Raw genomic sequence first — 71,791 nt, forward strand, 5'->3', positions numbered from 1 at the left:
TAGAGTTGGTAATGAAGACAATGTGATGAAAAAAGAATACAGAGCAGTTGGCACAAATACAACTCAAGAAGGCATTAGAATGAACTCCAACACAAGTGTGCTTCCAAGTTAGGAGCACAAGAGGAGCTTAACGGACCAGTTTAGTGTCATCAGGGGAAATATACCATAAATTCACCTAAGGGGCGCTTGATATGATGTAAATTATTGTCCTAGATATTAATCTTTGAAACCATTTTAGCATGAAATCAAACAAAGCAAAAGTTGCATCACAAAATGCTGGTGTCAATTGATCATGAAGACTAGAAGACACACACACACACACACACCAAAAACAAAAAGCGAAAAAAAAAAAGGGGTCTCAAGTATCGAGCACTATATGGCAAAATACTACAATAGCCATTCCAAGATACTAATGCCTACTCTCGAATTATCTGGCAAGTACCATCAGCTAAACCATTATTTAGAACCTTGGTGGTAATTTATGGTGTTAGAAGGAGACAAAATTCATCTACCTATCTTCATTTTCGATAGGCTAGAGGGGTTCTGGACGAGGAATTGGCTAAATATATATTTGGAAGACTTGCATTGCATATGACCTGCTCTTTTGGAAGTATAATGATTTTGGAAACTGAAATTGTCATGCTGTCCTGTCTAATTATAGGGAATCAAGAACAACCCCTTCTTGGCAGGGAAGAATTGTGTTGATAAAATATGATTGAGATAAAAAGTCCAATAGAATCTGACCAATGACAGTAATTGAAGCCACAACTAAAATTGATATCAATATCTTTCGAGGTACATGGTATGACATCAGGCGAAGCTGTGAATTTGGGAAATCAGAATCGGACTATTAGCTAATCACATGCAGAATTTGACTAGCTTGGACATTTCAAACAAAAGATAGGGAACATAATCTGCATAAGATAATCGAAAAGAATTATTCAGCTGCTGAAACTTTTTGCTGTAAAACCAAATTGCTCCAGGAATATATCTTAACATGTTAAAAACAAAGGAAGTACATTTGCACAGCACTTGGCTGACACTGCAATACATCATCAGCTACTGTTATTGACAGCAACGGTTTCGGCCCAACTACACAGCCTGGTAGAGAGGGAATTTGAACAGTTACAAATCATGTACATGTGATAATACCACAGCTAATAAAACTGAATTTTCCAAGATGACCAAATAAAAACAGGAATAGATACACTTTTTTCTCGTTACTTGCATTCTTCTATTGCATTTATTAATCCTTTGACCATTCAGATACTAAAATAAGAGGATCAAATGCAAAAAAAGGTGTTGTTATGAACTGCTCGTATGCCTAACATTATGGAATTTCAGAAAGTTGCCTTTACAATGTTATAAATGGGTACACCTTTTAGTGTTTAATAAACTTGTAAGTTGTAACTCCACTTTTGCTAAAGAAGAACTATCCCAGTTACTATTTCTTTTTGACAATTATGCCAGAAGATCCATGGCGGACCTGAAGTTATAGTATAACATTAGTGGTGCAAGCTCACGGCCTGCTCAAGCTTGGCTCAGTCCCGGCTCAAATCCAATTGAGACTTCCCAAGTTCGAGCCTAATCCCAGCTCGCTTGTCCTTCCCACAAATTTTCTTTTTGTCCTCATATACCAGTAGGCCGCCTCTTCTCCCTCTTGAAGTGTCAACCCCCCAAACCTTGTAAAACTCAATTCTTTTCTGATTATTACACGTATGAGAGTTGTAGGAAATCTTTGGCTTGTTTTCTTAATCTTACGAACTTATGGATTGATTTAGTAAAAGTTCTGTCATTGTTGTTATGGAAGCTAACCAAACACGTTGAGCCAGTCTCGAGCTCAGCAAAACTTGATCATCTCGAGCTCAACCTCAGCTGGACTCAAGCCAACCTGAAGCTCAACTCTCAATGCACCAAGTTGAACTACACCTGGCTACTCTTGGGTTTGGCTTAGCTCATTTCACTCCTAAAAATGACAGTAGACTTTAGAGGCCTAAAAATGACAGTAGACTTTAGAGCTATGGGGGGCTAGAACCAGGCACAAACCCTGTGAATGTTCCAAGTGTATAATAACTATGCTTGCCGCAACATAAGAACATCTTCTAGAATGGCTTCCAGACATACTCTATGCTAATTCGCTCTTTCATCTTCTCCTAGAGACTAGCTATAGAATGAAATTAGCCATGGCAATTTACCAGGCAAAATATATATATAAAGCTTGATCCCATCACAAAGACCCAATTATGATTTATTTTACAACTAAACACCTTTAAGATCAAAATGTAGCTACTTTACTCTAGAAGAGTATCGACAGAAACTGTGAAACGTCAGTATATCCACATAGACAACTAAAAGCAGTATCTGCTTTTTGTTAAGATAGTTTAGTTACTGCTTGTTTGTTAAGATAGTTTAGTTTCATGCTAACATGGTACACACTCGAAATCTCTAACGCTTGATCTCATTAAGATGGTTGCATCAGCTTTTTGTTAAGATAGTTTAGTTACTGCTTGTTTGTTAAGATAGTTTAGTTTCATGCTAACATGGTACACACTCGAAATCTCTAACGCTTGATCTCATTAAGATGGTTGCATCTCTGCTTAATTCATTATATTACATTCTTGCTCTAGCATTATAAGGTCTAAATGAAGCATTAAGGTGGTTCATCAAGGCTTAACATTCTTATTCAAAATTATGCATATTTAGCTCTATACATTATTTCAAGTCTATAGCTTACTAGCATTTCTTTAGCTTTAAAAGTTTAATCTTCCTTTCTAACGCATAACAATAGAGTCAAACTCGACCTAATCTTAAGTACCTCTAATTATAAATCTTATCAGCATGATTTTCCCTAATCAATTATAATGTCAATATCAAGAATTGTTTTCAAGGAAATAGTAAATACATCAAGTTAAGTTTGTTCTAACTAACCAGATGATGCAACCATCGTTAACAATAGGCGGTGGAAGGGAATGAAAAAGCTAAGAGGACAATTGGTACATTCATTTGGTAAAGAACTTATCTTGCCTCGTTGTCTGGTGTGATAAAAAAGAAAGCAAAACAACTCTCCTTTACTTTCCATGCAGTTTTGAATAGGTTAGGAAACCGTCAAGAATACAAATCTTCATTTTGACTCCCCTTCTCACTATACCTAATGCCCCATCTGAATCTTCTTCCAACCCGCAAACAAAGAAATCGAGACTAACATGATTGCTAATTTGTGCTCAGAGAAAATATGGTGCTTTAAATCAAAAGAAGAAAAATTGAATAATATAATGTTAAACTAGTCATACTTCACACTGGTGTTGGAAAAAGAAACAAACTAGGACCAATAAAATAAAAAATAAAAAATTAAGCTATATCCTATTTAAAAACCTCGTCAACTAGTGGTACTTGGCATAAATATCAAGTGGTATGTACCAAATGATTTTTTTGATAAGGTAAAGTCACGTGGTACCAAAAGATAAGGGTAAACATTTGCAATTTTCAGTCTTTCTGGCACATGTAACTTTGACAATAGCAGGCTATTTATTTGCTGGAAGCAGCATACATGGTCAAATTTTGAGCACAATGTTTCCTTTGGTAACACTGAAGCCATTATTATCAGCTATGATATGATATTTTTCCCTTTAAAAGTGGGGGGAAAGGAGAAGGTTTGAAACTTGTAAACGGGTTGGGGCTTGGGTTCTACCGCCAATTTGCAAAAGGGGAGATCTTAGAAGGGACGGGGAAAAGGAAAAGGAAAAAGCTGGAACAGGGGTCAAAAGTGGTCATGGCAGGGGGGGCAAAAGGAGGGCATGCCATCGAAGGCTAATTCCTGAAAAGGGAAGCATGACAAGAAGCAACCTTTATTTGGACGAGGCCAAAAATGAGGCAACAGTAGCATGTGGAGGGCAGAGTAAATGGGGCAACGACAAGGTTATCGAGGAAGGAGCCATCGTTCGGTTGGATGGAGGGGAGGGGAGGGTACCACTAGCTACAGAAGAGCAAATGCAGCAAGGGATGGAAGAAGCAACTACAAGATCTTAAGTAAGGAAAGGACGAAACTCCTTATAGTGAAACATATTATGTAAACTTAGCCATATTTAGCACCAAAACCATATGGCCTGTAAACTTTCTTTTCTACTCTAAGTTGGGAGATTCTCTAAACAATTCATGTCTTTTTTGAAATTGCAGGTTTGTAATGCATTCACGTATCTTTTGTCCACAGACTCCTCAAAGAGTTTCCCGCAAAAAATTATGCTCAAACTGCAAAAACCTAGCTAACCATTAAATCTCATTTTCAGTTTAGGCCCCAGAAAGGCAAATCTCTGAACACCCCCTCCCCCAAACATTCTATTTGTAGACTACTCTCAAGGTTTCCAGTACATCCCATTTCATCATCCCACAAGGAAAGGGAGGGAAAGACAAAATCTCGTCAAGTGCTTAGTTCATCAAATGGAACTCATTTTCCTTTCCAAATATCCCAATTTTTTTCCACTGTTATTGAAGAAGGGGGTAAACAGAGTATCCAAAAATATGCTTGGAGGACAAATGATAAAGTGGAACAAAGAGTCTCTTCAAAAGGCCTCAGTGGAAAAGATCCAAAGATTGAACCTTTACATCAAAAAGTTTAGTCTCTGTCCCCTAACTCTTATCCATATAACTTATTTTAATCAATACTTAAACATGGTTTTCAACCTTTTGTAATAAAAAGATATGTTGCTCGGATCCTCCAATAATTTCACTGGGCGCGTGTCGGATCCTCTAAAAGTAATGCATTTGGAGGATTCGACACGGATGCAGTGGCATTTTTTGGACGAGACCAGCAACATAGCTCAAAAATATCACCAACACACAATTTTCAGACCATATCCTAGACCCTGTGTGATTACTAAATGTTACCTACTTTCATACCTAACCAAATGCTGTAAAATTATAGAGAAAATGATTTTTCATGATATAGTAACATTTTTCCTCCATAGCGAAGCAAACCCACCCCTACATCTTCAAATTACCTCTCCCTCCTCTACCACAGACAAACTAAAGCATCACCAATTAAAGACAAATGTGATAAATCGCCAATAATTCCAATTAAAGAGAAGCTCTAAGTTCCTCCTATATGAGAACACCAGCTAAACCCAGTACATCACATATTTTCATCAAACGTTCGAATAACAATCTATGTGCAACAATGAGGACTTAAAGAACTCGAAATGTGCCTCAAAAGCCAAAATAGTAATGACGCATACACGATTGATTGATTAACTGATTGATTATTCAACATACAGGCTCAATTTCCAATAATTACTAATAAACAGATAAAAAGACCTAAAAATTGAGATTCCTTACCTTCATTTCTGGTATCCACCACCAATAGCATCCATATCCTCTTCAATCTTAGCAGTCAAATAAGGCTGAGGAAAATCATTGATATCAAAAGTCTTCTTCTCCATCATCTTCTCAACATCAGTTTTATTGAGGAAAGTACGCCTAATTGGAGGACGGTTACGTCTCTGGTCACGAGAGAAGTACTTGATGTCAAATACGGTTTCAGGATCGGAAGTAGGTATGATGGCCTTAGCTTGAGCTGTGGCCGGACAGAAGAGCCTGTAATCAGTTGCCTTGGGCACAGCGGATAGATACTCTGGACTTGTTTGTGGTCCAGTGAACTCCCATGGCTTCTTCATGAAACGCTTTAGGGTTTTGATCACCGATTTTCCTGACGAAGCCATTGACGAATTTGCTGTGGTGAGTCTTGAGATCTGTTTGGTTTCTTGGAAAAAGGTTGGATTTTGATTTTTGTGATTTCAGGAGAGAAAACTGTTTTGGGCTTAACCAAGGGTCCGAACTTCAAACTTTTTTCTGTAACTGCGGGTTCGGTCAGCTTTTTAGATCATATACTCCTACCTCCATTTTTACGTAAATCTCTTTTCTTTTTGGTTCCTTCCAAAAAAAAATAATTTATTTTTAAATTTAGAAATAATTTTACTTAAATTTATAATTCTACCATTAATGAGAAATTTAATTACACAAATACTCTAGGTCCTTTTTTGAATTATTTAGGATCACAAATTCCAAAAGCAATCATTATTTACTTAAACTCCGTGCCCAGTCAAACAAGTTCACATAAATTAAAACAGAGGGAGTATATACTATACTATAGTCTATAACTTTGTAAAAATTATTTTACTAAAATCTCCTTAAAAACTGAATGATTAAATTACCCTCTACCTAAAAGTAATATTATTTCAATTTTATTTGAGATACTGCTACGTGAAATTGTAAATTGGACACACTACAACATTATGTATATATAGCTATAAAATATATTGTAGCTAAATATAAAAATTTATGTAGCTAAACATTTTAGCCACAAATAGTTTTTTCGTAGCATTCGTAGCAAGAAGTGGCGTAACTAAAAGTTAGCTGCAAACTTTACATGATCCATGGCTAAGGACTAATACTTATTGCTATGTAAATTTTATGTGTTCTAGCTGTGATGATAATACATTTTTGCCACGAAAAAGAAGATTATAGCAATAATTTTATTCTTTTGCCATGACAAATAAAATGTATAGCTATCTTTATTTTGTAGCTACAAAGTGTTGTATTGTAGCAAAAGATTTGATTTGTTTGTCACGTAACTTTATATTTTGTCGCTATTTCTATAGCTTAGTTTCGTAGCAATAGTACTCGTATTCAACTACGGATCAAAAATTCATAGCAATGAATTGAAGTATTAGCCACAAATATTTTCTTATTGCAGCTAAAAATTCATACTTTTAGCGATGTAATATATCTTATTATAGCAAAATATTTTCTTTATTAGCTACGAAAAGTAAAAATACGTAGCCATGTTTAGCTACAAATTCAAAAGTGCATAGTTAAAATTTCATTCTTTTTTGCCACAAAGCATAAAATTGTTGCAAAAGATTCTTCATTTGCTATGAAAATAAAAACGTATAGCCATGTTTATACTATGTGACAGTTGTATATATGTTTTGCTACTATTCAAAAATTCATCGCTACTAATTGAGAATTTTACCTCAAATACTGTTAGCCACAATAATTCATATAACGTAGATAAGAATCGTTTTTTGGCATGAAATATACCTTCAATTGTAATTATTCAATAAATGCAATGTTAAAAAAAAATAATAAATGTTCAATAATATCATTCAAAACAGTGGAGTATTACGTTAATCAAACATATTAGTGCGCTTTTACAAAAGAAATAATAATTATCCATCTCCCTCTCAATCTTGATACTTCCATCCCTACTCCATAACCTGCAACAATATTTAAAAAAATATATAAGAAAATAGTACAACAAAGTATTTTCGCTGGAAAAGATAAACTTTACTTGTTAATAAGAATAATTTTTTGAAAGGATAACATAAAAAGATATTAGTAAGTAGTATAATAAGTTACTTACGATCTGATTTGCATCATTTGGCCGTCGATTTCAAGCAGCAAGCATTATTTGAAAAAACATTTCCCATCGTTTTTCCATCTCCACTAGCTTATTATCAGTGTCTTTCTTGATTTTTTCAACTTTTTCATCAGCTTCCCTTTTAACTTCTTCGAGTTGTTTCTTAGCTTCCCTTTTAACTTCTTCCACACGCTCATTTGCTTCTTTTCTGGTCAATTCTACTTGTTTATAAGTTATATCTTTGTTGGTCTACCTCCAAAATATTCACTGATATTCTTTCCGGGACCATATGCTCGAAGATATCCATATTTTTCTGCCCCACATACTTTTTCAAAGATATCATCATCATTTAAAGAAATTTCTCCTTCTTTTTGCTGCTCTTTTAATTGGTCAAATTGAACCTATAATCAATAATGCAAATTAATCATACATAAGCGCAAATGTATACTCTAAAAGGAGATAAAGATAAAATAGAACACATTGACATGACAATGACATTTTGTTGGAAAGCATCAACTTGTTTTCCTTTTTTTCTCTTGCGAGATTCCAAAAAAACTTCAACACGGGATGGAGCTTTTCCATTTTTTTTCTCCTGTGAAAATATTAATCATTTTCATTAATTGAATAAGATATGTGAATATAATTCTTATAACTTTATTCTAAAAAATTATCATGTTGTTTATACCATTTCATATCTAAGTCTTGCATAAGTTTTGGTCCCACTATATGGAGGCAAGGAACATTTCGATCTATTTGTCTTGTTTTGCGTGCTTTTCTTCTGCACGAAAGTTTTAAAAAAAATTAATAATATTAGTTTCTACAACATATAATAATTTGAAAAGACCAAACAGATTAAATAAAATACCTGAAAGTCATCACCGCTCCAAAGGTTGACCAAATATTTCCATTCATCTACAATGAGAAGTTTAGGCTTATTCCGTAAGCGAAGTTGATAAGTTGCTTTTGAATCAAAATACTTATTTTTCAACTTGTGACTATAATCTATGTAGAGGTCACTCATATGACCAAGAATTGCACCTTTTCTTCCCTCGGAGACATCAAAATTAAACTTTTCCTATAAAAAATAAAATATACCATTATAAAAGTTAGAACTATTGATTTAAAACCAAACTTGCTTAGTATCTCAGATTGTCAACCCACCAAAAATTAAAGAAAATTATAAACTTTAATAATTTACTAGATTTCTTACCAAGATAATGTCCCACATGTGGTCGATCTTGTCTTGCTCTATTTCTTTCCAAACATTTACTTTTAATGGGCAACATGTTCGGCTTCTAACTGTTTGACCCAAAAGCAAGTAAAATCGATTGCATTCTCGCCAATAGCTTGATGATCCTCATCAAATTGAACGATCAATTTTTGTCCTTCCTGTAAATTGATTATCGTCACGCATCGTGTAGGCCCTCTAGTTTTTCTTTTCACGACGTTAGTACCTACATTTAAAGATGACATAAATATACTTCATGTAAAAATATCGAAAGAATTGACAAAGATCAATAAAAGAAAAAAATACCTATTGAATTTGCTGATTCATGTTCTTCCACAACTGTTTCACTCACTTGTTCAGACGAGTTCTCCCTAGAACTATTTTCTCCGAGAAAAGAACTCACAAAAATATCATTTTTTCTGAGGGTATAAATATCAATTGACTTATCCTTATGCCTCTCATAACTGAGAAGCATATTCTTAGCATTTGAATCGTCACGATATTCCACTAACCCATCACAATCACTGATAACTCTATCACCTCTCAAATAAACAAATTTATCTCCCTCAAGAATATTGAAGTTGCAAAGCTTTTTCATTTCATCCAGCAGATCAAAGAAAGCTATGAAATCAATATCAATACTTGCTTTCACCAACTGCCCACTTACATATTTTCTAGAAGGAGAAAATATAAAATGGCCACCATAATGGAAGCTAAATTCCAACTCTCTTGTCATATTCATGTTTCCTAGAAAATTTATAATATAGGTTAGCTAGATGATTAAACAAACACAAAATGTTGTCTAATTGAAAATGAATTGATAAAGAATTCTATATTTTATAAAAGCTTTATTGCAATTACCCGAATAAACAACTTCTTCTCTATGTTGTGTGGTTAAATCTTCTGTAACAAATGTTTTCTTGGAACTTTTTGGAGGTTCCGTCTCATGATCATCAGTCAATCGATTATTCCGTTTCTACCCATGTCTGATTATAAATAAGTATTTGTAAGACATCAATATATTTCGTGTAATAAGTATAAAAGCAAATGGTAGTTCTTTGAGATTAAGTAGAAGCTCAAGGCCTACTTATGAAGGGAACCCCTTCACAAATGCTCTCCGTGTAGAATCAAACCACATTGGCTCCAAGTGCAGAATATTTTAGTACTTTTTTTGTGGTGCCCATTCCACAACGTAGCCTTTTTTTCAATCATTTTCAGTAATGGAACCGGTCGAACCCACAAAAAAGGTTGCTTACTATTCATTAAGTCCCAAACTATTTCCATATCACTAATTGAAGCAAGATGTACAACTATTTATAATTAAGTAGAAATTCAATATGCAATTTTATCAAACTATAATTTTTAATATTAAAAATAAACTGAATGAAACAACTAAATTAGTATAATGATCATAAGTTTTTCTTAAAATAAAGATAACCATAGCGCAAACGGCACTAGTACTCATGTAGTATTTCTCTAACATTAATAATAATATTCCCTTCCACACACACACAAAAAAAAAAGGAATATTAAATTCTCAACATAAACGAAACTAGAATATTTTATTTTGTAAGACACTCAAATCTTGTAATTCATCCATAAAAACAAAAGAGTTAGTGGATAATAGTTAATCAAAGTTAAAGGAAAAGAGGCGTACCTTTGATGCAGGGGAAGAGCCGTACCTTTGCTCCCCAAATCTCGAGACTTTTAGTATTTTAGGGTTTTTGCCTCTTTTAGTTTATGTTTTGGCTCTAATAGGAAAAGAAGACTGTGATTTAGGCACAAAAAAATTAGAGGGAAATAATTTAGAGGGAACTTGTTTCTTTTGGTAACTCATATTTTATTTTTCAAATTGTGAATTCATGTTTCCCTCCTCGTAAATATCAGTCCAAAAGTAGTTAGATAAGAATATTATTAATATAAACACATTGTTATTCCATATAATCTAATTATATTTATATGTTGTATAATTTATTAATATAATTATATTTTATTAACATAGCTATTCTTGAAGCGTTTGATCAGGATAAAGCTTGAGTAATACTTAGTGAAGTTTATTAAGATTTGGTAGATTAGTTAATCAATATTAATTAGAAATGATCACCCTATATATTTTAATTATATGTGAAATTTACTAGTAAGCTTTTAAGCTCCTGCGAAATTAAGCCGAATAGAATGATGAACACCTCTAATTACGCTAAAAGGTATTATTTTGATATAAAAAAAATGGTCCGAGTAAAATAACTATTCTCGGAGCATTTGTCAGGATAAATCTTGAGTGATATTTATAGAAGTTTTATTTAAATTCGATATAGGAGTTAATAAATATTAACTAGAGACGATCATATGGTGTATAACTTATCAAATTAAAGAACATTGAGTCTAGTTTCCAACGCATCAAATCGTTCGTCATTTGGATATGTATACAGAAAGTTATGACCATTTTACTGGACCTATATCATATGCACGTCCAGATGTGCGGCCGCGCATATTTGGGAGTTTCTGCCTTGTGTGTGAGGCCGGATGCGCGGCCACTTGCCCAGGTGCGCGGTCACGCACGTAAGAGCTCATTTAATACCCCAAGGCTGGGTAGAGAGAGGGATTAAAGTTATTTTTGAGCCAAAATCTAATATTTTTAGAGAGAAGTGGGAGTGTTCTAGAGATAGGAAGAAACTCAAATGTCTTGTTCATCAAATCTTGCTCAAGCCTTGAAATCCAACAAGAAATCTCTCAAGTTCTTCATCTAAGAGGTAATGTTTCATACCCTAGTTTTTCAATTTCGGATTTGGATAGAAGATGGTTGATTATGAGTATAATTCTTGAGTGTAAGAGTATTATTTATATATTGTTGTACCAATAAGGTTTGTGGGAAGATTTTTGAGTTCAAATGGGTAAAGATTTGGTTGAAAATCGTAGAAATCTTCAAAGACTTTAATTGAAGATTTGAGGATCGAGGTGATGTCGAAATTTGGTGAAATTTATATGGTTGGACTCGTGGTGGGATGGGCGTTCATATTTTGTAACTTTGTCGGGTTCCGAGACGTGGGACCCACGAGCGATTTTTTAGTTAAATTTTGAATTTTATTAGAAAACAATTTGTATTTCCTTATGGAATTAATTATAATAATTGGTAATGACTGAATCGAATTAATTGTGGCCAGACTTGAGGCTTTCGGATACCAATTCTCGTGGCAAGGGCATAGCGGAATAAAGAATTACACGGGTTGAGGTAAGTAACAGTTCTAAATTTGGTCATGATGGTATGAAACCCCGAATTATATATGTGTTATGTGATTGGTTTTGAGGTGACGCACATGCTAGGTAACGGGCGTATGGGCGTACATCGTAGGAATTGTGACTTGGTCAATTTCACGGATCTGTGTAGTTGAATAAATTATTGTTATCCATACATTTTTCCACGTATTGGGAAAATTGAACTACAAATCATGTTTAACCCATGTGTTGACATTGTTGGGACCCATGGAGGTCGTGTACATATTCAATTATCTGTTAAATTACTATTTTGTACTCAGTCACGATTTTACTGTACACACCCCGATGAGCGCAGGTACCTACTGAGTGCGAGTGCGAGTGTCGAGTGCTGAGTGATTGTGAAGAATGAGTGACTATGAGGAAAGATTGAATGGGAGGAATGAGTTACTGTTACTCTGAGATGATGCATTGATTCCATTATTGCTGCATTTCAACTGTCATTATCACTGTTTTGAAAAAACTCTAAAAGACATTATTTATATTTCAGTCAAATTTGATATGAAATTATTGTGGAGTTTTAAATGTTGAAAAAGCATGCATACCTTTTCATGTTGGAAATTACTGTATTTGGACTTAGCTATGAAGCTCGTCACTACTTTCAGTTTTTTATTTATTATTGTTACTTACTGAGTTGGTTAAATTTGAAAGCATGCCTACCTTTTCATGATGATGTCGGATTGCCAGTATTGAGATAGGCGCCATCACGACGAGTGAGATTTCGGGTCGTGACAAATTGAGATAGTGTTTCTCCAGTTGTTTGGTTTCTTTACTAATTAATTAAAATGAATTGTTAAAAATAGTTTAAGTAGCTTCTCCGGTGAGCGCAGGTACCTACTGAGTCTGAGTGCGAGTGCGAGTGTCGAGTGCTGAGTGATTGTGAGGAATGAGTGACTGTGAGGAAAGAGTGAATGAGAGGACTGGGTGACTGTTACTCTGAGATGATGCATTGATTCCATTATTGCTGCATTTCTACTGTCATTATCACTGTTTTGAAAAAACTCTAAAAGACATTATTTATGTTTCAGTCAAGTTTGATATGAAATTACTGTGGAGTTTTAAATGTTGAACTTGGAAACATGCCTACCTTTTCATGTTGGAAATTACTGTATTTGGACTTAGCTATGAAGCCCGTCACTACTTTCAGTTTTTTATTTATTATTGTTACTTACTGAGTTGGTTGAACTTGAAAGCATGCCTACCTTTTCATGATGATGTCGGATTGCCTAGTATTGAGATAGACGCCATCACGACGAGTGAGATTTCGGGTCGTGACAAATTGAGATAGTGTTTCTCCAGTTGTTTGGTTTCTTTACTAATTAATTAAAATGAATTGTTAAAAATAGTTTAAATTATTCTAACGTTAGCTTGCGTAACAAGTGAAATATTAGGTGTCAGCACGGTCCCAAAGTGGGAAATTTCGGGTCGTGATATTATTTAATTATATTTGAAACTTACAAGTAAAATCCCGTAAAAATTGAACTAAACGATGGACATCTGTAATTACCCCAAAAGGTATTATTTCGATATACAAATCCGAGTAAAATAACCATTCTCGCAGCAATTGATTAGAATGGATTTTGAGTGATTCTTGATGAAGTTTTGTTTAAATTCGATATAAAAGTTAATTAGAGATGACCGCGTTAATTATTTAAATTATATTTGAAACTTACAAGAAAGATCATGTAAAATTAAGTTGAATCCAAGTATGAACACCTCTAAATTCTTAAATCTTAACATATATAAAGTATTGTGGGCCAAAGTGTATAACATGCAACTTTGATATATATATATATATATATCAAAGTTCCATCCCTTAGAGCAGGACGTACAATCCCCATTAGCATCATTCTATTTGATCTAATTGACCGTACCAAAAGATCCCTAAACCCTCCTCTCTCAAAATTAGTTTTTCTTCCAAATTTCTCTCAAAGACGAAGCCTCAACCTCATTTTTCATCTCCACTGGCATCAACCGGCAATATCACCGGCAAAGTAAGTTTATTTTTTTCTGTCTTCTGAAGTTTCTTCTTCTTTTTCGCTTAAAACCAGAATCTCTTTCTCTGTTTCTTTCTAGTTGAAGGTTCACTGTTTGAGCTGTTTAGAATGATGATTGTTGTGGTGAATATTGATTTAGTATTGAATACTGATTGTTATTGTGTTGGAGCAAAAAATAAATTTTTGTTTATTGGGTTGCTATGGCATATGCCCTGCAATGCTAAAAAAGTACACGAAAATCGACCCGATAATTCTAAGGTGATTTTAGTAGCAATTGCAATAGATTCTTTCATCCAGTGAATAATACCTTCCAGTTTTTCAGTTTTCACTATCACAAACATCTTACTTTAAGAATTAGTACTTTGGTTATGGATTGCTTTCAAATTATGTATTTGGAGAATGTTTCTTTTTTCTCTTGGCACTTTTTTTTTCTTGTGCCCCAAAATTTATTTGCTTTAGATTTATTCTCTATATTGTGTAAAAGTTGCTACCTAATTCAAGATATATAAGTGAGTAACTGATAACTTCAGTTACATTTATTTTCCAAATTGCACGTTGTAGCTTTCTGAATGTAGCAAAATTGGCTTCTAAATTGTATAACCGTGGTTAATTGATCTTTCTTTTTTAAGTATCTTGATCTTATTTTATTTTTCTTTGTAGGAAATTTTGAAATGGACAAGACTTGGATGCGATATAATGATAGATTGAGCGATGTGTATTTAAAAGGAGTTGAAGATTTTCTTCAATTTGCTTTTAAGCACACGGAACCAGAAGGTGAAATTCCTTGCCCTTGCAAAAAATGCAACAATGTTTTTCACAAAACTAGAGACGAAATAAAGGAACATTTAATGATTTTTGGGATAGTCAAGGGGTACACTCGTTGGCTTTTTCATGCAGAATTTGCACCCGAAGAGCAAACCACCAACAATAATGAAGTAAGACAAGAGGAAGTAAGAAAAGATCAAGGTGATGATATATTTGAAATGATTTATGATGCTACTGGCCCTGATATCACGAATTGTTCTGGTGGGGTAGATCCTTCTGAACCAGCTTCGGAATTTTCCAAATTACTGGAGGATGCTGCACAACAACTTTATCCTGGTTGCGAGAAATTTTCCAAGTTGTCACTGATTGTGGAGCTGTTTCAAATTAAGTGCCTTTATGGATTGAGTGATAAAGCAACTGACTGCATAATGAAGTTAATTAAACGAGTACTTCCTTCTGGTGAAACTTTACCGGAATCATTCTATGGAGCAAAAAAAGTAATTCGAAGTTTAGGTCTTCGTTATGAAAAAATACATGCTTGCGAAAATGATTGTATGCTGTTTTGGAAACATAATGCAAAAGCTGAATCTTGCTTGGTTTGTGGCGAGTCTAGGTGGAAATCAAGAGAAGGTCAAAAAGCTAATGGGGCTAATACAGAAAAGAGTGGGAGCAAAATTCCTCGAAAAGTTTTACGTTACTTTCCTTTGAAACCAAGATTGCAAAGGTTGTTTACGTCATCGAAAATAGCTTCAGACATGACATGGCATCATGATTAACGTTTGAAAGATGGGGTTCTTAGACATCCAGACGACTCAGGTGCATGGAAACATTTTGATACATCTAACTCGGGCTTTGCCAGAGATCCTCGTAATGTTAGGCTTGGATTAGCATCTGATGGGATAAATCCTTTCGGCAATTTAAGTGTTTCTCATAGCACGTGGCCAGTAATTATTACTGTGTATAACCTACCCCCTTGGATGTGCATGAAGCAACCATATTTCTTTTTGTCTTTGTTGATACCTGGCCCTAAAGCTCCTGGAAATGATATCGATGTATACTTAGAACCTTTGGTGGATGAGTTGCAAGAATTGTGGTATAATGGAGTCAATACATATGATTCTTCGAGAAAGGAGAACTTCTGTATGCGGGCAACACTCTTATGGACTATAAATGATTTTCCAGCCTATGCCTACTTGTCTGGATGGAGCACAAAGGGAGCTTTGGCTTGCCCTTCATGCAACAAAGAGACTCCGTCTACTCGATTAAAGTATGGCCGTAAGTTATCTTACATGGGTGCTCGTAGGTTTTTATCGCCTAGTCATAAGTGGCGGGGAAATAAACGTGATTTTAATGGGGAAGTAGAAAGAAGACCTACTCCAAAAATTCTCTCTGGAGATGATATTTTAAACCAGTTGGATAGCTTGGAAGACATTAAATTTGGTAAGACCCAAAAGAGAAAAAGACAGGAAAAAAGTAAAGGCATTCATAATTGGAGGAAGAAAAGCATTTTTTTCAAACTTCCTTATTGGAAAAATAATCTAATACGCCACAATATAGACGTCATGCATATTGAAAAAATTGTGTGTGACAATATTATTGGGACGTTATTAGATATGGAAGGGAAAACGAAAGATAATTTGAATGCTCGTCGGGATTTGAAGGAAATGGTTATAAGAAAAGATTTGCATCCAACTCAAAGAGATGGAAAGTGGTATTATCCAGCATCATGCTATACTTTATCACCATATAAAAAGTCTAAAGTATGTAAGTTCTTGAAAACTATTAAGGTTCCAGATGGATATTCTTCCAATTTATCACGGTGTGTAAAGTTAGAGGATCGTAAAATTTATGGAATGAAGAGTCATGACTCTCATATACTTTTGGAACAACTGCTCCCTTTTGCAATCCGCGGAGTCCTGCCGAACCATGCCTATAATGCTATTACCGAATTAAGTATTTTCTTCAGAGAGTTATGTTCAAAAACTATAAGAGTTGGTGTGTTGGATCAACTTGCAACTCAAATTCCAATTACGTTGAGCAAAATAGAAAAAATATTTTTGCCAACATTTTTTGATATTATGGTGCACTTGGTCATTCATCTTCCAAGAGAGGCTAAGCTTGCTGGACCTGTACAATACAGATGGATGTACCCAATAGAGCGGTATGTTTTTGTATTTTATAATTTCGATTTAATTTTATGTGGCTTGTTAATTTTTCATGCTAAGCGTTTAACTGATTGTTATATTATGTAGATTCTTGCGGAAACTGAAATGTTATGTTCGCAATAGAAGTCGACCAGAAGGATCTATTGCAGAAGGGTATATTGTTGAAGAAAGTCTAATATTTTGTTCAAGATATTTACATGGAAGTGAGAAATGGTATAATCGAGTGGAAAAAAATGATGAAGATAATCATGTTGAGTCATACTATGGATTGTCAATATTTGAACAAAAAGGTGGCCCTTTGTTAAGAGATACATCTAGAAATCTTGAAGAGCTTGAGCGAAAACAGGCTCATCTTTATGTTTTGAGAAATTGTGACGAAGTTCAACCATTTTTAAAGTATACTTTCTTATGGTATTGTATATAGCAATTTGATTTTGTTAGCTTTTTCTCAATTATTATTTTAATTTTTAAACAGGGAGTACGAGCAGAGTAATAGTGACATGAACTTTGATGATTGGTTTTTTCATCGAGTAAGTTTTCACTGTATTCTTTTTTCAATTTTTCATACTTATAATTTAATTTAGTTTATCTTTTGAGTGTTTATGGTTGTATGGTGGGTGCTGCTGCAAGAATTTTATTGTTCTTCCCATCTTTGTAGTCCTAACTGTTTTTATATGATAACCTGAATCAAATTGGCAATTTTTCGTTAATGTTGGCTTGTCTCTAGTCTCATTTCTTTAATTGTATAGGCATTGCATTACATAGTCCAAACTATCCTATTAATATTAAGTGTTGTATTTGTTACTAAATCCGCCAGTTTTAGGAAGTTCTTTGCCAAAAGTATCCCTCTTGTTATCTTCTCTATCCCGCTTTAGTATCATTAGATTATTTAATTATTTATTTTTGTACAGATCATGCAAATGCGCAAGGAAGGAAATTCACATGTAAGTTGCGGATTGTATTCTTTGGCTAGAGGTCCTTTTGATGGAATTCAAAGATTCAAGGGGTATGAAATAAATGGTTTTCGGTTTCATACTAAACAACTCGAAGGTAATAGGGTGAGGCAAAATAGTGGTGTTTTAGTAAGAGGAGTAACGAATGGTCAAAATACAAATTACTATGGTGTTATAACCGAAATAATAGAACTTCAATACTTTGAAGGTAAACGAATTGTATTATTTCAATGTGATTGGTGGGATGTTGATCACATAGGAAAAGGAGTAAAAATAGATAAGTATGACTTTGTTAGTGTCAATACTAACCGAAAGTTAGCAACAAATGAACCATTTGTGCTTCCATCTCAAGCAGAACAAGTTTTTTATGTTAAGGATAATCTTCATTCCAATTTGTCAGTTGTTTTGAATGGTCATTCGGCTTATTTAGCTGATGGTACTGTCAATGAAGAAACATTTCAACAAGATGCTCAAGATTTCTCCTGTACATTTGAGGAAGATGAAGACTTTATGTATTGGAGAAGAAATGATCTTGGTGTTATCAGCACTGATGTTACCTTAACTGATGATATTATTGAAGACATCGAATCAGAACCTGAAACTGATGATGAAGATTTGTTACTCTAAATATTTAGAAGTCTTATATGCATGTTTGTTTATACTCAGTTAATGTTAAAACTTTTACTTATTTGCTTGAGAGATGATGTTTAATTCTTTATTATTTTACTAAATTTATGAATTACTACAATATACTGAATTATTTTGATTGAATATGAATTAGTATTTAATAGTGTTATGTTGACAATTATAGTTTGAATGAGTTCAAATGTTCTTTTCTATAAGGTGTATGTTGATGGATTATCTAGTTACAAACTTACAAGGTTAATGAAATTATTGTGATACGCCACTATTTATGAAGTATTATTAGGAAGAGTGCTCTTAATAAGCGGAGAGATAACATCATTCAACAGTATTTTCTACATTATGTAGTCTCTTATTAGAAATTCTTTTTAATAGGATTGGGGAGGAGAATAGAGATAAAAAAGAGAGAAAACTTGACCTAGAGTGTTCCCTTGCAACCAAACTGTCGCTCAGTTAATTCGGCCGTATACGACCATTATTTTATGCTCTAAATAATTCGACAACTCCACACTTTCCGCGTGAGAAATGGGAAGGAGTGCACTCTCTTGTCCTTACACTTCTTTCTTCTTCATAGTCAGCACAATTGGTTATTGTGATTTCCTTTCTTTTTCTACTCCTGCATCACCAGAAAATTTTATTTTCATTCTAAATATTAGATTCCCGTTTTCATAGATTATAATTAATTTTTTTCAAAAAGAAATTAAAAATATTGTCTGTTCATGAAATTTAATTAATTTTTGAAAAAAAGAATTGAAGGAAAAGTTCCAAAAACTAGTTTTGACCAATTTTTGTGTGGAACTTTTCTCCACTTACAAAACTTTAATATTATTTTTAAATAAAATGCATGTCCAAATACAACTTCAACTTTCATAAATTATTTTTCAATAAAACTTCAAAAACTCTTTTTTCCAATTTCAACCAAATCTATGAGAAACTTATATTTTTTTTGTTAGATCAATAGACTATCGAAGCAAGTTCTGTATTGATTTGATGAATGTAGAAATCTTTCGGGAAGCACATATACATGAATATTGCTACAATTATTTATCTAACTATGAAACTTTAGTTATGTTAGTACTATTTTTATAGTTACTGCAAGTGCATGATAAAATTTATACTTTGCTACGAAAGTTTTTTTGTCTCAAAGTTGGTAGTTATATCATTTTAAAGCAACATCATTCTTTTAGCTATAAAATTATGTTCAAACACGTGTATCATGGCTAAAAAGTTACAATTGCTACAGTGATTTTAAATTCATAGTTAAAGCTTAGAATTAGCTACACCACTTATTGTAGCTATTTAAATTCGGGGCTATATCATTTTGTCACTATAGTTAGTTGTAGCTATTGAGCTAACTGCTGCCACAGATTTTATAAATTGAAGCAAAAATGTTCAGTTAGCTGCAAGATTTTGATTGACATAAATTATTGTGGCAAAAGATACTTTGTTGCAATAACAACTTCAAACACACGTGGCAAAAACTAACAATTAGCTACAAATCTTTAGTGTAGCAATAAATTTATAGCTATTTTGGCAGCTATTGCCACGATAGTTAGACACTATAGCAAAAATGAGAAATTAGCTTTGTCAGTTTAACTTTTGTAGCTAATAAATTTTACGAAATTGTGAATAGCTACCAAATTATAATTTGTGTGGCTAATATTCGGTAATAGCCACATTTTTTAGATTTGTAGCTAAAAATCTGTAGTTATAAATGCATAATGTTGTAGTGACAATGAAGTTGGTCATTTAATTGAGATACTATTAAATGGTAAATTATAGATACAATTAATGTGTGAACGTGTGAATAGGAAAATGAAGGTGGACATTTAATTGGGATCCTATTAAATGGTAAAACTACAACTGGTATATGAAATTGTGAATGGATAAGTTGGAAAATGAAATTGTCCATTGTATACGGTCGAAATCGATTTTGGCCTTCGTACGACGGATTGTGATGGGAATATAATGGACCGAAGAGCGTCTTCATAATTTCGGGATAAAATTCAAAGCGGGGTTACCTAGTTTCGAGTTTCAGGGACCGATCAATACCGAGCTCGAAGTCATTATCGAGCTCGAATCAATATCAAGCTCGATTCAGTGTCGAGCTCAAGTCAATATAGAGCTTATAGACAAGAGCTGTTACAACCACACTAGAGGAGAAAATCTCGGCAGGAAAAAGGAGAAAGTTGATTTATCATGATTCCCAACTATATATTTTTAATTATATCTAAAGTAGAATCCCCCATTATAAGATGGATGGCTATTATCTCTGTAAGGGGGTATTGAGACATGAAGAAACCATAACTCTCATACTGTGCATATGCTCCCTATAGAGAGATTATCATTTTGAGCTTTATACATTATTTTCATCTTGCTTACTCATAAATCATCATCCCTTCAACCTTGTTTGTATTTTCATTCTTGATAGTCAATATTCGACATTTTCTCTTATACGATTTGCGTCAAGTTATACCGCGCACCCTTAGAACTACGTATAAATTCAACTCTATTCATTTTTCGGGTAAACAGTTTGGCGCCCACCGTGGGGCTAAGGATAACAGTGGTTATTTGACACAAATCTGCAAAATACACCATTTTACGCTTGTTGTTGAAAGTGTCTTTGATTTCGGATTAGCAACAACGAACTCTTAATTAATGGCCTTACCTGTCGACAACGAAGCTGGCCTTCAAGGTGAGAACAACAACTTGACGCCCAGGGCCGAAAGACCGCTTGTCGATGCCGTTGGGGTCCGAGTCGAAGTACCATTAGACGTTAATTCGCATGTGGCTATTGAGGCAAACTAACGTTCTGAACCTGAAAATAGCATTCATGGTGGTACTCGATCTGCAGCTCGAGACACCCATAACGCTGAGGAAAACGGAATCAGCTTGCGTATGATTTTTGAAATGTTGCAAGCTCAATATGTAGTGATAGCTCAGTTGCAGAGTCAAACCTAGGTACCGAGCAGACTAGAGCCCAGTCCACCCCGAGAAATCACCCACAGAACGGAGCCAGCTATAGTAAGGTCAAATGAGCAAGAATCAGGGACTAGTCCCGAAATTGCTAAGATACTCAAGGAACTCACGAAATGGATCGAAGCAAACGATAAAAAAGTGGAAACATATAACTCAAGGGTCGATCAGATCCCGGGGGCACCACCAGTGTTGAAAGGGTTGGATTCCAAAAAATTCGTGCAAAAGCCCTTTTCCCCGAGTGCAGCTCCAAAACCAATCCCCAAAAAATTTTGCATGCCCGTGATTCCTAAATATAATGGGATGATCTACCCTAACAAACACATCACCTCTTACACATGTGCCATAAAGGGTAACGATTTAGAAGATGACGAAATCGAATCTGTGTTGTTGAAAAAATTCGGAGAGACCCATTCAAAGGGAAGAATGATTTGGTATCACAACCTGCCACCAAATTCCATCGACTTATTCGCCATGTTAGCAGATTCTTCCGTAAAGGCACACGCAGGGGCCATAAAGGTCGCAACGAGGAAATCGGACCTTTTCAAGGTAAGACAAAGGGATAATGAAATGATGAGGGAGTTCGTGTCCCGATTTCAAATAGAACGCATGGAATTACCACCGGTCACAGATGATTGGGCCGTTCAAGCTTTCACCCAAGAGTTGAACGAGCGGAGTTCGATAGCATCACGTCAGTTGAAACAAAGTTTGATCGAGTATCCAATCGTGACCTGGGCAGATGTGCACAATTGATATCAACCGAAGATCAGGGTCGAGGACGACCAACTAAGAGCCCCTTCTGGTTCAGTACATCCAAACAGGTCGGTAGTTAAGAACCAGAGGGACATCGACAGGGAGCCAAGGTCGAACAGAGACCGATATCAACCATATACCGCAGATCGAAGGAATAATGGTTCAGGACGCAATTCCGCCCGGAACAATCGAAGAAGTGATCGAGGACAGAGTTCTCGGGGACTTATGAGCAGAAGTGGTTTTGACAAGTATGCCGATCCCACAAAGGCACCTTGGTTATCTGAATATAATTTTAGCATCGATGCATCGGGCATTGTATCGGCAATCGGAAGGATCAAAGATACTAGGTGGCCCAGACCCATATAGACCGATCCTTCCCAAAGAAACCCGAATTTGATGTGCAAGTACCATGGCACGCATGGTCACAAGACCAAGGATTGTAGACAATTAAGAGATGAGGTAGCCCGTCTATTCAACGAGGGCAACCTTCGAGAGTTCCTCAGAAATCGATCCAAGAATCATTTCAGAGAAAGGGATGCCAACAGAAAAAGTGAACAGGAGGAACCCTAACATGTCATTCATATGATCATCGGTGGGGTCAACATTCCATAGGGACCCATGTTCAAACACACTAAGGTATCAACCACTAGGGAAAAATGAACCCGAGATTATGTGCCCGAAGGCACTTTGTCATTCAACAACGAAGAATCAGAAGGCATTTCTCAGCCCCACAATGACGCTCTGGTAATTTCTATCTTATTAAATAAAGTTCAAGTTAAGCGTGTTTTAGTGGATCCAGGTAGTTCGGCGAATATCATCCGATCGAGGGTCGTGGAACAACTTGGTGATGAAATTCCCGACGTCAGACGATGTAAAAATAATATACGGGGAGCAGCATGCTACGAAGGAAATGTTTGCAGTTGATGAGGTAACCCGATATCGACATTGTCAACCTTGGAGAGGTCGAGCATCAAAGTTAAAGAGGAAGTCAAATAGCAATCACAGCTATCAGCCTCGACCGAATTGGGGAACTAGGAGATAGAAGGAGAAGAGGAGGATTTTTTGACCCCTCAAACTTTTATTGTTCCCGAAGATTCTGATGCCACCAAATCAACGGTCGAAGAGCTGGAACATGTTATATTGATCGAGTACCTGCCCGAGCGAAAGGTATACCTGGGAACGGGATTAACCCTTGAACTCAGGAAAAGGCTTATCCAATTTCTTATTGATAACATATATTGTTTTGCTTGGTCCCATTTAGACATGACAAGGATCCCACCGGAGATAACGACGCATCGGCTAAGCCTGGACCCCGGGTTCAAACCGGTGAAGTAAAAGAGGAGACCCAGTCTGAGATAAAATACGCATTCATAAAGGATGAGGTAACTAAACTTCTCAAAATAGGGTCCATTCGGGAGGTGAAATATCCCAAATTGTTAGCTAATGTAGTTGTAGTTCCTAAAAAATGGAACAAACTCAGAATGTGTGTAGATTATAAGGATTTAAATAAGGCGTGCCCCAAAGATTCTTTTCCACTACCTAACATCGATCGCATGATTGATGCCACGGCCAGCCACGAGATCCTTACTTTTCTCGATGCCTATTCCGGGTACAACCAAATCCAAATGAACCCGGAGGACTGAGAAAGGACTTCATTTGTCACCAAGTATAGAACCTATTGTTATAATGTAATGCCCTTCGGGCTAAAAAATACATGAGCTACTTACCAACACCTAGTAAATAAAATGTTCGAAGAACAAATAGGTAAATCAATGGAAGTTTATATTGATGACATGCAAGTTAAATCCCTGCACGCAGAGGACCATTTGGTTCATTTGCAAGAAACGTTCGAGATTTTAAGGAAATACAACATGAAGGTCAGCCTCGAGAAATGTGCTTTCGGGGTCGGTTCAAGCAAGTTCCTTGGATTTATGGTATCGAATCGAGGGATCGAGATCAACCCCGATAAAATCAAGGCCATCAAAGACATCACCGTTATGGACAGTGTAAAAGCTGTGCAGAAGCTAACCGGACGGATAGCTGCCTTAGGCCGATTCATTATGAGGTCGTCGGATCGAAGCCACCGATTTTTCTCTCTACTCAAAAAGAAGAACGAATTTGCCTGGACCCTGGAATGCCAACAGACATTAGAAGAATTGAAGCGATACTTATCGAGCCCACCACTGCTTCACACTCCGAAAACATATGAGAAACTTTACTTGTACTTGGCAGTATCGGAGATAGCGGTAAGTGGTGTCCTAGTTCGAGAAGAGCAAGGTACGCAATTTCCCGTTTATTATATAAGTCGAACCTTAGGGGAAGCAGAAACTAGGTATCCGTACTTAGAGAAATTGGCACTTGCACTGATAAGCGCCTCTAGAAAGTTAAGACCATACTGTCAATATCACCCCATATGCTTATTAACCACTTACCCACTTCGGAATATTTTGCACAAGCCCGAACTATCAGGCCGAGTTGCCAAATGGGCCATCGAACTCAGTGGGTACGATATCGAATATCAACCCTGACGGCCATCAAGTCTTAAATTTTAGCGGACTTCATAGCCGATTTCACGACAACCTTCGTCCCCGAAGTGAAAAAGGAACTCTTATTAAAATCGGGTACATCATCGGGGGTATGGACCCTCTTCACAGACGGTGCTTCGAATGTGAAGGGGTCCGGGCTAGGCATCGTTTTGAAGCCGCCCACGGGTAGCACTATTAGGCAATCTATCAAAACTTCTAGGTTGACTAACAATGAGGCCGAGTACGAGGCCATGATTACAGGTCTCGAACTAGCCAAAAGCTTGGGAGCAAAAGTCATTGAAGCCAAGTGTGACTCTTTACTGGTAGTAAACCAAGTAAACAAAACCTTCGAAGTTTGAGAGGATAAAATGCAAAGGTATTTGGACAAACTGCAGGTAACTTTGCACCGTTTCAAAGAATGAACTTTACAGCATGTACCTCGAGAAAAAAATAATGAGGCCGATGCACTTGCAAATTTGGGTTCGTCGATCGAGGCAGACGAGATCAGCTTGGGGACTGTCGTTCAACTCTCAAAATCCATGATCGAGGAAGGTCATGCCGAGATAAACTCTACAAGCTTAACCTGGGATTGGAGGAATAAATATATTGAATACTTGAAGAACGAAAAGCTCCCACCGGACCCTAAAAAGTCAAGGACCCTGCAAACCAAAGCTGCTCCATTCACATTGGCTGAAGATGAAATGTTATACAGAAGGACGTTCGATGGACTGTTGGCAGTATGCTTAGGACCAGAAGATACTGATTACATTTTACGAGAGGTCCATGAAGGCACTTGTGGGAACCACTCCGGCGCCGAATCACTGGTTCACAAAATCATTAGAGCAGGGTACTACTGGGATAGCATGGAAAAAGGCACTAAAGACTTTGTTCGAAAATGTGATAAATGTCAAAGCTTTGCACCGATGATCCATCGGCCCGGAGAACAACTTCATTCAGTCCTATCCCCATGGCCATTCATGAAATGGGGGATGGACATCGTCGGCCCTCTACCGTCGGCCCCAAGTAAAGCTAAGTTTATTTTATTTATGATTGACTATTTCTCTAAATGGGTTGAAGCACATGCATTCGAGAAAGTGAGAGAGAAAGAGGTTATAGACTTCATCTGGGATCACATCATATGTCGATTTGGGATACCCACCGAAATAGTGTGTGACAATGGAAAATAATTTATCGGTAGCAAGGTGACGAAATTCCTCGACGACCATAAAATAAAAAGGATATTAACAACGACGTACCACCCTAGTGGGAACGGACAGGCAGAATCGACGAACAAGACTATCAATTAAAACATAAAGAAAATGTTGAACGACGCTAAGGGGAAATGGAGAGAAATTTTACCCGAAGTCCTTTGGGCATGTCGAACGACATCAAACTCCAGTACAGGGGCAACCCCATTCTCCTTAGTATATAGTTCTGAGGCCTTGATTCCAGTTGATGTCGGGGAACCCAGTGCAAGGTTTTGACATACAACGGAAGAGTCAAATCACGAGGCTATGAATACTAACCTCGAATTATTGGATGAAAAGCAAGAAGCCGCTTTCGTCCGATTGGCCGCCCAAAAATAGCGGATCGAAAGATACTATAATCTAAGAACCAATCTTCGCCATTTTAAAATCGGGGACTTAGTGCTAAGGAAAGTCACCCTCAGCACCCGAAATCCAAATGAAGGAAAACTGGGTCCAAATTGGGAAGGACCGTATCGGGTACTCGAAATTGTCGGTAAAGGATCCTACAAGCTCGGTGTTATAAACGGAAAACAACTACCAAGCAACTGGAACGTGTCACACCTAAAACGATACTACTGCTAAGGTACGACCCTCCCATGTTCGTTTATATTTCAAAACTAACCCTTGCAGGAGTTCGACCAAGAACAGGAATGGGTTATTCAACACAAAGCCTTAGGCCTGAAAGCACGCATTACACTCTTTTTTCCTTAGACTGGTTTTATACCAGATGGGTTTTTCGGCAAGGTTTTTAATGAGGCAATCATTGATCGTGCTAACTTAGTATAATTCAACAGTATCTGAGGCCTCTTTATAATCAACCTTGAATACTGGGGGCGTTACCCTCAAATATATCAAGTTCATATGTCAAGTTCGATGCAAGGAAGTTACTTCATAACAACAGGGTTTCGATAGGAAAAATTGTAAGAGCCAAATAGTCAAAACGAACTATGCTCGTGTAGTTTGCTCAATCCCTGGTACACAATATGAACACATGTATAACGACATAAAGAGAAATTTCTTCTTTGCCGATATCTCACGTATCAGAACCCATTATGTATTTTATGATCTATTACGCAAATAGGCTTAAGGGCCGACCACTACCCCATAAATCGGGACTGCCAACCGAAAAATCAACGAGGCCAAGCCCTACACTAAGCCTATGGGCTAACTATTATTTTGAGTTCGAGAAATCACTCACTCGATTACTAAGCCTATGGGCTACCTTACTTCGAGTTCGAGCAAAGCACTCACTCGGCCAATAAAAGCCTAAGGGCTACTCTTACTTCAAGTTCGAGCAAAGCACTCACTCGACTAATAAAGCCTATGTGCTACCTTTCTTCGAATTCGAGCAATCACTCACTCGACTATAAAGCCTACGGGCTAACTATTATTTCGAGTTTGAGCAATCACTCACTCGATTACTAAGCCTACGGGCTACCTTACTTCGAGTTCGAGCAAAGCACTCACTCGACTAATAAAGCCTACGGGCTACCTTTCTTCGAGTCCGAGCAATCACTCACTCGACTATAAAGCCTACGGGCTAACTATTATTTTGAGTTCGAGCAATCACTCACTCGATTACTAAGCCATCGGGCTACCTTACTTCGAGTTCGAGCAAAGTACTCACTCGACCAATAGAAGCCTAAGGGCTACTCATACTTCGAGTTCGAGCAATCACTCACTCGACTATTAAGACTAAGGGCTACTCTTACCTTGAGTTCGAGCAATCACTCACTCGACTACTAAGCCTAAGGTCTAACAATTATTCCGAGTTCGAGAAAAACACTCACTCGACTATTAAGCCTACGGGCTACCTTACTTCAAGTTCGAGCAAAGCACTCACCCGACCAATAAAAGCCTACAGACTAACTATTACTTTGAGTTAACGTGAAGAACTAACTCCACCATAAAGCCTACGAGCTACACCGCTTCAAGTTTGAGCAAACACCCACTCGGTTATAAAGGCTATAAAGGTTCGAATTCGATCAAATTTCCTAAAGCCTCGAACTTATGAAAACTTTCATAAGGAATGAATGAAACAAGATCTTCACAAGGCAGAAAATAAAACATAATCAAGTCGGGAAAGGAAAAGATCCTTATATATATATATATATATATATATATATATATATATATATATATATATATTCAATGGTGTTTACAACGTCTGAACAGGACCCTACACAAAAAATAGAAAAAAACTCTAAGTCTCATGTTTATCTCCGGAGGAGGTCTCTTCTCCATCGGGCTCCTCCCCGCTCTCAGACCCACTCTTGCTCCCATCATCATCATCATCATCATCATCATCGGAAGCCAAGGCTTCAGCATTGGCTTCGAGCTCTTTAGCCCTTTTTATCTCTTCGGTGAGATCGAAACCTCGAGCACGGATCTCTTCGAGGGTCTTCCTCCGAGATTGGCATTTGGCAAGTTTAGCAGCCCAATGTGCTCTAGTTTTAGCGGTCTCGGCTACCTCTCTTGCTTGTACCTGAGCGGCTTCAGCGTCGGCCCGATAGACGGCCACGAATGCATCTGCATTGGCCTTTGCTTTTTCAATGTTAGATTTGGCTTTGGCAAGTTCGGAGGCCAACCGAACCTCGAGATCCTCTATTTTTCTTTCTTGGATCGAGCTCTTCTCTTTCATGTCTTGAAGATGGTTTTCGACCGATGATAATTGGGCTCGAGCAGTTTCTTTTTCTGCGGCAAGACGGTCCATACCATCTTTCCATCCCAAGGTCTCCGCCCTTATTATATCGACCTCCTTACGAAGCTTCCCAATCACCTCAAGCTTTTGCTGCAGCTGTGAGATCGAAAAATTAGCCACCATTCTAGAAGCGAGTCCATGGGTTTTTAAGATTATCATTACCTGCTCGGTCAGGTCGGTCTGGTCTTGATAAGCCTTGGCTAACTCAGCTCGGAGGTCCTTGATTTCTTCTTCCCTTTGCCTGAAGAGAAGTCTAACGGTGTTCCTCTCTTCCGTGACCCGTCGGAGGTCTGCTTCGTACCGGCACAGCTCAGCTCGAGACTGATAACACACTTCTCGATGAACCGTTACAGCCTGCGAAGAAAGAAGAAAAGAAGTTAGAAAAGAAAAACAAACATGAAGGTGGTACCAACGAAGTGAGTTAAGGCTTACCCGATTCAGAGCCAACAGCACTTCGTGGAAAAGATCCAATGCATCACTAGGACCGGTAGCAACCTCGATACCGGTAAACAGATCACGAAAAGGGTCCTCTCCCTCGTGAGGCCCTTCTACCTCGAGGGCCCCCAAATCTTGGGCTTCTCGAATCGCCCCTTCGGAAAAGGCGGGGAGAGTAGGTGAGTCTCCAATTACTATTGCCCCAAGTGAGTCGCTTGGGACGTTCTCCTCGGTTCGGAGTACTTCAGGATTGGCCCTTTCAGATATACCCACCGGTTGTCGACTTCAGTGGGAGGCATCCTCGACCTCCATTAACTCGGGGACTTTGACCGAACCCTTCTACGATACCGCCTCAGTTCGAGGCGAAGACACACAAACCACCATTGATCCAGCTACCATCAAGGCATCAATGGTTTTCTTCACTCGGTCCACCAGTAGGGACCTGTCGTCTTCTTCTTCCTCATCTTCATCCCTTAGATGTCGAACTGATTCTTCGGTCAAAGGGATGGTATTCTTCTTCTGCTTACGTGCCGTCCTCGTATTCGGTTTTGGATCTTCGGAACTAGAGGCCCTTTTTCTCTTATTATCCTTCACCGGTTTTGGAACAAAGGCCGAAGCCTCTTCCTTGCCGGTTGGGCCCCTCAAAACCGCATCTTTGCCCAGACTTACACACAAGAGAATTGATTAAGTTTGTGGAAAACACTTCATTCGATCTATCAAAGATACAAGAAAGAGGCTTACCATGATTTTTGGCCTCCCATCGGCCCTTTGACAAATCATGCCATGAGCTCTCGGCATATGTAGAGGTCGAAGACAGGTCCCGTACCCGGTTCTTAAGGTTAGAAACTGCACCGGGCATCTAAGGAACCGCTGCATCACAAAAAGGGGATATCAGTGAGAAAGAAATGAAGGGTCAAAATAATAGGAGATAACAACGAAGTTACACTTACGCTTCATGTTCCACTCCTCGGGAAATGGCATCTTCTCGGCTGGTATTAGGTCCGAAGTCTTCACTCGAACGAACCTACCCATCCAGCCTCGATCCTTGTCCTCGTCTATGCTCGAGAACAGAAACTTAGTAGTCCGACGCTGAAGTTTTATTAACCCGCCTCGAAAGAGGAGGGGGTTGTACAATCGAATGAGGTGGTCGAGGGTGAAAGGCATCCCCTCGATTTTGTTCACAAAGAAACGGATCAAAATAATGATCCGCCAAGAAGAAGGATGGATTTGGCCTAGGGTTATTTGGTATTGATGGAAAAAATCAATGATAACAGGGTCGAGAGGACCTAATGTGAAAGGGTAAGTATACACACATAAAAACCCTTTCACATGAGTCGTAATATCTTCTTCGGGAGATAGGATTACCACTTCTTTGTTCTTCCAGTTGCAATCTTTCCTTATCTGTTCGAGATGCCCCTCGGTTATCAAACACAGATACTTCAATACTGGCTCGCATCGGTCGGGAACCGACGAGCCTTTGTGGACCTTAAAATCGGAGGTAAGAACACACGCCCCGGGAACACACTCCTTAGGCCGTAGCTGCACCGGTGTTTTGTCGACGACAGGCTGTGAAGAAGAAGCTTTTTCTTTTTGAGGAACAATTTTTGATGTTTTCACCATTTTGGTTTTGAAGATCGAGAATAGAAATAAATGACAAAGTTGTGGTGTTTTGAAAAAATGTTTTGCAGTGAAAATCACAGAAGGAAGATTTTGCAATAAAAATCACAGGCTTGCAGATAAACTCAGAAGATGCAAGAAAGAGCTTAGAAAATTTGGAAACTAGAGATATAAAAGTGATAAATGGTAAAAAGAGAAGCAATTTATATATTGGGGAATGATGGTTCAAAATCAGCAGTATCCCAACCACCGTCTGACATGCATTTAATGCCTTGGTAAACGGAACCGACGGGACAGCTATCACGTACGTCATGGTCAGGTTCAATGCAAACATCAGTATATATCTGATCGAGCCATTAGAAAATCATGTCATTTCTCACCACATCCTTCCCGAGAAACGAGGGGACTAGTATACGGTCGAAATCGATTTCGGCCTTCGTACGACTAGTTGAGATGGGAACATAATGGACCGAAGAGCGTCTTCATAATTTCGGGGTAAGATCCGAAGCCGGGTTACCTAGCTTCGAGTTTCAGGACTTGTTTGTGGTCCAGTGAACTCCCATGGCTTCTTCATGAAACGCTTTAGGGTTTGGACCACCGATTTTCCTAAAGAAGCCATTGACGAATTTGCTATGGGGAGTCTTGAGATCTGTTTGGTTTGTTGGAAAAAGGCTGGATTTTGATTTTTGTGGTTTCAGGAGAGAAAACTGTTTTGGGCTTAACCAAGGGTCCGAACTTCAAACTTTTTTCTATAATTGCGGGTTCAGTCAGCTTTTTAGATCATATACAAAAAGAATGATCCCTTTCTAAATTTAAAAATAATTTTTGCTTAAACTTATAATTCTACCCTTAATGAGAAGCTTTTATAACCACACAAATACTCTGGGCCCCATTTTGAATTGTTTAGGACCACAAATTCCAAAAGTCTTCATTTTTTACTTAAACTCCGTGCCCAATCAAACAAGTTCACATAAATTGAGATGGAGGGAGTATATACTATACTGTACTCTATTACTTTTGTAAAAGTTATTTTACTAAAATCTCCTTAAAAACTGAATGATTAAATTACCCTCTACCTAAAAGTAATATTACTTCAATTTTATTTGAGATACTGCTACGTGAAATTGTAAATTGGACAATGAAGTTGGTCATTTAATTGAGATACTATTAAATGGTAAATTATAGATACTATTAATGTGTGAACGTGTGAATAGGAAAATGAAGATGGACATTTAATTGGGATCCTATTAAATGGTAAAACTACAACTGGTATATGAAATTGTGAATGGATAAGTTGGAAAATGAAATTGCCTTTCGTACGACGGGTCGAGATGGGAACATAATGGACCGAAGAGCGTCTTCATAATTTTGGGATAAGATCCGAAGCTGGGTTACCTATCTTTGAGTTTCAGGGATCGATCAATACCGAGCTCGAAGTCATTATCAAGCTCGAATCCTAATCGAACCATGATGCAAAGCGATGTTATCGAGCTCGAAAGCCAAAGACCGACCAATGCTGAGCCCGAATCAATATCGGTCCCCGAGTCAAAATCGAGCTCGAATCAATATCAAGCTCGATTCATTATCGAATTCAAGTAAATATCGAGCCTATAAACAAGAGCTGTTACAGCCGCACTAAAGGAGAGAATCTCGGCAGGAAAAAGGGAAAAGTTGATTTATCATGGTTCCCCACTATGTATTTTTAATTATATCTAAAGTATGATCCCCCATTTTAAGATGGATGGCTATTTTCTCTGTAAGGAGGCATTGAGACATGAAGAAACCATAACTCAGATACTGTGCGTATGCTCCATATAGAGAGATTATTATTTTGAGATTTATACATTATTTTCATCTTGCTTACTCATAAATCATCCTCCCTTCAACCTTGTTTGTATTTTCATTCTTGATAGTCAATATTCGACATTTTCTCTTATACAATTTGCGTCAAGTTATACCGCGTACCCTTAAAACTATATATAAATTCAACTCTATCTATTTTTCGTGTAAATAACCATTTAATTTGATCGTATTAAATAATAAGGTATAACTATAGAGCATGTGAATTGAAAAGCAGTTTTTAGCACAACCGAAGCTCTTTCATCTGCTGTGAACTGAATTGAAAAATAAAGTTTGATATTTAATTGGGATCCTATCAAACGGTACCTTTTCTAAAAATATAATATCATGCTGAAGCGTTTTTCAGTTTTGTTTTTGTTTCATCTTCCGATGTAGATGTATGCAGGCAGTTAACATATTTCAGTTATGTTTCTTTGATCTTATACGATAATATTGTTTATCCGAAAAATCGGATAATGTTAAATTTAAGTATGGTTCTAAGGATATGTAATATCCTTTGATACAAAGATAACAATACAAGTTTTTTGACTATGAGAATGAGAATGATGAACAGAAAAAAATGAATAGGACGAAGTATCTTTGTCTATAAGAAAAGGTCTGTTGTTTTCCAATCTATCCAATGTGTCCAGTGTTTACAAGGATCCCCACTTTTATAATAGAGGGTAATTACATTATTTATAACAAAAATAATAAAATAAAGCATATACTGGAGAACCCATGATGATTTGTCTCTTCCCCGATTCCCGCCAAGATTCTCTCTTGGTGCAGTTGTAACGACTCTTGTCTGTGAGATCGATACTGGCTCAAGCTCGATACTGGCTCGAACCCATCAGTGGGTCGGCCCTTCGATTTTGGCTTGAGTTCGACCTTTGAGGTGGGCGTGATGCACTTCCGACCTCGAAGCAATGCGTCGGGCTCGATAAAATTATCGAACTGACTCCTCGAGCAGCCTTCGGACTCGAGGCTCGTTTGTACCGTCTTTGGAGCTTATTGCCAAAATTCTACTCCAGTTTCTTGCCACTCGATCTCGATCGAACGTAGGATAATCGAAATCTATTTTGACCGTATACAGATAGTCCCCTCGATTCTCATAAAGGATATGGTGAGAATTGACATAATCTTCGACGGTTCGATCGGACAACAAGCTGACATTTTATCAGGGACCGATTATGACGTATGTGATAGCTGTTCCATCAATTTAGTCTTTCAGGGCATTTAATGCTTGTCAGATGATGGTCGGCCATTTCTAATATTGAATCGGCGTAATGAAAGCCTATAAATAACCCTTCCATCTAACTTTTACCACTTTTACGCCTTCACTCTTCCAAATTCTCTTTATCTTTTCCCTCTGTTTCGTTGCCTTAGAGCCATCTACACCAGAGTTTCAGGTGCTGTCAATTTTTTTTTACTTTCCTTTGCCTTTCTTCCTCTCATATTAATGGCTAAAACTTTTAAAACTGTACCTCAGAAGGAGAAAACTTGTTCTTCACGGCCGTCCGGCGACAAGGCGTCGGTGGAGCCGTCCATTCACGACTATGTTCCCGGCCCATGCACTCTGAAGATCGATTTTAAGGTTGAGAATCCTTCATCCGTTCCGGGTCGATGCGAGCACGTGTCGATGTACATGTGCTCTATAACGGAGGGTCATCTCGAGGCCGTCAAAAGACTCCAACTGGGGTCCCGAGGTTGTGTTGCATATTCCATCCCCGAAGAGAACGTCATCACTCATGTGATGGGGTTTTTAAGTGTTTACACTTATCCCTTCACGTTGGGACCCGTCGACCCGGTGATCATTGATTTTTGCAAAAGATATAAGGTCACCCTCGGTCAAATTCATCCCTCTTTATAGCGTATAGTGATCTTACTTCGCTTCTTCTCTATCAAAGCCGGGGGGCTGGAGTTTTCTCTAAATCATTTCATACGATTGTATCGGCCTCAAATCTTTTGACGGCTAATCAGACTTCACCGTCGGGCATCGAAGGCTTTGATGTAGAGCATCAACAAAGACAAGGATCGGGGTTGGATGGGTCGTTATATTAGGGTGAGGACCCATGACCTTATTTCGGAATAGAAGATGCCGTTCTCCGAGGAATGAAATTTCGACCGTAAGTGTTTCTTGTTTGTTTTTTGTGTCTTTTGCCAATTTTTCTGATGTCTTTCTCTGATATTCAGCTGCCCCTTGGATACCACAAGTGGTACCTGACCTCGAGGATTGGGTTCGGAAGTTAGCCTCGACTTCCTCTTATGCCGAACACGCTTGGCGTGATTTGGCTAAAGGTAGATGGGAGGCCGAGAACCATGGTAAGGTTTTGCTTCTTATTTCCTTCGAAGTATTCTTTGTGTTCTATTTGTTATTGATTTCCTTTCATGCAGATGCAACCAAGGATGCCGCTTTGAGGCCTTCAAGCGGTGAAGAAGAAACCAAGTCCCTGGTCCCGAAACCGGGGAAAGATAAGAAGCGAAGAGCTGCCTCTCGGTCAGAGGGCCTCAAGCCCAAAACTCAGAGGGTGAGGAGGAAGGCAATTGCTCTTCCGATTGACTCAGTCCAACGACTGAGAGAAGAAGAAGAAGATAATGCCTCGACTTTGGTGATCCGATCTGCGAAAGCTATCGAGGTTGCTAGAGCTCCTGAGCCGATGGCGGCTGTACCGGTCGGGGTCGGTCCTGAAATCCTAAGGCTTGATCGGAGCACCCTGAGTGATTTGCTCGGGGCTATGACAGTGGGTCATTCGCCTTCTCTTCCAACCTTTTCCGAGGAGGCATTAAAGGAAGCTCGAGAATTGAAGACCCCCGATATGGGCGAAGGCTCTAGTGTAGGGGACCCTTTTAGGGATTGCTTCACTAGAGTCGAGGATGCTTCCAATATTGGTGACACTTCTCTTCTGCTAGATGAGTCCTAACGTTTCATTACTCGGGTAATGATTTTTCTACACTTGGTTTCTTTGTTCTTTTCCATACTTGACTTGTGTTTTTTCCCTACTGTGCAGCCCATTAGTAGGTTTTGAGTCGATCTTAGTCAGTGTGAGGCCGAGCTTCAAAAGGTCTCGGGTGAGAGAGATGCCCTGCGACTTCTTTGCATCCAAAAAGACGAGGCTATAAAGGACCTCCAAGCGGAAGGGGCCGAACTCGATAAGCAGGTGAGCCTCGTTCTGTTAAAGTATGGGTATGACTCAACTGTGGGGGTTAACCCTTCATTATCTCAGCTGCAGCAAAAGGTTGAAAAGATTGGGTTACTTCGGGAAGAAGTTGATCAAATCAAAGCTGAATGTAATCGGTGGAAGGAGACTATCGACCGCCTGGCTGCGGAAAAGGAAACCATTTTGACCAAATTACTATCGGCCGATGTTCAGCTTCGAAGCGTCAAGCAAAAGGGGTTGGCTCAGTCTAAGAGGATCGAGGAGCTTAAAACACGTCTTGCTGAGGCCAAGGCGGAGGTTGAGTCGTCGAAAGTCATGGCGGATAAGTCCATTGCTATGTATCGGGCCGATGCCGAGGCTGCTCAGATGGAGGCATGGGAGGTGGCGGACACTGCCGACGCTCGAGCTTATTGGGTTGCCGAACTTGCTAAATGTAGGTCTCGGAGGAAGACCCTCGAGGAGATACACGCTCGAGGTTTCGATCTTACCGAAGAGATAAAAAGGGCTAAAGAGCTCGAAGCTGAAGCTGAAGCCTTGGCTTCTGATGATGATGATGATGGCAGTAGTAAGAGCGGATCCGAGGATGGGGAATAGCCCGATAGAGAAGCGAACGCCCCTGAGGATGACCAGGAAGCTTAGCTCTTAATTAATTTTTTGTATATCATGTAGACAATTCTGTATATATACAACTTAGTCGACTCGTTTTTGTGAAGACTTTAATCAAATTTTGACTTCGTAGTCTCTATGATCAATCGATTGTTTTTTCAGACTTGAAGTGATGTAGCCCTTAGGCTTGCTAGTTCAATCAATGATTCGAACTTCAAGAAATATAGCCCATAGGCGTAATGGCCGAGTGAGTGCTCGCTCAAACTTAAAATGAAAGTAGCTTATAAGCTTATTAGCCTCAAGTGAATGATTCGAACTCGACGTAATATAGCCCGTAGGCATAATGGTTGAGCGAATGTTTTGAACTCGAAGTAATGTAGCCCGTAGGCGTAATGGTCGAGTGAGTGCTTGCTCGAACTCGAAATCAAAGTAGCTTGTAGGCTTATTAGTCGAGTGAATGTTTCGAACTCGAAGTAACGTAGCCCGTAGGCGTAATGGTCGAGTGAGTGCTTGCTCAAACTTGAAATCAAAGTAGCCCGTAGGCTTATTAGTTGAGTGAATGTTTTGAACTCGAAGTAATGTAGCCTGTAGGTGTAATGGTCGAGTGAGTGCTTGCTCGAACTCGAAATCAAAGTAGCCCGTAGGCTTATTAGTCGAGTGAGTGTTTCGAACTCGAAGTAATGTAGCTCGTAGGCGTAATGGTCGAGTGAGTGCTTGCTCGAACTCGAAATCAAAAATAGCCCGTAGGCTTATTAGTTGAGTGAATATTTCGAACTCGAAGTAATGTAGCCCGTAGGCGTAATGGTCGAGTGAGTGTTTGCTCGAATTCGAAATCAAAGTAGCCCGTAGGCTTATTACTCGAGTGAATGTTTCAAACTCGAAGTAACGTAGCCCGTAGGCGTAATGGTCGAGTGAGTGCTTGCTTGAACTCGAAGTCAAAGTAGCCCGTAGGCTTATTAGTCATCGAATTTGTCTTGATTCTGATTGTGCAATAAATCTCAAAAATAGAGGACGTTGATAAAGAGGGAGGACTTTCTTTGCAAGTCATTATACACGTGTTCACGTTTTGCGCCTGGGTTCGGGCCAACCTATATGAGCATGGTTCGTTTCGACCATTTGGCTCTTATAATTTTTCTTATGGGAACCCTGTTGTTGCAAAATAACTTTCTTGCATCTGAACTCGATGTATTTGAGGGCCTACTGCCCCCAGTATTCGAGGTCGATTGTAAAGAGGCCTCAGATATTGTTGTAAGTGCAGCACGATCAATGGTTTTCTCATTAAAAAGCTTGCCGAAAAACCCATTTGGAATAAAACCGGTCTAAGAGAAAAAGAGTGCAACGCGTGCTTTCAAGCGAAAGATCTGTCTTAGCTCTTGTTCGGACTTTTGCAGGGGTCAGTTTTGAAATGTAAATGAATATGAAAAGGTCGTACCTTAGCAGTAGTACCGTTTTAGATGTGATACATTTCAGCTGCTTGATAACTGTTTGCCGTTTATAATGCCGAGCCTGTACGATCCCTTTCCGACGTTCTCGAGCACCTGATATGGTCCTTCCCAATTTGGTCCTAGTTTTCCTTCGTTCGGATTTCAGGTATTGATGGTGACTTTTCTTAACACTAAGTCCCCGGGCTTGAAATGGCGGAGCTGGGTTCTTCGATTATAATATCTTTCGATTCGCTGCTTTTGGGCGGCCAATTGGACGAGAGCAGCTTCTTGTCTTTCGTCCGATAATTTGAGGCTGGTATTCATAGCCTCGTTATTTGATTCTTCCATCGTGAATCAAAATCTGGTATTGGGTTCACCGACTTCGACTGGTATCAACACTTTAGACCCATATACTAAGGAGAATGGGGTCACCCCCGTACTGGATTTCGATGTCGTCCGATATGCCCAAAGGACTTCGGGCAGGATTTCCCTCTATTTTCCTTTAGCGTCGTTCAACCTCTTCTTTAGGTTTTGAATGATAGTTTTGTTCATTGACTCGGCCTGTCCGTTCCCACTGGGGTGGTATGGTGTTGATAGTATCCTTCTTATTTTGTGATCCTCGAAGAATTTTGTTACTTTGCTGCCAACGAATTATTTCCCATTGTCGCATACTATTTCGGCGGGTAGTCAGTCATAAATAAAATGAATTTGGCTTTACCTGGGGTTGACGACAGAGGGCCGACGATATCCATTCCCCATTTCATGAACGACCATGGGGATAGGACTGAGTGAAGTTGTTCTCCGGGTTAATGGATCACTGGCGCAAACCTTTGACATTTGTCACATTTTTGAACAAATTCCTTCGCATCTTTGTCCATATTGATCCAATAATACACTGCTCTGATTATTTTTTCGAACTAATGTATCGGCACCAGAGTGATTCCCACACGTGCCCTCGTGCACTTCCTGTAGAATGTAATCGGTATCTCCTGGGCCCAAGCATACTGCTAATGGCCCATCAAATGTCCTTCGATATAGCATTTCGTCCGAAGCCAACGTGAATCGAGCTGCTCTAGTCTGTAAGGCCCTGGAATCTTTAGGGTCCGATGGGAGTTTTCTGCTTTTTAAGTATTCAATGTACTTGTTTCTCCAATCCCAGGTTAAGCTTGTAGAATTTATCTCGGCGTGACCATCTTTGATTACCAATCCCGAAAGTTGAATGACAGTCCCCGAGCTCAAGTCATGTACCTCGACCGATGATCCCAAATTTGCAAGCTCATCGGTCTCATTATTCCGTTCTCGTGGAACATGCCGTATAGTCCATTATTTGAAATGGTGCAAAGTGACAAGCAGTTTGTCTAAATACCTTTGCATTCTACCTTCTCGGACTTCGAAGGTTTTTTTTACTTGACTTACCACCAGTAAAGAGTCACAATTAGCTTCGATGACTTCTGCTCCCAAGTTTCTAGCTAGCTCGAGACCTGCAATCATGGCTTCATACTCGGCCTCGTTGTTAGTCAACCTGGTAGTTTTAATAGATTGCCTAATAGTGTTACCCATGGGCGATTTCAAAACTATGCCTAGTCCGGACTCTTTTACGTTCGAGGCTCCGTCCGTAAAAAGGGTCCATACCCCCGATGATGTACCCGATTTCAACAGGAGTTCTTTTTCGACTTCGGGTACGAGGGTTGGCATGAAATCGGCCATGAAGTCTGCTAAAATTTGAGACTTGATGGCCGTACGGGGTTGATATTCTATATCGTACCCACCGAGTTCGACGGCCCATTTAGCCAATCGGCCTGATAGTTTGGGCTTGTGCAAAATATGATAAATTGGGTAGGTGGTTAATACGCATATGGGGTGACATTGAAAGTATGATCTTAACTTTCTAGAGGTGCTTCTCAGTGCAAGCGCCAATTTTTCTAGGTGTGGATACCTGGTTTCTGCTTCTCCTAAGGTCCGACTTATATAATAAATGAGAAATTGTGTACCTTGCTCTTCTCGAACTAGGACACTGCTTACGACGACTTCCGATACTGCCAAGTACAAGCAAAGTTTTTTGTCTGTTTTTGGAGTGTGAAGAAGTGGGGGGCTCGATAGATAGGGCTCAATAGATATCCTTTTAGTTCCTCTAATGCTTGTTGGCATTCCGGTTTCCAAGCAAAATCATTCTTCTTTTTGAGTAGAGAGAAAAACTTGTGACTTCGATCTGATGATCTCGAAATGAATCGGCCTAAGGCTGCAATCCGTCCAGTTAGATTTTGTCTGTCCACGATGGAGATGTCTTCGATGGCCTTGATTTTTTCGGGGTTAATCTCGATTACCCGATTTGACACCATGAAGCCAAGGAACTTGCCCGAGCCGACCCCGAAAGCACATTTTTTGGGGTTGAGCTTCATGTTGTATTTCCTCAAAATCTCGAATGTTTCCTACAAATGGGTCAAATGGTCCTCTGTGCGTAGGGATCTAATTAACATGTCATCAATATAAACTTTTATTGATTTACCTATTTGTTCTTCGAACATTTTATTTACTAGGCGTTGGTAAGTAGCCCCTGCATTTTTTAGTCCGAAGGGCATCATATTATAGCAATATATTCCATATTTGGTGACAAATGAAGTCTTTTCCTGGTCTTCCAGGTTCATCTGGATTTGATTATACCTGGAATAGGCATCGAGAAAAGTGAGGATCTCGTGGCCGGCCATCGCATCGATCATGCGATCGATATTGGGTAGCGAAAAGGAATCTTTGGGGCATGCTTTGTTCAAATCCTTATAGTCCACACACATTCTAAGTTTGCTCCCTTTTTTAGGCACTACAACTACATTGGCTAACCATTCAGTATATTTCACCTCCCGAATGGACCATATCTTGAGAAGTTTGGTTACCTCATCCTTTATGAATGCGTGCTTTTCCTCGGACTGGGGTCTTCTTTTTTGCTTCATCGGTCTGAACCTAGGGTACAAGCTTAACCGATGCGTCGTTATGTCCTGTGGGATCCCTGTTATATCTAAATAGGACCAGGGAAAACAATCAATGTTATCGATAAGAAATCTAACAAATTTTTTCCTTAGTTCGGGGCTCAACCCCGTCCCCAGGTATACCTTTCGTTCGGGCCAATGTTCGATTAGTATGATTTGCTCCAGTTCCTCAATTGTTGATTTGGTGGCATTGGAATCATCGGGGATCACGAAGGATCGAGGGATCCTCTGATCATCATCTTCTTCGATCTTCTGGTTATCTGGCTGGGTCGAAACCAACATCTGTGATTGCTATTTGGTGTTTCGTTCTCCTTCTGAGCCCGATCCCTTTATCGGTGAAGGCGAGGATATTGATTTCGCTTCCTCGACGGCGAACATTTCTTTTGCGGCCGGTTGTTCTCCGTACACTATTTTGACACATCTCGATGTTGGAAATTTGAGGACCTGGTGTACGGTCAAAGGCACAGCTCTCATGTTGTGGATCCATGGCCTTCCATAAAGGGCGTTGTATCTCATATCGCCTTCGATTACGTGAAACTTTGTTTCCTGGATAGTTCCGGCCACATTTATTATTAGGATTATCTCACCTTTGGTGGTTTCACATACCATATTGAATCCGTTTAGAACCAGGGTCGCGGGTACGATCTGGTCCTGCAGACCGAGCTGTTCCACGACCTTCAATCTGATGATGTTGGCCGAGTTACACGGGTCGATTAACACGCGCTTAATTTTAGTTTTATTCACGAGTACAGATATTACCAGTGCATCGTTATGAGGTTGGATGACGTCTTCTGCATGTTCATCGTCGAAGGATAAAGTCCCTACGGATGCATAATCTTGAGTCCGAGATCGCTTTCCCCTCACAATCGATGTTTTAGTGCGTTTAAGCGCCGGTTCCTGAGGGGTATCAACACCACCGATGATCATGTGAATGACGTGCTGCGGTTCCTCTTGCTCGTTTTGCTTGCCGAAATCCCTATTTTTAAAATTATTCTTCGCCCTATCACTCAGAAATTCCCGAAGGTGCCCTTTGTTAAATAAGCGGGCTACTTCCTCTCTTAATTGCCTACAATCTTCCGTTCTGTGGCCATGGGTGCCATGATATTCGCACATTTGATTGGGATTCCTTTGGGCAGGATCAGTCTGCATGGGTCGAGGCCATTTAGTGTCTTTGATGCGTCCGATAGCCGATGGTGGATGCATCAACGCTGAAGTTATACTCTAATAATCGAGGTGCTTCTATAGGATCGGAATATTTATCAAATCCACTCTTGCTCATAAGTCCCCGAGAATATTTCCCTCGATCAATCCTTCGATTGTTCCGAACTGTATTGCGTGCCGAACCGTTGTTCATCCGATCTGTGACGTACGGTTGGTATCGGTCTCTGTTCGACCTTTGTTCTCTGTCGATCTCCCTTTGGCTTTTAATAGCTATCCTGCTCTGATGCACGGGTCCATATGGAGCTCCCAACTGATCATCCTCGACCCTAATTTTTGATTGATATCGGTTGTGTATATCTGCCCAAGTTATTGCTGGATACTCGATCAAATTTTGTTTGAGCCGATGTGATGCTGTCGAACTTAGTTCATTCAACCCTTGGGTGAAAGCTTGTACGGCCCAATCGTCTGTGACCGGTGGCAATTCCATGTGTTCCATTTGAAATCGGGATACTAATTCCCTGAGCATTTCATTACCCCTTTGCTTTACTTTGAAGAGGTATGATTTCCTTGTTGCAACCTTTATGGCACCGACATGTGCCTTTACGAACAAATCTACTAACATGGCAAAAGAATCGATGGAATTTGGTGGTAAATTGTGATACCAGATCATTGCTCCGTTCGAGAGGGTCTCCCAAACTTTTTCAACAACACGGATTCAATCTCATCGTCCTCCAAGTCGTTACCTTTGATGGCACATGTGTAAGAGATGGCATGTTCGTTAGGATCGGTCGTACCATTACATTTGGGAATTTCGGGCATACGGAATTTCTTGGGGATTGGCTTTTGGGCCGCACTTGAGGGAAAAGGCTTTTGTATGAATTTTTTCGAATCAAGCCCTTTTATCATTGGTGGAGCCCCCGGGATTTGATCGACCCTGGCATTGTATGTTTTCACTCTCTTGTCGTTGGCTTCGACTCGTTTTGTGAGTTCTTCGAGCAATTTAGTAATTTCGGGAGTGGTCCCCGATTCTTGCTCGTTTGATTTTACTACGGCGGGCTCTGTTCTGGGGGTGATTTCTTGAAGCGGATTGGAATCCGGCCTTCTTTGTATATGAGTTTGGATCTGTAACTGAGCTATTGCTACTTGTTGGGCTTGTAGCATCTCGAAGATCATACGCAAGCTGGCCCCGATTTCCCCCATGTTATGGGTGTCTCGGGCTACGGATCGAGTACCTCCCTGAATGCTTCTTTTCAGTTCGGAACGCTGATGCGTCTCTAGAGCTATTTGTGAATTGACATCCAATGGTACTTCGGCTCGAATTTCGGGTGCTTCGATTCGAACCTCAGTGCCATTATCAAAGGGCCTTCCGGCCCCGGGTGCCAAGTTGTTGGTTTCATCTTAAAGGCCGGCTTCGTGGTCAATATGTAAAGCCATTGCTGATTTGAAGTTGTAAGCTGGTGTGTACTGTAGGTTTATATCAAACAATCACTGTTATCCTTAGCCCCACGGTGGGAGCCAAACTGTTTACCCGAAAAATCAGATAATGTTAAATTTAAGTATGGTTCTAAAGATATGTAATATCCTTTGATACAAAGGTAACAATACAAGTATTTTGACTATGAGAATGAGAATGATGAACAGAAAAAAATGAATAGGACGAAGTAAGACAGGCTCAAGGAGATATCTTTGTCTATAAGAAAAGGTCTGTTGTTTTCCAATCTATCCAATGTGTCCAGTGTTTACAAGGATTCCCCTTTTATAATAGAGGGTCATTACATTATTTATAAAAAAAATAATAAAATAAAGCATACACTGGAGAACCCATGATGATTTGTCTCTTCCCCGATTTCCGCCAAGATTCTCTCTCTTGGTGCGGTTGTAACGGCTCTTGTCTGTGAGCTCGATACTGGCTCGAACCCATCACTGGGTCGGCCCTTCGGTCTTGGCTTGAGTTCGACCTTTGGGGTGGGCGTGATGCACTTCCGACCTCAAAGCAATGCCTCGGGCTCGATAAGATTATCGAGTCGACTCCTCGAGCAGCCTTCGGACTCGAGGCTCGTTTGTATCGTTTTCGGAGCTTATTGCCAAAATCCTACTCCAGTTTCTTACCACTCGATCTCGATCGAACGTAAGAAAACCGAAATATATTTTGACCGTATACAAATATAAATAATTTTGCGGTAGTTTTTTTTTCTTTGAACATACCAAAAAGTATAGCAAGAGATTTCGCATGAGGTAAAACCCTTGCAGCATTTTGCTTTTCCTTTTGAAACAGAAATAGTAACTTATAATCTTTTAATTTTGCTTGTTGCTCTATATTGAGTACTACAAATATTTGATATCGAGAGGTCTTTATTTGCCTAATTAGGTTATGATTTACAGTAGAATACTTTATTTTATCGGTATTCTTGCTCAAATCTGCAATTGGCTGGTTTATTTGCTTTTGCGCTCCTTTTTGTGTGAGACAATTATCTCTTTCGAGATTTAGAAGTGATTTTTTATATGTTTCTCATTTTTGTGTGGTTCTTCTGCATCACAAGGATGCATCTACGATCCTGTCTACTTTGACGTTACTCAACTTAATAAACTTCATGTACTGTTTTTGATAAGATCTTTTTACAAGGCAGATAGCAAAGATGATATATTCATCTTTTAACTAATTTGTCGCGAACAAATCTCATAGGAGATACCTTATTCCCTCCAGTTAACTGTTCTGTTATATTTCATATTTCTATTATTCTTTCTTTAGTTGGAGCTTGTAATTTTTCATATTGCTCATTACACATGTTGAAATATTATTGTAGCACCCCGGAAAATTTTAAAGTATTTAAGCGTTATTAAGAAAGTTGATGTGCGCTAATTATATTATTTTGTGTGCAGACGAGGACTATTAATATGATGGATATCAATTGGATATGGCAATAAGTATACGAGGCATATTATAAGTGATGCGGGATCCAAGGATAGCCCTAAGTCCTAAGTCCAAGTCAAGTTGGAAATTTCATGATAGGCTAAAATTTCAAATGAGTACGCAAAAGACCAAACTTTTAACGAGCATATCTATCTATCTATCTATCTATCTATCTATATATATATATATATATATATATATATATGGATTTATGTGATGACAAACCTATCAAATGAAAGATCTTCGAGTCTAGTTTCTAACACTTCAAAGCGTTTGTCATTTGGACATTCCTACAAGAAGTTATGACCATACTACCAAAGGCTAGCAGAGGAGTCTGCGGATGCGAAGCATCCGGGGCCGTGTCCGAAAAAAGATTGACAGTGAAGTGCTGCCATAGCATCCAGGTCCGCATACAAGCTTCGAAGAGGAGTAATTTGGGGATGCGAAGTATCCGAGGCCGCATCCGAAACCCAGAAATCTGGGGCTATAAATACAAGGTCGGGGGAGGATAGTATTTTGAGTATTTGGGGGTTAGGGTTCTTGAGGTGAAAGGGCAATTTTGAGCTCAAATCAAGTCCAATCAACTAAGGTAAGTTGTTAATGATATTTTGGGTTGATTCTTATTCAATATACATGAGTTCTAATATCATTCTTGTATCCAAATGCTAGATTTCATCATCAAATCCTCAAGAACACTAAAATTACCAAAGTTGTGATTTTTGAAGATTGAGCTACTAGAGGTAATTTCAATACTTCAAACTCATTTATTATGAGTAGCTAGAAGTATTTGAAGTATTTGTTACAAATTTTAATGGTTGAAAGATTGGATTATAAAACTCTACTTCATGGCATGAATAGTACTTTTGAGAAAATAAGAGAGAAGATGAATGATAATCTTGGCAATAAAATTTATGAATACAACAAACCTATGAAATTATTTATTAGCAAAAGATGGAAGTGATCAACTATGTAATCACCCGAATTATATATTTTGCAAGTGTTGATTATGGAAGACGATGAATAGTAACTTGGTTGCATTGGACAATTGATGTAGTATCATTAATGACTTCGAATGGGTATTAAAACATAAGAATGAAGTTGAACATCCTAGCATGTAAATCTATTTAGCGTTTTGAGTTGTTGGAGGCTTGTAGCCAGCTTATGAGCCATATATGGATATTGATCAATATCTTAGGTCATATTTTGATGTAATTAGGATATCAAATTATAAATATCGACTTGTTGGTGATGCTGAGAATTTTAATCAATATTGGAATGATGGAGAAGGATTGAAAGCTTGTGAATGTTAATAAAGCGAAAGCGAGGTAAGTTGATTAAAACTTACTCTTCTTGAGGGACTTTCTCTAAAAGCATGTTTGGAGTTAATACTTAAGTTGTTTACAAATGTGCTTTCGTGCTTGTGGGGACAAACAAGTACGGATGTCTCCATGTACTAGAATATTATGTTGCATATGTAGTGTCATGCCGTTTTATAAAATTTTATTTTAAATCTTGTTAGAAAAATTACACTCAAGGTAAATGTTATAAGTTTTTATCAAAACTTACGTATTGACAAGAGTATACATATTTGAGTGCTAAAGATAAGTTTTCATGGAAAGTATTTCTTTTGAAAATTGATGAGCAGAATAATACTTATGGTATTTTTTTTAAAAATCGATGTTAAATTGCTAAAGGCTTTAGCATGTAAAAGGTTATTTATTTAAATTTTGTTCAAATGATTTAGATTTTCTATAAATGCTATGATTTGATAAAAAAAAGATCATTTGAGACTACTATGCAATGAATCTATTTTTGAAGTATCAAATATTTTGGGAGTACTTGTGTTCACCGAGATTGGCTTCAGATATATCGTGTTTGTTGTCATGAAACTACACGTTCCAGGCGTGTAGTTTGTGGTATAGACGACGACAGAGTGCTCTCCCTCGAGAGAGTACTATTTTGTGCTATTATTAACATGGCTGAGTCGATTCGTACGACACTACGATGAGACGACCTGAGCAAGTAGGGTATATGATACTTGCAGCAAAGTACATAACCTAGTTGATCTTCTTATGTTGGTGATGGTATAGTACTCCCAGTGAAAGAAAGGATGATTTCTTATGTTTAGGCCTAAGGAGCCGAAAGTGATTTTGATGACTTAAAGCAAATGGAATAATTTTGTATGATTTTATCCAAAATCTTGGATTGATATAAATGTTTTAAAAGCTTATATTTTGGGTTATATTTCACTTGGTTGTTATTTAAAAAATAAGGGTCTTGAATTGATAAAATTTCTTATCGTTTTATATCAAATATTGGTGCATTATTTTTATAAAGTTTGTCCCAAGAACTTAATTTAGAGTGAGTCTATGACACTTATTGAGTACCGATGTGGTACACTCAGCCCTTAGGGCCCCCCCTCCAGGGCTCTGCTTACTTTACATATTTCAGGATGATGTATGATATGTGACATGCGGTCAGACTAGGATGACTCTTTTTCCGAGGTATTATGAAGCACCACTTTTATTTCGTGGTAGCTATCATGTTCTTTCTTATTTTATTTTGTTGGAATTACTTCAACCGTTAGTTCTATTCTTTGGTATAAAGGCTCAATAAATAGTTATGAAAGGTTATCGTAACGGGGTTGTACACGACATACATGAAAGTATATTTATTTTACTTAGTCTCATTGTTATTATCATGAAAAACGTCATGTGTGATTTTAAATTTGAAAAATATTTTATCATTTAACTTGAAAATGTATATGATTTTCAAGGAGCTTCCGCAGTTAAATTGATTTTCATGCATATGATTTGGGTGCATCACATGGTTTGGTTCGCTTGGGTCGGGTAGTGTGCGGGGTGCCGGTCACGCGAATTTGGGTCGTGACAAACTTGGTATCAGAGCACTAGGTTCTAAGTCGAGTCCTAGGAAGTCTATGGAGCCGTGTCAACTAGAGTCCCTTTTATCGGTGTGTTGCCGGTCATATTTATATCGGGGAGGCTACAATGACATCTAGGGTGTTTCACTTTCTTCATACTCCAGATCGTGCGTTTGTGCCTGAAGTGAGAGTATGGATTCTCGATCGTATTAATTACATGTTGAGGAAGATATAGAAGTGACGAGAATAAAGCTCAAGGTTCAAGTTATAATACAAGATGTTTGGGCTAATAGCCCGAAAGTGTCAAATTTGTTCAAATGGAAAGGTAAATCGAGAATGGATTGGGACTAAATATAGTCAACACACATGACTTTAGTGAATAAGAATTTTCAAATGAATATTGATGGCTAATGGAAAAGAGATTGAGATTTCGATGTCAGCTAGTGCTGTCAGAATAGAGCCAGAGCGTACAAAAAATTATATTAGAGGAGGTGAAAGAGGGAACCTCAAAAGAGTAAGGCCCTAATCTAGAATTTAGATTTTTAGTCAAGATATTAAAATGAACTATCACTGTGATTGTCACCACTAATGAGTACGACAAAGATACAAAGAAGAAAACATAATAGTTCCAAGATAAATGGGAAGGTTGTATCTCAAATTATCGTGATGAGATGTCGAGGAATGAAAAGAAAATCGAAGTGGTAAGAGAATGTGAATCAACCAAGTTCGTAGCAATCACAATGTGACTTATAAGAATGAGGCTTATTTGGGATAATATCAAGAATAACCAAAAGCATCTAAAAAAAAGGGTGTAAGGAAACCCTCAAAACTTTTGGAAGGTGAACAAGTCACAATACAAGAGATGATCCTCACTCTCTCTATGGATTGGGAGACTCTCGACATGACGAAGTTGTCATTATGGTAATGTCACATGTAAGGAAGTAAATTGTAGAAATAAAGTGTCACGTATGGGCACAAATTCAGGGTATTCGAAGCATATCATAAGCATGAGAAGGATAGGTGAACCTTGAATGTCTCACAGTTAACGAATGAGATACTAACACGTGTTAACATTCAATGATGCATACCGATGTATGCGTGGATGAGATAGGTGGACTTAAATGGGTAAGTATAACTAAGGCATGATATACACAAAGGTGTACCTTCAAAAAGGTACAAGAAGCAACATAGGTTACCAGAGGAGGTAAAATGATGTGGAATGACAACCTTGGGGTTGACTAGTTAAGATTCATCATTTTGAACTTGTGGGAAATGAGAATTTTCAAATGTAAGCTCCAAAGTTGTAACGACCCGATCGGTCATTTTAAGAAAATTAGCCCTGAACCCTTATTTACTGTTCTCTCTAATTTATTTTTGGGTTTTGTGACTTGCCGGGAGGATTTATTTTTGGTTTTGGAGCAAAATGGGACACATAGTCCCTAAAATGGAGGTTTAATTCATAGAAATTGACCGTACTTCGAACGATGTGGAGACGACTCTAAAATAGAGTTTTGATGGTTCCTATAGTTTCGTAGGGTGATTTTGGTCTTAGGAGCATGTTCGGATGTTGAATTAGAGGTATTTAGGTCATTTTAGCGCTAATTAGCGAAAGTTGGAAAAAGGATGATTTTTTTGAGAAGTTTGACCGGGAGTGGACTTTTTGATATCGAGGTCGGATTCTAATTACGAAAGTTAGAGTAGGTCCGTAATGTCAATTATGACTTGTGTGCAAAATTTGAGGTCAATCGGACTTGATTTGTTAGGTTTCGGCGTCGGATGTAGAAGTTTGAAATTTTAAAGTTCATTAGGCTTGAATCGATATGTAATTCGTGTTTTTAGCATTGTTTGATGTGATTTAAAGGCTCGACTAAGTTCGTGTGATGTTTTAGGACTGGTTGGTATATTTGGTTGAGGTCCCGAGGGCCTCGGGTGAGTTTTGGACGGATCATTTTTGGACTTAGAAGAATTTCTGATCATATTTAAAGCCTATTGTTCATTTTAACCTTTTAAACCGCTTTTAGTATTTATAAAATTATTTCTGGAATAAGTCACGATGTCATACACTTGTCATTTTGGTACACGTTGCAAACCGCGCCACATGAAATGTACCCGCGATTTATCACATGTTTATTTTTATTACTATTAGAAGTTACATTCGGGTCACATGAAATGCACACCCGAATGGGATTATGTATCATGACTATGCCACGAGAATCATACCCATAGTCACGATGATTTATTGATCGCGCCTAAAGCAAGCTATGATGTTTAAGAGTCGATAATTCTTCTAAGGCTTGAGATTCTTGCAAAGGCATAGGTTATGGAAATTAGTTGTGCTAAATAAAGAATTGATCATTACGAACAGTCATAGAGTTGGCATATTTGATTCAATCAATTGCTTGCACTTGTTCTCATACACTGATTCATTACTACGTTAGAGTCTACATGTTCGTGCATTAGTTTTCAACCAAAAGGGAAATGAAATGGAAACAAAAGAATACAAAACTATTCCAAAGTGTTTCAACTCTTTATTCATCCTAAAAAATGCCTTGTTCTCAGTTATCCAATTCAAGCTTAAATCAGTTTTCTAAGATCTGGCCAAAAATTCCGCATGCATGTCATATCACTAAAACTAGTGGGAAAAGAACTAAGCATGGAATGACACAAAAGGACAAACTGTATTTTATTGAGTAAACAACAAGACAAACAACCTAAAATCCGAGTTACAACCCTAAAATAGCCCGGCTAATTAAAATAGCAACAAAACGGACAGACAAGACTCACACAAACAAAATAGAGGGATAGAAGGGTTTGACTCAATAAAACAAATAAAATCTGGATCACACCCTGAAATAACCCAGATAATAGAAAAAATATCAAAACAAGCTACCAAGATTCCTTCCTAGTGAGGAGGGAATGACTTTTTAATTGCTAAGCTTGACATTTAGCCACAAATTTGCTCATCAGAATCATCATGGCCTTCTCCAATTTCAGTTGGCAAGTTCCCGAGAGGATTCTCATACTCCATGTCACCACACATCATCCCCACAAAGTGTGCATCATCATGTGCATTTAAAGGATTCTGCGTGATATTCTGGGTGTCATTATCTTGGATCACAATCAGTTTTTCCTGGATCATCCTTTCTATTTCTCTTTTCAAATCCCGACAACTTTCAACATTGTGCCCCTGGGAATTGGAATGGTATTCACACCTTTTAGAAGGGTCAAAGCTTCTTGCACGTGGGTCCACATGATTTGGAGGAATAGGTGCAATCATGTTATAATGCTTTAATTTCTCAAACACACTTGCATAGGACTCTCCTATTAGTGTAAAATTATCTTTCAACCTTTGTTCCCCTCTATACCCCTGGCTTGGATGTGGGTTATAGGGCACTTGAAAAATTTGTGAAGGATGGTAGAGATTTTGCGGTGCTGATGCTCGCCTTCTGGTGTGTCTTGGTGGCTGGACAACATACTGAAGTGGAGCAATAGAGTATTGTGGGTTCTGAGGTAGATAGTAGTGCTTAGGGGAATCATCGAAAACCTGATGAGGCATCTTATACCCTCGAGATGTTTCCTAGGACCTCTTCTCGACCTTATTGTCATCATGGTTTCTTCATCCTTCTCATTCGTGTCACTAAAATTATCAAATTCAATCTGGACAGCCTAAGTTGCAGCTTTGAGAACTGCTAGACTTATAATTTTGCCTGTCTTAAGGCTATTCTCAACCATTTCCCCAATTTTGATTGCTTCCGAGAAGGATTTGCCCACTGCGGACATCATATTTTGAAAATAATCTGCCTCTTGAGCCTGAAGGAAGACAGTGATTAGCTCGTGGTCATCCATGGGTGGCTTAACTCTAGCCGCTTGCTCTCTCCATTTAATGGCATATTCCCTGAAACTTTCAGTTGGTTTCTTCTTCAGGTTTGAAAGGGAATTGCGGTCTGGGGCGATATCAATGTTGTATTAGAACTGTTTGACAAAGGCCTGGGCCATGTCATCCCAGACATGCCAGTGAGAGGTTTCTTGATCCATAAACCATTCAGAGGCTACCCCTGTCAGGCTTTCCCCGAAATAAGCCATTACTAGTTCTTCTTTTCCCTCCACACCTCTTAGTTGATTGCAATACCTTTTGAGGTGGGCTATGGGGTCTCCGTGTCCATCATACTTTTCAAATTTGGGAGTCTTGAAACCAAGTGGTAAACGAACACCGGGGAACATACATAAATCCTTGAAGGCAATACTCTTCTGACCTGCCGACCCTTGTATGTTTTTCAACTTTTGTTCTAAGTTTTTCACTATTTGGGTCATTTCTTCTTGTGCCATCTTTCGGGTAGGTTTCTCAATCTTTGAAGGAAGATCAAATAGGTATGAGTGATACTCAGGAGAATGGTATTGTTCGTGATGGGTAGCAAATTGTGACTCATGACTTTTCTTTTGTACCACTGTTGGCTGTGGGATTGTGAAAACGGGCATAACATCAGTGATTGTCTGATTGGTTGTCAATGTCACACTTTGGGAGCGCGCAACAGAAGTTCCAGCTGTAGTCGTACAGTTGGGATAAAGACTGAACCCAAATGGATAGGATCGATCAGACAATGAAACAGGAGTGGTAATAGTCGAGATGGGTGTGAATTTTGGGAAAACATGAGAAAGGGGTAGTCCTTGACCATTGGCCGATGCTTGACACATTTCAGTCATTTGCTGTTTCGGTATTCTATTTTCCTCAACCACAATAGACTCTTGTTGAACCCTTTGACCCCGAGTCTCTTGACCACTCGTAACAGCTTCAATGTCAGTTGTCAATGACATTTTTCCTTTGGATTTTGTGTTGCCAGCTTGCCACAAACCGACCACCTCAAACTTTCTTCTATGATTCAAAATAAGAGACACGTTAGAATGGACTCAGTCCGTCCTTATTATCATCATCATCTTTTTTTATTTTCTTTTCTTTTCATTTTCATTTCATTTTTCATTTTTTTTTGGTCGATCGAACCTGATGTGGGTTGCCTACGTATCATATGGGAATATGAATCAGATCGTGCGTAGTTCGGGAAGATCAAGAATAAAGGAAATAAACTAACTATTTGTTTTTCCTAATTTCCGAAAGAAAGACTTATAAAGAAGATAGAAAATCTTTTTGGATTTCGATTTGTTTTTTTTTTTGAATTTTTGAAAAGAAAGACTTCTAAAAGAAGAAAGAAAATATTTTTTTGAATTTCGATTTTTTTTCCCGGAATTTCGAAAGAAAAACTTCTAAACAAGAAAGGAAATATTTTTGGATTTTTAGAATTTTATTTTGAATTTATGAAAGAAATATTTCTAAAGAAAAAAAAAGAAAATGTTTTTGAATCTTGAATTTGCTTTTCAATTTTCGAAAGAAGAATGAAAATATTTTTGGATTTTGAGAAGAAATTAAAAAGAAAATGTTTTTGTATTTTTTTTTTAAATTGGGGTCTAAAAGAAAGACTTTCTAAAGAATAAAGTAAAGGAAAATATTTTTGGATTTTTTGAAAATTGTGGGTCGGCACCGATGAGGTTTGCCTACGTATCTCACATTCGATGAGAATCAGACCCGCGTAGTTCTGCCATTTTGATGCACAAAAAAATATGATTTGTTTCGAAATGATTTTCTTTTTTTATTCTTGAAATTTTGACAGAGTAACGGGGTTTTATTTTTGAATACCGGGATTGTCAAAATCAGGCATTTTTCTATCCTACCTCACTCTTTGATTTTTCTCTTCTATTGTTTTTGATTTTTTTTTTTCTAACTCAAGAAACGGTTAACATACAAGCCAAGCAAACTAATGCACAAGTAGCACGTAAAGAATGCATCAGGATGGTCCTTTAATTTTGAGTACACCTATCCTAAACGGACCCAACCCCTGTGTTGAGTCCCCTAAGTCAAATGCACGTGATGCAAGCAAACGTACCTAATAGGGATCCGACATGAGGCTGTGTTATTCTAAGTTTAAATCCTGGGTGTATTGTTCTAGACCTGGCTTACCCGAGCGGATAACTCGAGCCGGGGGGGCCAACGTGGGGCAGCGTACCAGGAATACAGAAGCTTCACCGGCTTTGCAACTTGTCTGAACCTCGTTCTAAAATTAGGATATGACTCTAACAGAAAAGAAGCCACGCGAAGCGTACGCTTCCCAGAAAATTTAGAAGACTCAGAGAGAAGAAAGGTTTTCGTAACAGTTTATATACAAGTTCACAACAATATCAAAGCGGTAAAGAGAGGCAATTAGCACATTAGGCTCAAACAAGTAATATCAGACAATCATGAAAGCCAAGCATAACAGTTATCTAAGCTCGAATTCTGAACCCTGAACCAGAGATTCTGGGTTCTTGTCCCCAGCAGAGTCGCCAGATCTGTCACACCTCCTTTTTTCGCAGTGGGATATGGAGTTTTTTCCAATTTAAGGGACATGAATCGAAATGGGATTATTTATTCAATCAGAGTCGCCACTTGGAATAATTTATGGTGTCCCAAGTCACCGATTTATTTTAAATCCCAAATCGAGGAAATTTGACTCTATTTTTACGGTCCGCGAACACAAAAGACCGGGTAAGGAGTTCTGTTAACTCGAGAGAAAGTGTGAGGCACTCCCGAGTTCCTTGGTTTTAGCACGGTCGCTTAACGATTAATACTTGGCCTAACTATCTGATTTATTACATATTTAAAGCCTATTGTGCATTTTAACCTTTTAAACCGCTTTTATTATTTATAGAAATTATTTCTGGAACAAGTCACGATGTCATACACTTGTTATTTTGGTACACGTTGCAAACTGCGCCACATGAAATGTACCCGCGATTTACCACATGTTTATTTTTATTACTATTAGAAGTTACATTCGGGTCACATGAAATGCACACCCGAATGGGATTATGTATCATGACTATGCCACGGGAATCGTACCCATAGTTACTATGATTTATTGATCGTGCCTAAAGCAAGCTACGATGTTTAAGAGTCGATAATTCTTCTAAGGCTTGAGATTCTTGCAAAGGCATAGGTTATGGAAATTAGTTGTGCTAAATAAAGAATTGATCATTACGAACAATCATAGAGTTGGAATATTTGATTCAATCAATTGCTTGCACTTGTTCTCATACACTGATTCATTACTATGTTAGAGCCTACATGTTCATGCACTAGTTTTCAACCAAAAGGGCAATGAAATGGAAACAAAAGAATACAAACTAATTCAGAATTAAGATTACACATCCAGGCTATAATAGCAGATGCATCTGGGATCAACCGTGATTTCAGACATGGAATAGATGGAAATTTATTTCATGCTAAAAACTAATCGAAGTGCATAAATCTAACTAGTGACAGCAGATAAAGATAACAATCTCACGCTATAATAGATCTGGAGAAAAATCTAATTTCAGTACATTAGAAGAAACCATATGAGGTAGTAGAAGATTACCTCGAAAACAACACAGGAAAGAAATGTAAACCAAATAAAGGTCAGAAAAACCGAAAATGAGCTCAAGTATAATGCTACAGCAGAAACAACTTTTGCCAATAGGTAAGATCCAGCTTAAGAACCGACAAATGACATAGAAGAATCCTTTGGAATCAACTTTTTTTAATTGTATTTGGTTGAAATTTCACTGTTTTTGCTTTCTGGTGCTTTTCTCTTAATTTTTTGAAACTCAACTTTCAGATCTAGCCAGATATTCTCTATCTATTCTGAAGGTTTTCCAGCTGATATTGGATAAGTGTGTGTATTGGGTGAGCGCAGAGGAGTGAGAGTGAGTGAGATCAGAAAATAAAGGGAGGTCTGTTCTCTTTCCGTTCTCTGATCTTCAGAATCCAAAGGGAGGGGTAAAATTAGGGTCTCCTCTAATAGAGTGGGGGAGAAGAGTATGGGCCAGACTATGGGGTGGATTGGGCTTCTACAGGTATGGGCTTGAAACAATTGCAAAATTAGTCACTTTGGACTCAAATTTTAATTAAAACCAATTTGTGTGGCTAAACTATTATATATATTTTACTCACTAATTGACAAATGACCTAATTAATTAACTAGCCTAAAAATGCATGTAGAGTTAGTAATGTATTTTTTTGGTATTTTAGTGTTTTACAAATGCAATTGATTATGCAATTAAAATTTAAAAAATAAAAAATAAAAATTCAAAATATTTTTGTATTTTCTTTAGGATTTAAAATGCAACTTAAAAATACATCAAACATGAATACGTACAAAGCAAACTAAGTAAAAATATAGAAAAATAATTTAAAGCTATATATTTTTTTTGGATTTTTTTAGGAGTAATTTTATATTAGGGCAAAAATTAGGTGCTCACACTTGGCACCCTGCAGCTGATCAAATAATTCATCAATTCTTGGCAGCAGATATTTGTTTTTGATGGTAGCCTTATTTAACTGCCGATAATCTATACACATCCGCATAAAGCCATCTTTATTCTTTACAAATAGTACCGGTGCACCCCCGAGCGAGACACTGGGTCTAATGAATTCTTGATCAAGCAAGTCTTGTAACTGCTCTTTCAATTCTTTCAACTCTGGCGGGGCCATACGATATGGTGGAAGAGAAATGGACTGAGTGCCCGGAGCCAAATAAATACAGAAGTCAATATCTCTGTCAGGTGGCATCCCCGGAAAATATACAGGAAATACTTCTGGAAATTCATGAACAACTAGTACTGAGTGCATAGAAGGAACATCCGCACTAGGATCACGAATATAAGAAAAATAGGCTAGACACCCTTTCTCGACCATACGCCGAGCTTTCATATAAAAAATAACCCAGCTGGCAGAATGACCAGGAGTTCCTTTCCACTCTAACCGAGGTAACCCCGGCATGGCTAGGGTCATTATCTTGGCATGGCAATCCAATATAGTATGATAAGGTGACAACCAATCCATACTCAAGATGACATCAAAATCTACCATATCAAGAAGTAGAATATCCATACTAGTCTCAAGATTACCAATAGTAACCACACACAAACGATAGACATGATCTACTACAACAGAATCTCCCACCGGTGTAGATACACACACAAAAGCACTTAGAAAATCACAAGGCACAACCAAATATGAAGCAAAATAGGAGGACACAAAGGAATAAGTAGATCCTGGATCAAATAGAACCAAAGCATCTCTATGGCAAACTGGAATAATACCTGTGATCATAGCATCAGATGACTCAGCCTCAAGCCTACCTGGAAAAGTATAAAATCGGGGTTGGGCCCCACCACTCTGAACTGCGTCCCTGGGACGACCTCTAACTGGTTGGCCTCCACCTCTAACAGCATGACCTCCACCTCTAATGGCCTGACCTTGTCACAACCCAATTTCCCCTCTGTGTGATGTCGTGATGGCACCTAGTCTCTACAACTAGGTAAGCCTAACATTTTTTGCGAAATAATAAAATAAAAATATAATTTTAACCAACTATTCAAAAATACACAACAAATCCCAAAACCCGGAACATCGTGAATCACAAACTACAGAAGGAAAAATCTAGTGTCTCTATACATCAGAGTCTAACAAGGAAAAATACAGAAGATAATGGACATGAGAAAGAGTAGAAGGGGACTCCGAGGTCTGCGGACGCGACAAATATACCTTGAAGTCTCCAAAGCTGTCCCGACTCATTGATAGTGCAGCTGATAAGGTGCACCTAGATCTGCACATGAAAAACATGTGCAGAGAGTAGCATGAGTACACCACAATCGGTACCTAGTAAGTGCCAAGCCTAACCTCGGTCGAGTAGTGACGAGGTCAGGCCAGGGCCCTACTGGTAAATATATAATAAAAATAATATAGAGTGTAATACCGCAATAAAATAAAGGCTGAAATTTAACAACAATGAAATCATAAAAGGTAACAACTCAGTACACAGAAACACAACAGGGGATCTCCCGAGATACCATCTCGTAGTCCCAAACGTAAATGTGCTGGGGGATCTCCCGGAATACCGTTCCGTAGTCCCAAAGTAAATATGCAAGACAGGGGGATCTCCCGGAATACCGTTCCGTAGACCCAAAGTAAATATGCAGTACAAGGGGATCTCCCGGAATACCGTTTCGTAGTCCCAAAGTAAATATGCAGTACATGAGGATCTCTCAGAATACCGTTCCGTTGTCCCAAAGTAAATATGCAGTACATGGGGATCTCCCGAAATACCGTTCCGTAGTCAATATGCAGTACAATGGGATCTCCCGGAATACCGTTCCGTAGTCCCAAAGTAAATATGCAGTACAGGGGGATCTCCCGGAATACCGTTTCGTAGTCCCAAAGTAAATATGCAGCGCAAACGATAGAAATACAACTACATCACGAAATTCTTATGATTTAGACGAGGTACTAGTCAGGGAAGATGCAGAAAATTCACTAAGCATGCAGCACATAATTCACATAAACAATTAAGACACGTAGACATGTTGTATTAGACCAAACATGATAGCTACACATAGTGGAATAACTCAATAAAGAATGAAAATAGATTAGTACTCATTTAAATGGAATAACTCAAAATAACAGGAAAACATGTTGCTGCTCAGTAAGAAAAATGGGTTTTACCACAACTAGCCCGTGTACGTACTCATCACTTCACGTACACGGCGCTCACATATCACAATAGTTCCAAATCTTAAGGGAATTCCCCCCCCCCCTCCCCCACACAAAGTTAGGCAAGCCACTTATCTCGAACCAAGCTCAATCAATCGGTAAGAATGCCTTTTCGTCGAATATCCGACTCAGAATGGCCCAAATATAGCCAAATACAATTGCATATAATGAATACAACCATAATAAACTCATCTAATTAATGAAATCAACATTTAAATAAAAATTCCGAAATAAACTCAAAATTGCCCATGGGGCCCACGTCTCGGAATCGGATAAAAGTTACAAAATCCAAAAGCCCATTCACTCACGAGTTTAACCATATCAAATTTACTAAAATCCGACACCAAATGGTCGTTCAAATCCTCAAATCAAACTTTCCAAATCCCTAGTCTCAAACTCCCAAATTCCACCTTAAATACACAGATATTCGTGGGAAAGGCATAGTGACCGATTGATTGAGCTTGGTTCGAGGTAAGTGGCTTGCCTAACCTTGTGTTGGGGACTTTCCCCTTAGGATGTTTGATATTAATTGAGGTGTGGGCACCGTGTACGTGAGGTGACAAGTACGTACACATGCGACCCCTGGTACTCCTCCATTTTTTCGCTTCTACGTTGCCTCTCCGCACATGCGATCACGCACCTGCGGTCTCTCCAACGCATGTGCGAAAATGACAGATGCCTGAAGACTTCAGCAGCAACTCAAATCCAACTTTTGATCCGTTAAGCACTCGAAACTCACCCGAGGCCCCCGAGACCTCAACCAAACATACCAACCAATCCTAAAACACCATACGAACTTAGTCGAGCCCTCAAATTATACCAACTAATGCTAAAATCACAAATCATCCTCCGATTCAAACTTAAAAAACTTGAAACTTCCAAATTCGACAATCGACACCGAAACCAACCAAACTACGTCCGATTAACCCCAAATTTTGCACACAAGTCATATGCAACATTACGGACCTACTCCAACTTCCATAATCGGATTCCGACCCCGATATCAAAATTTCCACTACCAGTCCAAAACTCTAAAATTTCGACTTTCGCCATTTCAAGCCTAAATGAGCTACGGGCCCCCAAAGCACATTCTGGACACGCCCCTAAGTCCAAAATCACCCAACGGAGCTAACAAAATTGCCAAAATTCCATTCCGGAACCGTCTTCACACAGTTCCGACTACGGTCCAAATTCTTAGACTTAAGCTCTCATTTAGGGACTAAGTGTCCCAAAACACTCCGAAACTCAAAACCAATCATCCCGGCAAGTCACAATGGTAGAAATAGATATGGGGAAAGCAATTAATAGGAGTTTGGGGCTCTAACTCTCAAAACAATCGGCCAGGTCGTTACAGACCTCCACCTCTAATGGCCTGACCTCTACCTCTAGCTGCCTGACCCCTACCTCTAGCTGCCTGACCCCTACCTCTAGCTGGCTGAGCAGGTGGTGAAGTAATCGATGCTGGTATGATGGCCGAGAATCCTGCCGAGATCTGTTACTTGCCAACCTAGAGCAATACCTCCTGATGTGGCCAATGTTCCCATACTCATAACACCCATTCTGATGCCGTGGCTGATGGAGCTGAAGTTGACCCGAATGGGCCGAATAACCGCTGTAGTAACTCTGGAGTGGTGGTGCACTAATAGGAGCTGAATATGCACTAAACGCTGGCTGCCCAGAGTAAGGCATAATAGGACTGTGACTCCCTGAAGCACCGTGAGATGCCTGAAGTGCCGAATGAAACGGTCTAGGAGGATGACCCCTACCTCCATGCGAGGCACCACTAAAACCACCAAACTGACAAGGCCTCTTATCAGACCTCTGCCCACTCTCCTATGCAAGAACCATCTCGACCCTTCTCGTGACATTAGCAGCTGCCTGAAAAGAAATCTCACTTCCGGTCTCCTTCGCCATATGAAGCCTGATAGGGTGAGTGAGTCCCTAAATAAACCTCCCCACTCTCTCTCCCTCAGTAGGTAGTAAAAGGAGAGCATGACAGGCCAAATCCACAAAATGGGATTCATACTGAGTAACAGTCATATTGCCCTGCTGTAGACGCTCAAATTGCCTGTGAAAATCCTCTCTCAGTGTGATAGGAAGGAACTTCTCCAGAAATAGCTGAGAGAATTGCTCCCAGGTAAGTGCAGGCGATCCAACTGGTCTGGTCAATGTATAATCTCTCCACCACCTCTTGGTGGAACCCGTCATCTGAAATACAGCAAAATCAACCCCATTGATCTCAACTATACCCATGTTCCGCAGCACCTCATGGCAGCGGTCAAGATAATCCTGTGGGTCCTCAGAAGGTGTACCACTAAAGTGAACTGGAAAGAGCTTAGTAAACTTATCCAGCCTCAATAAGGCCTCAAACGACATGGAAGGCCTATTACTGGTCTGGGCCGCAACAACTGGCTGAAATACCCCAACTGGCGGGGCTGCTGAGCCTGATTCTGGGGAGCCATCTGCTCCAGAGTGGGAGTAGTGGGAGTTTGTGCTCCTCCCCCAGCCTGAGAGACGGCTGGTGCCACTGGAAATGTACCATTCTGAGCCACACCCTCCATAAGACTCACCAAACGGACTAGAACCTTCTGAAGCACTGGAGTAGCTATGAATCCTTCCGGGACCTGAACTGGTCTGACTGGTACATTCTAAACTGGAACCTCCTCCTGAAGATCTACCTGAGGATCTACAACAGGTGCAGTTGCTCGAGTTCTAGACTGAGCTCTACCTCTGCCTTGGCCTCTAGCACAACCTCGGCCTCGACCTCTACCCCTGGCCATAGTTGCCATCGGGGGCTCTGGTCCCTGTCCATCAGTAGAGGTATTACGTGTTCTCACCATATGCGAGAGAATAAGAGTAGAATGGTTCAATCATCGATGATAGAATAAAATCGCACGACAAAATAAGAAAGAAGTGATATTGTTCCTTAACTTCATAGCCTCTGAGAGATAAGTACAGACGTCTCCGTACCGATCCTTCAGACTCTAGTAAGCTTGCTCGTGACTCGTGAGACCTATGTAACCTAGTGCTTTGATGCCAACTATCACGACCCAAAATTCCCACCTTCGGACCGTGATGGCGCCTAACATTTCACTTGCTAGGCAAGCCAACGTTAGAATAATATTAGCCATTTTAAAACAATTTTTAAATTTATTAATAACAAAGAAATAAATGCGGAAGTAAAGTCTGAAAGGTAGTGAATAATCCATAAAACAACGGTGTCTAAATACCATCCCAGAATTGGTGTCACAAGTGCACGAGCTTCTAGAATAATACAAATAAAGGTCTGAATAAAATAAAGCTGTCTGGAAACAAACACACATGTAAAGTAAAGTAGATGGGGACTTTAGAACTACGAACGCCTTGCAGTTATACCTCAAGTCTCCTCTGAGTAGCTGAAATCTGAGCAAGTCTATGGTACGCTGCTGAGACAAACTCCGAAAGCTGCACAAGAAGTGCAGAGTGTCATATTAGTACGACCGACCCCATGTACTGGTCAATGCTGAGCCTAACCTCGACGAAGTAGTGACGAGGCTAAGGCGGTTCACTTACATTAACCTGTACGCAATATTAGTAACAACAAAAAATAATAGAAATACATCAGGTAACTCATTTGTAATAATTGAAGACAACTCAACAGTCATAATCCATTATTATTTCAACCAATTTCCGTTATAGCGTGCAAACCGCTTCCACAATATATTCATTTTCAACCCTCTCATATAATTATTTTTAATCAAGTATATATTGACTTTTAAATAAGTCTATTGCGGCGTGCAATCCGATCTCCCAATATAGACTTTTTAATAAGTTTGTTGCGGTGTGCAACCCGATCCCCCAATATAGATATATTTACTTTCATTTCCGTTGCGGCGTGCAACCCATTCCCCTAATATATAACTTTAAACATCTCATAAATGTAAATAAAAATTACTCCAATAAATACCACATCTAATGAGAAACTATTAAGCATCAAGATACACAATAATTATAATTTATTTATGAACAAACAATGGCAATAACAATTTATTTTTGAAAATCAGAGAGAAAATAGACAGTTTAATATTTAATATGCTAAGTGTCAAGTAGCAATTAGTGCACATAATTCAAATGAGCATGTAGCAATTATTACAGGAATTCAAGAATTAATATTTGACAAAGAAATTATGAGTGAAACAATTAATAAAATAATTAATTCATGATTTAAAACGATTTATGATTTTCAAATAATTATGCAAATAATTAATTTGACGACGTATACACACTCGTCACCTCGCCTATACGTCGTTCACATGCAATTCACCTAACAAATAATTTAAGGGTTCTATTCCCTCAAGTCAAGGTTAACCACGACACTTACCTCGCCTTGCAATTTCGATCAATTACTCGACCACAACTTTTCCTTTTAAATTTGTCTCCAAAAGCTTCAAATCTATGCACAAACAATTTGATATACTCAATACAAATCGTAGGAATTAATTCCATATTAATTTACTAATTTTCTGAATAAAAATCCGTAATTCATTTAATATTCGACAGTGGGACCCACGTCTCAAATCCCGGAAAACTCGCGAAATCCGAACACCCGTTCTGTTACTAGTGCAACCATACAAAAATTATCCAATTCCGATGTCAAATGGACCTTCAAATCTTAAATTTTTGTTTTTAAAGATTTTATAAAAATTCCAATTTCTTGCATCTAAATTCGAAATAAAGGATGATTATAGACATGGATTTATGAAATATAAAGACTTTTGGTTGTAGAAAAATTTCCCAGTTCGAAATTGTAAAAAACCTCTGAAAACTTCACCTTAACCAAGCTCAAAATGACCAAAATGAGTAAAAATGTCGGACTCTTCGATATATACACTGCCCAGGCATTTCCGCACCTGCGGTGCCTGGGCTCGCACATGCGAGCTCGCATCTGCGAAATGGGGCTGCCAGGCGAGTCCTCGCATCTGCGGAGGAAAAATGCGCACCTGTGCTGCTTTTCGCTTCTGCGATTGTCAAGTCCGCTTCTGCGGACGCGCGGGTGCGTGCAAGTTTCCGCACCTGCGGACCTTTGCCCAACCTGCCCAGGCCGCTTCTGTGATGGAAGGCTCGCTTATGCGAGCTCGCACCTGCGGTCAAAAATCCGCAGGTGCGATTACAACAGAAGGCCAAAATTCAAATTTTTGCTGAAGTCCAATTCTTGATCCGATTTCAATCCGTATCACTCTCGGGGGTACTTGAGACCCCGTACGAATATACCAACAAGTCCAATAACATAATACAGACTTACTTGGGGTTTCATATCACATCAAACAACGCTGAAATTATAATTCACACCCCGATTCAAACTTTGAGTTTTAAACTTTTCAATTTGCAAATCTCGTGCCAAAACATATTAAATGAATGCGGAATGACTTCAAATTTGGCACACAAGTCATAAATGACATAACAGAGCTTTTCAAATTTTCAAAATCGGATTCCGGCTCTGATATCAAAAAGTCAAACTCGTGGTCAAACTTGAAAATCTTTAGTGTTTAAATTACTAGTTTTCGTTAAATGGTCATAACTTGAGCTAGGGACCTCAAAATTAAATTATGGGCATACGCCCAAGTCCCAAATCACGATACGGACCTACCGGATCTTTTAAAACACTGATCACGTCAAAGTCAACTAACTTGGGGTCTCATATCACGTCAAACAACGCTGAAATCCACCCTTATCTCACCACATGCGTATCAATATCACAATATTTCACAAATCGCACCAGCTAAAGTGCCCAAATATCACAGCATAATAGAACTTGCACCTCAAGTGGCCAAATATTACAGCATTTCACAAATTGCACATCAAGTGCTCAAATCTTACAACGTATCACAGATTGCACATCAAGTGCTCAAATCTTACAACATATCACAAATTGCACATCAGGTGCTCAAATCTTACAACATATCACAAATTGCACATCAAGTGCTCAAATCTTACAACATATCACAAATTGTACATCAAGTGCCCAAATATTACAACTTTCTACCGAAATCAACAATACATTATTTTCCACAATAAGGAGCCCATGGCTCAACCATAATGTGCACAACACTCAAAAACAATCAATAGAGATAGAAATTACTCAACATAAAGCAAAGTCTTCATTAAATTTAAATTTTCAATAATTATATAAACACCTCTTCTTAAGCTCATTTAATTAATTATTTGCAAAGGGAAAATCTATAATAAAATTAAATTCCAATAATTATCAAATCAACAAATTTACGGAATTACATAAATAATCAAGTAACAATCACATCAAATTGTCATATAACAATAGATTCAACAACAACAAGGATTTAGGCACGACAAATAGATGATTAAATATATACCAACAATTATCCAATTTACCACACAATATGCTCAAGACTTTAACTCAATAAAATTTACACATATAAGCCTGAGTACGTACTCGTCACCTCGCGTGCTTTTCACATTTCACAAATGGCACATAAGACTCGATGCCTAAGGGGTAATTCCCCCACTCGAGGTTAAGAAAGACACTTACCTTTTTGAAGTAAGGCCGATATTCCAAAATCGCCTTCTTGCTCGAATTGACCTCCGGACCGCGCAAATCTAACCAAATTAATTTCATAACTTCATTAAAATTCGTCTGAAACAATTTCGGATAATAATATGTCGACTTAAAAATTTATTTCAAAAAGTCAACAAAAGTCAGCGCGGGAACCGCTACTCGGAACCCAACATAATATTCACGAAATCCGAACACCCATTCCAATACGAGTTCAAGCATACCAATTTTATCGAATTCCAATAACAACTTGATCTCCAAATCTTAAATTTCCGTTTTTGGAAGATTTTGTAAAAATATTGATTTCTTCCATTTAAATCCGAATTAAACGATGAATATAATCATCAATTTATGAAATATAATCACTTTAGGATATAGAACACTTACCCAAGTCAAAGTCTTGAAGAACTCCTCCAAAATCGCCCAAAAATCGAGCTCCAACATTTCAATAGAAAAGTGGCGAAATGACCATTTTTGGTCCTTAACATTCTGCCCAGGTGCGAGCCAAGATGCGCATCTGCGATGATCACTGCCCAACCACAAGCTCGCACCTGCGGATCCATTTCCGCTTCTGCGCTGATCGCAGGTGCGCAGCATTTCCGCTTATGCGCTGCCTCGTCGCTTCTGCGTAGCAAACATCGCACCTGCGATTACGCAGGTGCGGAAGGCTGTCCGCATCTGATACATTCTTCCAGATCTGCCCAGCTCACTTCTGCGCCCAAAATTCTGTAGGTGCGAATCCAACAGCTGCTGCCATTTTCCAGCAGCTTCTTCCAAGTCCGAATTGCTCCGTTAACCTTCCGAAATCCAACCGAGGCATCCGGGACCTCAACCAATTATACCAACATGTCCCAAAATACAATACGAACTTAGTCGAGTCTTCAAATCACATCAAACAACGCCGAAATTATGAATCGCGCATCAAATCGAATTATAAGTTTTCAAATCCTCCAACTTCTATATTTTGTGCCGAAACGTATCAAATCAATCCGGAATGACTTCAAATTTTGCACACAAGTCATAATTGATGACATGGAGCTATCCTCATTTCTGGAATCGAAATCTGACCTCGTTATCAAAATTTCACCCTTCGGTCGGACTTTCCAAAATCTTATATTTTCTAACTTTCACCAAAATATGTCGAATTGTCCTACGGACTTCCAAATCCAAATATGAACATATGCCTAAGTCCGAAATCATCATATGAAGCTATTTCCATCATCGAAATTCCACTCTGGGGTCGTTTGCTCAAAAGTCAACTCCCGGTCAACTCTTTCCATTTAAGCTTCAAAAATGAGAAGTTTTCTTTAAATTAAATTCCGAATCTTCCAAAAACCAAACTCGACCATACACGCGAGTCACAATACATATTGCGAAACTTCTCGAGACTTTAAGTCACTGAACGGGGCATAATTTCTTAAAACGACAAGTCGGGTCGCTACATTCTCCACCTCTTAAACAAATGTTCGTCCTCGAATGTTCTAAGAATTATTCTGAGGTTACCAAATTGATGATTTTACTTTTACACATATACTCACGGTTGATTCCACGCTACCGCATTTGAGATAAGCATGACAACATCATCTCATTTGAGTTTATTTCTTTTATCCGTATTTGTAAAATTTAAGAACAATTTCTTACACTCCAAACATTTCAAAAGGTCTAATTTTCACAACAACGCACGATATTAGTCTCAACTGGCTATAGCAACTCGTGCCTACGCACACATCATTTTCTTGATAGTGTTGAAGTACTTCAAAAATTTTCTAGGGTGTTACATTCTCCCCCGCTTAGGATCATCCGCCCTCAAACACATAACATAACTTATCTCTTCCTTTTCAAATCTCAATTCTTCAAATTTTACTAACTCCCAAATTTTTCAGAAATTTCAGCAGAGTCTCCCCTATAATTGGGCCTATCCACCTGCCAGAGTAACACTAAAACAACTCCTAACAACACATCCACAACCCAACACAATACCACAAGGTATATATCAATAACACCAATCCCAGCATTACAAGCAATGCATTATCATAATGATATCAGGACATGAAGCACATCATATGTAGGCTCATCACCACATCTCTGGTCTTAAAAGCTGTTCATAATTAATTCCAGCATCATCAATTAATCTCATATTAACCACCACCTCATTTCGAATTTTCACAACACTTACAATAGAATGTGAGGCATGAAGACCTCATGATTGCTTACTCGGATTAATGAGTCGCATTTAACGCCACCTGAGCACTCATCTCATAGGTTAAAACTCAATATTTACAGCACCAAAATGGCTGAATATGCACAGAACAATATACAAGAATTATCAAATAAGCCTAACAGGCATGACTCCATATTAATACTATTGTACAATTAAATTTCACAAGGGAAAATTTTAAACTCATAAATATTTCACCACAAGGACCTCGTCCTTACATAACTTCCATCGCGGCTTGCAGCCCGGTTTAAATATTTCACATCATGTAAAAATGCGAGGACCTCGTCCTCAACTTCGAATCACAAGTATGTTGCACATTGTGCCAACTGAAATTTTCAGTTTTATTTCTTTCTTCTTTTCAATAAATTTTGTAAACATTTTTCACAATACATAATGAACCCTCCTACCGGTAGGGCATATAATTCATAAAAATTGGAATCAATTATTCTGAAACATATTAAACCCATTGTAATAAATAATAAAAATTACTCAATGGTGTACCAAAAATTAAATTATAGACACGGGCTAACACCTTCAAATATCCCAACAGGGATAACATATAAGTGGGTCACAAATTTACGAAGCTCACCCATAAGTACAACATAATAGGAGTACTCACCTCAATATTCAGAACCGAATCAAATTAAGGAAAATATCATTTTATAATAAAAATCAAGATCGTACCTGTAACGACACCATCTAGTGTATTGGCCTCAGCCAAATCATAGTGATTAAATCAACGGGTCGGGCCTCCACCTCTTAGGCGCCCACTACCTGCCTGTCCTCCACCTCTAGCTGACTGTGCACGTGGAGTTTCAACTGGAATAAAACTTGTAGCTGGAGTGTTTTGATGAAATCCACCCCTCCCAAGTCTGGACAATCTCTCATGATATGCCTAGTATCACCACACTCATATTAACCCCTCTGAGGTCGCGGCTGCTCGTACTGAGTCTGTGCCGAATAACTGGAATAACCACTGTAAGAATATCGTGTCGGTGGTGCACTATAAACTGGAGCACTCCGAGTAATCTGATGTGCGGACTGAGCTGACTGGTTGCTCGAGCCTCCGCTATAATGGGTTCTAGATGAAGAGTAAAATTCACTAACTCCTCCAGACCTTCGAGACCTTTTGGTCTCCTTAGACTCCCTTTCCTTACCTAAAACACCCTCAATCTTCCTTGCAATCTCCACTACTTGTTGAAATGGAGCATCAGTTTGCAACTCTCGAGCCATGCATATTTTAATATCATAATCGAGCCCCTCAATGAATCTGTGGACCCGTTCTCTGATTGTAGGGACTAAGATAGGTGCATGACGAGCTAACTCACTGAACCTGCTAGCATATTCTAACACTGTCAAAGTTCCCTGACGCAACCGTTCAAACTCTGTGCGCCATGCATCTCTGAGAGTCTGGGGAACAAACTCTTTCAAGAACATTTTCGAAAATTGAGCCCAAGTTAGTGGTGTGGAATCGACTTCATAGATTTGCCACCACCGATACGCTGCACCTGACAGTTAAAATGTAGTAAAGGAAACTTCGCTAACTTCCACAATACCCATGGTGCGGAGAATACAGAGACAATTTTCCAGAAATCCTTGGGCATCCTCTGTAGTTGTGCCACTAAAAGTTGGTGGATCATATTTCTTAAACCTTGCAAGTCTCTTTTGTTCTTCTTCTAATGCCTCGGGCCTGACCTCAGGCCAAACCGGAATAACAAGTTATACCGGTACTACACCCGGAACCTGTCCAACGTGAATCTGCTGCTCTAGAGTTGTGGTAGGAGTCTAAGCTACTCCCCCAATCTGCGGAATATTTGGTGCAATAGAGATCAATCCCGCCTGAGTTAATGTACCAAACATACTTAGGAACTGTGCTAAAGTCTCCTGAAGTCCTGGGGTAACAACATGTGCTTCTAGTACTTAGCCCCCAACTGGAGCTACTAGTGGCTCCTCAACTGTTGTTCTGGCAGGTGCTCTAGTCGCAACACGTGCCTTTCCTTGACCTCTACCTCGGCCCCGGCCTCTTACAGCCCTAGCAGTATGTGCGGATGCCTACTCAGATAACCCAGTAGCACGTGTCCTCACCATCTGTGAGAGAATGGAGATACAAAGGTTCAAATTCCAAATTCAACAAATTCCGCACGATAGGAATGGAAGAAATGTAAATTTCCTAACAGTTCTGTAGCCTCTCGAAGATAAGCACAGACGTCTCTGTACCGATCCGCAAGACTCTACTAGACTCGTTCGTGACTCGTAGAACCTATGAACCTAGAACTCTGATACCAACTTGTCACGACCCAAAATCCCACCACAGGCGTCGTGATGGCACCTAGTCTCTAAGATTAGGTAAGCCGATTTCTATTACATTTTGAAGCCATTTTTTTTTTGAATTAAATAAGTAACCAAAACTAACAGCGGAATAAATATGAATATTCAACCTCCCAAGACTGGTAGTACTGAGTCACGAACTCTAACTGAATACATGGAATGATCATGAAGACCGAATATACAATACTGTTTGATTACAAATTAACAGTATAATGAAATGAAAAGACTCCAAGGGACTGCGACGGCCAAGCAGCTCTACCTTGAATCCTTATGATCGCGCTTTAACTCTGCTCAAGTCTAATATCTCCAATACCTGGCTTTGCACAAAAATGTGCAGAAGTGTAGTATGAATACACCACGGTCGGTACCCAGTAAGTATCAAGACTAACTTCAATGGAGTAGAGATGAGGTACAGTCAAGACACTCACTAGTCTAATAACCTGTATAATATAATATACAAAATAATAGGAAACAAATAATAATAAGGGCAGGATAAAACAATCAGTTATATGCACAACAGACAACAAGTACCATTAATATCACTCAACAATTAATAAACACAATTACACCCAATTAAATCAAGTCCTTCAAATAAATGTCTTTCACATATAATTCTTCCAGATAACTCTCTTTTAAATATAATTTTCTCAAATAATTATTTTTCAAATATTATTCTTTTAATAAATCTTTTCAAATATAATTTCATCAAATAAATATCTTTCAAATACAATTCTTTCATATAATACTTTCTAAGTAAAAATTCTTCCAAATAAATATGTTGAATATAATTCTTTCAATTAAAAAGTCACCATGTGACACCTCATTTCATAATCATAAAAATACGGGTCTCAGCCCATTTTCATATTTTTCTTAAACACGGGTCTCAGTCAATTTTCATATTTTCACGGCACCTCGTGCCCATAATTAAATCATCATATTTCCCCGGCACCTCGTGCCCTCATTTCATATCACAGCTGCACGGACAATTCACGTGCCAATTATCATTATCATTTCATCACAACGCCTCGTGCCCACATTTTATTTTATAATCCGCCTGGCAATAGCCACATGCTCTCAATTTCAACATAAAACAGATTGTTATCAATTTACTATCAACAAGACCAATTGCACTAGGCATAAAAATAAACACAAGAAAAATCACAACATCACATAAAAATCATCAACACCACAACCCCACATCATCACATATTGTCCCTGACAATAGCCACCCTTATCGCTCCTATTGCCACCCTTATCACTCCTATAGCCACCCTTATCACTCTGCCCAGATAATATCAATAGCCACCCTTATTGCTCCTATAGTCACCCTTATCGCTCTGCCCAGACAATATTCCAACAAACACAACAACAGTGAAATGCCACCCTTATACCCACATAATATCAACGGTAAAATGCCACCCTTATCTCCCCAAAACAATAACTCACACAACACAATAATTTACACGGAAAATTAACATGACAACATAATAAAATCAATTCATATCACAATTTGCCCAATGGCCACAACCAAATTCCAAAGATATAACAAAATCAATTAATTTCACAACAGATAGCCCAAGGCTCCACACAATATATATAACACCCAAAAATAATCAATAGAGATAGAAATTACTCAGCATAAAGCAAAGCCTTCATTAATGCAAATTTAGATAATTATATTAACACTTATTCTTAAGCTTGCTTAAATTAATTATTTGCATAAGAGAATTCATATTGGATTTAATTTCCAAGAAATGTTAAGCCAACAATACTCATGAAATTTCATAAATATTTCAAGTAATAATCACATCAAATTATCATATAAAAATAAATTCAACAATAAGGATTTAGGCATGGCAAACAGATGATTTAATAATTTTCCACAATTTCCCAATTTACTACACGATAATGCTTAAGACTTTAATTCAATGAATTTTGCACGTATAAGCCTGAGTACGTACTCGTCACCTCGCGTACACGGCTTTTCACATTTCACAAATGGCACATAAGATTCAATGCCTAAGGGGTAATTCCCCCACTCGAGGTTAAGCAAAACACTTACCTTTTTGAAGTTAGGCCGATATTCCAAAATAGCCTTCTTGCTTGAATTGGCCTCCGGACAGCTCAAATCTATCCAAATTAATTGTACAACTTCATTAAAATTCATCGGAAATAATTCCGGATAATAATACGTCGACTTAAAATTTTATTCCAAAAAGTCAACAAAAGTCAACGCGGGGTTCGCCCCTCGGAACCCGACATAATTTTCATGAAATCCGAACACCCATTCTAATACGAGTTCAACCATACCAATTTTATTGAATTCCAATAACAACTCGACCTCCAAATCCTAAATTTTCGTTTTTGGAAGATTTTGTAAAAATCTTGATATCTTCCATTTAAATCCGAACTA

At 38.6% G+C, this 71,791-nt stretch overlaps 6 protein-coding genes across 11 annotated transcripts; 2 read left to right on the forward strand and 4 right to left on the reverse strand.

The window, feature by feature from the left end:
• Positions 1-747: 747 nt before the first annotated feature.
• On the reverse strand, positions 748-5,859 carry LOC104115036 (uncharacterized). Of its 3 annotated transcripts, none has more exons than XM_009625605.4 (2): positions 5,329-5,859; positions 748-914 (listed from the first exon to the last, which is right to left on the reverse strand). In XM_009625605.4, exon 1 carries the CDS (start codon positions 5,709-5,711, stop codon positions 5,331-5,333), a length of 381 nt encoding a protein of 126 aa, XP_009623900.1. In that variant the 5' UTR covers positions 5,712-5,859; the 3' UTR covers positions 748-914; positions 5,329-5,330. The 3 variants fall into 3 exon arrangements, with proteins under 3 accessions (XP_009623900.1, XP_009623899.1, XP_070051826.1); XM_009625604.4 differs by having other exon boundaries at positions 748-1,101; positions 5,329-5,711; XM_070195725.1 differs by having other exon boundaries at positions 902-1,080; positions 5,306-5,711.
• Positions 5,860-7,153: 1,294 nt separating this feature from the next.
• Positions 7,154-9,650, reverse strand: LOC104115035 (uncharacterized). 2 transcript variants are annotated; one of them, XM_070193509.1, is made up of 6 exons: positions 8,946-9,650; positions 8,622-8,865; positions 8,277-8,486; positions 8,097-8,189; positions 7,415-8,003; positions 7,154-7,268 (listed from the first exon to the last, which is right to left on the reverse strand). In XM_070193509.1, exons 2-5 carry the CDS (start codon positions 8,637-8,639, stop codon positions 7,836-7,838), a joined length of 489 nt encoding a protein of 162 aa, XP_070049610.1. In that variant the 5' UTR covers positions 8,640-8,865; positions 8,946-9,650; the 3' UTR covers positions 7,154-7,268; positions 7,415-7,835. The 2 variants fall into 2 exon arrangements, with proteins under 2 accessions (XP_070049610.1, XP_070049611.1); XM_070193510.1 differs by lacking the exon at positions 8,097-8,189 and having other exon boundaries at positions 7,415-7,812; positions 8,946-9,646.
• Positions 9,651-13,725: 4,075 nt separating this feature from the next.
• LOC104115034 (uncharacterized) lies at positions 13,726-18,486 on the forward strand. Of its 3 annotated transcripts, none has more exons than XM_070195726.1 (6): positions 13,726-13,903; positions 14,567-14,680; positions 14,771-16,832; positions 16,924-17,232; positions 17,312-17,366; positions 17,748-18,486. In XM_070195726.1, exons 3-6 carry the CDS (start codon positions 15,649-15,651, stop codon positions 18,414-18,416), a joined length of 2,217 nt encoding a protein of 738 aa, XP_070051827.1. In that variant the 5' UTR covers positions 13,726-13,903; positions 14,567-14,680; positions 14,771-15,648; the 3' UTR covers positions 18,417-18,486. The 3 variants fall into 3 exon arrangements, with proteins under 3 accessions (XP_070051827.1, XP_070051828.1, XP_070051829.1); XM_070195727.1 differs by having other exon boundaries at positions 14,804-16,832; XM_070195728.1 differs by having other exon boundaries at positions 14,567-16,832; positions 16,924-16,989.
• Positions 14,578-15,447, forward strand: LOC138905235 (uncharacterized). Its single transcript, XM_070193741.1, has one exon. The coding sequence runs from the start codon at positions 14,578-14,580 to the stop codon at positions 15,445-15,447; it is 870 nt and encodes a 289-aa protein (XP_070049842.1).
• Positions 18,487-28,090: 9,604 nt separating the features above from the next.
• On the reverse strand, positions 28,091-30,688 carry LOC138905236 (uncharacterized). The gene is made up of 4 exons (XM_070193742.1): positions 30,390-30,688; positions 29,447-29,732; positions 28,418-28,987; positions 28,091-28,111 (listed from the first exon to the last, which is right to left on the reverse strand). Exons 1-4 carry the CDS (start codon positions 30,686-30,688, stop codon positions 28,091-28,093), a joined length of 1,176 nt encoding a protein of 391 aa, XP_070049843.1.
• A 20,924-nt stretch (positions 30,689-51,612) lies between these two features.
• On the reverse strand, positions 51,613-52,458 carry LOC117273042 (uncharacterized). Its single transcript, XM_070193743.1, has one exon. It carries the CDS (start codon positions 52,456-52,458, stop codon positions 51,613-51,615), a length of 846 nt encoding a protein of 281 aa, XP_070049844.1.
• Between the last annotated feature and the right edge of the window lie 19,333 nt (positions 52,459-71,791).

The sequence above is a fragment of the Nicotiana tomentosiformis genome, chromosome 2 (genome assembly GCF_000390325.3).
Source record: "Nicotiana tomentosiformis chromosome 2, ASM39032v3, whole genome shotgun sequence".
Classification (NCBI taxonomy): domain Eukaryota; kingdom Viridiplantae; phylum Streptophyta; class Magnoliopsida; order Solanales; family Solanaceae; genus Nicotiana; species Nicotiana tomentosiformis.

Bases quoted from the DNA above. Each gene is read 5' to 3' on its own strand.
- LOC104115036 (XM_009625605.4), bottom strand. From the start codon at position 5,711: ATGGCTTCGTCAGGAAAATCGGTGATCAAAACCCTAAAGCGTTTCATG.
- LOC104115035 (XM_070193509.1), bottom strand. The intron at 8,190-8,276 runs GTATTTTATTTA...ACTTTCGTGCAG, and splicing joins GGAGCGGTGATGACTTTCAG to AAGAAAAGCACGCAAAACAA. The intron at 8,004-8,096 runs GTATAAACAACA...ATATTTTCACAG, and splicing joins CAAGACTTAGATATGAAATG to GAGAAAAAAAATGGAAAAGC.
- LOC138905235 (XM_070193741.1), top strand. From the start codon at position 14,578: ATGGACAAGACTTGGATGCGATATAATGATAGATTGAGCGATGTGTAT.
- LOC104115034 (XM_070195726.1), top strand. From the start codon at position 15,649: ATGTGCATGAAGCAACCATATTTCTTTTTGTCTTTGTTGATACCTGGC. The intron at 16,833-16,923 runs GTATGTTTTTGT...TATATTATGTAG, and splicing joins TGGATGTACCCAATAGAGCG to ATTCTTGCGGAAACTGAAAT. The intron at 17,367-17,747 runs GTAAGTTTTCAC...ATTTTTGTACAG, and splicing joins ATGATTGGTTTTTTCATCGA to ATCATGCAAATGCGCAAGGA.
- LOC138905236 (XM_070193742.1), bottom strand. From the start codon at position 30,688: ATGGTGAAAACATCAAAAATTGTTCCTCAAAAAGAAAAAGCTTCTTCT. The intron at 29,733-30,389 runs GTTTTTATGTGT...CTTGTGTGTAAG, and splicing joins ATTACGACTCATGTGAAAGG to TCTGGGCAAAGATGCGGTTT. The intron at 28,112-28,417 runs GTACAAGCAAGA...TTTTTTGTGTAG, and splicing joins CCGACGCTGAAGCCGCTCAG to GGTCCTGTTCAGACGTTGTA.
- LOC117273042 (XM_070193743.1), bottom strand. From the start codon at position 52,458: ATGTCATTGACAACTGACATTGAAGCTGTTACGAGTGGTCAAGAGACT.